This window comes from Raphanus sativus, chromosome 6, assembly GCF_000801105.2.
Source record: "Raphanus sativus cultivar WK10039 chromosome 6, ASM80110v3, whole genome shotgun sequence".
NCBI classification, from domain to species: Eukaryota; Viridiplantae; Streptophyta; class Magnoliopsida; order Brassicales; family Brassicaceae; genus Raphanus; species Raphanus sativus.
Genome location: NC_079516.1, coordinates 19,799,315 through 19,869,617, shown reverse-complemented (window position 1 = coordinate 19,869,617; position 70,303 = coordinate 19,799,315). Strand labels below are relative to the sequence as shown.

Below are 70,303 nucleotides of genomic sequence, written 5' to 3'. Positions count from 1 at the left end.
TAAGTATTAATTAATTATAAATCAAATAATACATTTATAACAAAATAATTGGATTATTCACTTACCAAAAAAACTTCATGTGTCCTTATACCCATTCCTTCACGATAATAATAACGGTTATACACAATCCTTTACAATAATAAGTAGGTGATAATCCGCGCCTTACGCGGAATGAGTAACTAAAAAAAGATTTTTAATTTTAGTCTGTATATATATTAGAAAGTTAAAAGTTATAATCACATATATTAGATATAATGAAATATCGAAAAAAAATTGTGCATGTATAAATAATGTCAACAAAATATTAAGGCGATATCAGCTTCAACACTTCTTAATTTAAAACTAGTACATACATTATCTACTCCCTAATTAATTTGCATTGTAACACACATAATACAACATATGTATCCAAGCATATTACATTAAACATAGCTAAAATTGTAGAAACTCACATTAGAATCAATGAGAACCATTTCAATGATGATTTGAGAAGCAGAGTGTGGTGTGGAAATGTGCTTCGGCACCGTATTTATATACGTCATGGAAGAAAGTTTAGGGTTAATCAGCTTTTTGAAATCCCCATAATTTGTTTTTCACAAATTAATATTACATAACTAAAACAAAAAAAAATATACATAACTTGTGCTCTAATTTTTGGCTAAAATTTGCCTAAACTATTGAATGCTAATAAATCAAGGCAAAGAAAAATAAATTCTAAATGTACATTTCTTTTTATATGAACCTAATTGACAAAAATTAATTGATACGTTTAAAATTTAATAAATGAAGATTATGAATTGATTCAAAAATCGACACCTAAATTGATTCCACAAATTTAATACCTGAATTTATTACCAAGATTTCAAATTAATTCACAAAATCAATCAACCACTAATCAATCAAAAGATTTTGACTCCATGTAACAGTCATTTGTTGTTTACGGCCAAATGTAAACATATGATATAGTTTCGTATGTAATATAGAAAATATATATATAGGCATAGATATGGATTTCTGAAGGCAACGTTTTTAGCAAACAACAAATATATTTCATGTTTGAATATACAAACATTTATTTCAATGACGAAAACATGTTCTAAAAATTTTGACTCAACAAAATAATCAAATTTTTTTTTTTGTTCTCTATTAATGTTGACTCCAAAAAAATATTATATCAAAGACGTTTATGTTCGTTCTCTAATAATGTTGCAGTAAAATAAAAAACTGAAACACATTCTTCTTTGTTATTTTGTTCATCACATAACCTAAGTAATCATGAAGCCTCAAATTAATATGCTTGGAACGTTTGTGATAAACAAAAAAAATTGTTTTATATTGTAAACACAAATATAAGAAAACGATATGGGATATATGATGTTTTATTACAATAACGAAATCATTTATAATATATGTTTTATGATATTACTAGGGTAAACCCGCCCTACGGGCGGGCGGATGAATAAATAAAATATTAGTATAAATTTATTTTAAATAAAAGTAGCATTAGTATTTAATCTTTTAACTACTCATTTTACTATTCATTTTAGAAATTATATACTTATCTAACTATAATAATTTTTGTAATTATTTACTTTCTCTCATATGTTTATTTTAGTTTAATTATACTAATAAGTCACATAGATTTTTAAACAACCGTTGATTAGAGTATAGTGAAATTATTTTCTCTCCTAGTTATATATTTGTTTCATGAATTGAATTTATCTTTTTTTATAATTTTTTTAGAAAAGAGATAAAACTGGAGGACTTGTTATATCAGAAAATTTTGGCCACTCAGTATACAATCTCTTATTATTTGTTCCAAGTGAGCGGCTTCCGTAGCGTGCATCTTCTTTATTGTGAATATCAAACATTTCAACTTATTTTCTGTTTAAGTTTATAACGTTTAATTCTATACCATGTTTCTTTTTGAATTTATGTTCCGTCATTAGCTGAAAATTCGAATCAAGCCCATTTTTTTTCAAATGAGAACCAAATACAATAAAAACAAAATAGTATCAATTAGCACAAATCTCAGTTTATTTGTGAGATTATGTGTATAAGTTTAGCATAATTGTTCTTGTCATGTTATGCGTATTAGCATTTATTATCGGTGGTAATTGGCTAACCTGAGTCGTCGTGAAAGTTGAAGTATATTAAAATTCTTTGAACTGTGTTTTAACGAACTGTTTGCTGTTAAGTTAACTAAATTTTCTTTACACCATCATATTTAGTAGTACTTGTGGAGCAGCTAGCTCCAGACTCGCCCAAACCAGCGGTTGGTCAAGTCAACATCTCTTTATTTGCAAGTTCCAGAAAATATAAACTTGAATCATCATGAATCTGCGACCTGCAAATTTTAATGTATTTAGTATCATAATCTTTCTACAGTTAAACGTTACAAACAGAGATGGTTTTAACCTCCAACAAACTTGGGACTAATTCTGGTGGCAACAATGACAGTAGTCCCACATGCACCCTAAGTAAGCTCTGGTGAAGTTGGCTGGCCTGAACTTCAAAAGCACTGAGACAAACAGTTTTAGACCTGAAAGAAAAAGTGGAGCACTTTAGACCTTTGGTCGTAAAGATCTCAGAAAAGTAAACATGGAAAATCATCATGCTGCTACAAACTTATTATAAAACAGATCTGTGTGGTGTAAAATAAAAACCAATAGTTAACTTATCTAAAGGCCCGAATTGGAGATCAAGGGATATCGTAAACAAAAGTATGCATCACCAAGCCTTAAATTAAATAGGATAATATAATCTGCAATAAAACTCTTGGATGCAGACAATATGGTTTGTCTGAGATTTAAAACTTATTATTACATAGAATATGGAGGGTTAAAAAATAGAATGTAGAGAAACAGAGTAAGCAAAAGAAACCAAAGATATGCAAGAAACTCTTTATATAACTATCAAAAATCTATTTATATGTGTTTGCTTAAATTATTCTGAGATTTTAAATAGGTACTAATTCTACATTTTTTCACCAGCATTATCATCTGTGTATATGTTATCAAGAACATAATAGAGATCATGAACAAAACTAAAATGTATATGTGAATTGCTTATGTATCTCAATCTAGAAGACTATTCATGTACTCAACACATACATATGAACGCAAAAATATTTTTTTTACCAGGATATGAGTAGAGGTTGTGGAACCTATCTAACATCTGTTACTTTATGGGTTATGAAAAAAATCCAGTAAATTTCTGCAGTGTGCATTTTTTTACATGTACATAGATCTCCTATCTTACCTCTTGAGAGGAAGAAAGGCTATGGAGTGAGAACGAACAGGGTCTGAACAGGGCCTTCGTGATCGTCAACTGTATCGATCAAAGTGCCCATTCAATAATCCCAGAGCTGGATGACACCTATGTGTAATTTGGCGAGATTCCATGGTCTTTTGGGGTGGAAGGTCAAACCCTTAGCTCTGCAACTCTTTTTCAAGAACTATTTCAATGTTTTCCCAGTTTACAAAAGCTCTACAAAAAAAAGAAAATAAACAATGAGAAATCTACCGGAATGATCAAACACATATCTAAAGAAAAAAAAACTGGAGAAACAAACTTACATTCCATCGACCAGGAGCATATCACAGCAGCCTAGCCTCGACGACGGAGGAGCAACCGCCAGGCTTCAAGTCGGAGAAGAAGATCCTCCTAATAGCCATAACCACACGAATCAAAATTTTGCTAGAGATAGAAATAGACAATGAGTTCGCTTGGAGAAGTATTTACCTATTTATACGGATCTCACATCGAGTCCCAGCGACAAACGATGCATTGAAGAGATTGAAGTGGGGGTCTGAATTAATCGATCGAAATAAACACGATCTCATTACTCCGTCTGTTTCGTTGAGAGCGAGAAAACCCAAGCGGCATGCATCGCCATCGCAGGAGGGAGCGATTCGTTTGTTATCGGGCCGGATAGATTGACAGAATGTAGAGCCCATTAGACAACTGGATGAAGCCCATATCTCTGTGCGTTTAATGAAACGCCGAGTTTCATACACCATGGACACATGGCGACTGCAGGATGCGCGAGTTTCCAAGCTGGATGTTGACGTGGAGGCCTCTGGAAAGAGGGAAGTGAACTTTATATAAATAGATGTAGACGGGATGTATATGTAATTAGGGAGCATTTAGTTTTGTTATCTAACAATTAAAAAGCATATAGTATATTATGTGAAGTTATAATTTAATGATGAATGGCACTATATCTAATTAGTCTAGTAAGAAGATGATTTTTAATAAAAGGGTGTGAAAATGATTATAGTGTTGCCACATAGGAAATGACACACTTGTAATAAACATATTAATGTATGAGTATTGAATAGAGTTTGGTTTACTTTGGTTTGATTCCGGTACATGTATAAACCGGTTATCAAGACTATATAATGTAAACGTTAGATCATTAATAAAATAACAGAAAGATATTTCTATTTTGAGTCTTCTCTCTCGATGCTCTTGAGCTCAACTAACATGGTATCAGAGCGGTGAGGCTCAAACCTCACCCGATTCTGCTCACGACTTCTCGAAGATGGTGATCGCAAGACGTGTTGGTCGACGATCCGGTAGAGCAACGGCATCGGCGCGAAGATCTGCAAATCCTGGAGACTCGCCGCCAAATTCTCCGATCGCTCAATCGGAACCGTACGATAGCATTCACTCTCCGTTTCACCTTACTAACAGCGACAACCCAGGTCTATCGCTTACTTCTGAAGCTCTGGATGGTACGAATTACGATAACTGGTGTATAGCTATGACCATAGCGTTAGACGCGAAGAATAAAACTGCGTTTATCGATGGATCGTTAGCTAGGCCAAGTGATTCTCACCATACCTTCAGGATCTGGTCTAGCTGCAACTCGATGGTGAAATCATGGATCCTAAACTCTGTTTCAAAACAGATTTACAAAAGTATCCTACGTTTCAATGATGCCTCTGAAATCTGGAAGGATCTAGCCACCAGATTCCATATCACAAACCTTCCGCGTTCGTATCAGCTATCTCAACAAATTTGGTCGTTGCAGCAGGGTTCTATGGATCTCGCTACATATTATACAACGTTGAAGACCTTATGGGATGAGCTTGATAGCGCAAACTGTGTTGATTCTTGTCACAACTGTGACTGTTGCAAAGCGATGAACAAGAAAGCTGATCAATCTAAAATTGTCAAGTTCTTGGCAGGCTTGAATGAATCATACGCCACTATAAGGAGTCAGATTATTATGAAGAAGAATGTACCTGACTTATCTGAGATCTATAACCTTCTGGATCAAGATTTCAACCAGAGGAGTCTCAGTTCTCTTCAGAATGCTTCTGCTTTTCAGGTCACTTATACTTCGCAAGTTCCTGCTGTGGTCTATGCAACTCAATCCAACTATCAAACTCAGAAGCAGCAGAAACCGATCTGTACTCACTGCGGTTACAATGCCGTCGATACTTGCTACAAGATCCACGGCTACCCCATTGATTTCAAGCATAAGCACAAGAACAAGACCGAGAAGACTACTCCTGCTGCTGCGAAGCCTGTAGTCGCTCAGCTTACTCTTGATGGCTCTGAAGTTACTGGTCAGAACATTTCTAACATGGTCAATAGCCTAACAAAGGATCAAATTCAAGGGGTGATTGCTTACTTCAATTCCAAGCTTCAACCTCTTAACGCTTCCCCTGTTGCATCCTCGTCTACTGCCACCATTACTGCTTTACCTGGTATGGCCTACTCTTCCTCTACACTTCGTTTTGTAGCCATATTACAGAAAACAAGTAGTGTTTTGGGTTCAACTGCGTGGATTGTTGACAGTGGTGCCACTCATCACGTTACTTGTGATAAAAGCCGTTTTGAGACTTTGTCTGTTACTCAGAATGCCTCAGTAACTCTTCCAACTGGAATGGGTGTTAATATTGAGGGTGCTGGCAGTGTTCGTCTCAGTCGACATCTTGTTCTTAATAACGTTCTGTATATACCTGAGTTTCGTCTCAGCTTGATCAGTGTGAGCCAGGTAACAAAAGACTTGGGCTATCGCATAATGTTTGATGGAGCTTCTTGCATGATACAGGATGCTACCAAGGGGCTGATGATTGGTCTGGGTGAAGAGATTGCTAACCTCTACGTGCTGGATACAACATCACTTCCTGATTCATCAAGCACTGAAGATACTACGGATTTAATTTTCTGCTCCAATGTTGTAGCTGATTCAGCCTTATGGCATAGTAGACTAGGTCACCCTGCCTTGTCTAAAACAGATTCTTTAAACTCTGTACTTGGTTTACAACAGAAGAATAAAATACAACATTGTGAAGTTTGTCATCTTGCAAAGCAGAAACATCTTCCGTATACTTCTCACAATAACATCTGTGATCATCCTTTTGAAATGTGACATATAGATGTGTGGGGACCGTTTTCTGAACCAACGCTAGAAGGATACAGATACTTCCTCACAATCGTTGATGATCATACGAGAGTTACTTGGCTTTATCTTCTTCGAAGCAAAGATGAAGTACTCACGGTTTTCCCTGAGTTTCTACAGATGGTTGAGACCCAATACAAAGCAATAGTGAAAGGTGTTCGTTCAGATAATGCCCCTGAGCTTCGCTTCACTGCTTTATATAAGAAGAAAGGTATTGTGGCTTACCATTCCTGTCCTGACACACCCGAGCAAAACTCAGTTGTGGAGAGGAAGCATCAACACATACTGAACGTAGCACGGTCATTAATGTTTCAGTCTCAAGTACCTTTGTCTCAGTGGGGAGATTGCGTCTTGACTGCGGTTTTTCTTATCAACAGACTTCCTACTCCGCGACTCAATAATAAAACACCTTATGAGCTTTTGACATCTAAGAAGGTTGTTTATTCTGATCTCAGAGTATTTGGTTGTCTAGCATATATGTCTACTTCTTCTAAAGGACGACATAAGTTTCAGCCTCGGTCTAGACCCTGCGTTTTTCTTGGATATCCTGCCGGATACAAAGGATATAAACTGCTCGATCTTGAAAATAATAGCGTTCACATCTCCAGGAATGTGACCTTTCATGAGGACATCTTTCCGTTTGCTGAAGAGCAACCAGTTTATTCTGATGCTTTCTTGAATTCTGATTGGATGGATATGGTTCCTCCTAAGCCCTCTCCACCTCCTGCAGTTTCAAGTACATCTGATGACTCTGTTTCTTCTCAACGTACAAAGTCTAAGCGAATCAGCAAACCGCCTGAACGTCTCAGTGAGTACTATTGTCATCTTACTGAGACTGATGTTCCTTATCCTCTTGCTTCTTATATATCATTTGCGAAGCTTTCTGAAGGTTATGAGAATTATATATGTGCTCTATCTAAACATATTGAGCCGGCTTCATTCACACAAGCCAAGAAGTTTGATGAATGGCTTGAAGCGATGAATGAGGAACTCAAAGCTCTTGAAAGTACAGACACATGGGATATTGTTTTTCTACCTCCAGGCAAACACTCTATCGGGTGCAAATGGGTATATAAAGTTAAGTTGAATGCAGATGGTACATTAGAACGCTATAAAGCGAGATTGGTGGCTAAAGGGTACACTCAACAAGAGGGAGTCGACTTCGTTGATACTTTTTCACCTGTTGCCAAGATGACTACAGTGAAGACCCTTTTGTCTGTCTCAGCTGCTAAGAACTGGAGTCTTACACAGCTTGACATCTCGAACGCGTTTCTCAATGGTGATTTACATGAAGAAATCTACATGAAGCTTCCTCCTGGATACACACCAAAACAGGGGGAATCATTGCCACCAAATGCTGTTTGTAAGTTGAAGAAATCCTTATATGGACTCAAACAAGCTTCTAGGCAATGGTTTCTCAAGTTTAGTTCTACTCTTATCTCTCTTGGGTTTGCTAAATCGCATACGGATCATACTTTATTCATCAAGAACGTTAATGGCAAGTATGTAGCTGTTTTGGTTTATGTTGACGATATTGTCATTGCAAGTAATGATGATACAGAGGTGGAAGAGTTGAAGACTAATCTTCGCAAAGTGTTCAAGCTAAGGGATCTTGGTCCACTAAAATTCTTTCTTGGCTTGGAGATTGCAAGATCTAGCAAAGGGATTTCTATTTGTCAAAGAAAGTATATTCTGGAGCTTTTGGAAGAGACTGGTATGATGGCTTGCAAACCAGCTTCTGTTCCAATGGATCCTAATGCCAAACTTTTCTTTGACAAACATCAACCTATTTTGGATGACCCTACTGTGTATCGTCGTATGGTTGGACGGCTAATGTATCTTACTATCACACGTCCGGACATCACATTCGCTGTGAACAAACTGTGTCAATTCACTTCAGCTCCTCAGAGTGCTCAACTCAAGGCCGTCTACAGAGTTCTTCAGTATCTTAAAGGCACTGTGGGTCTTGGCTTGTTTTATTCTTCGGAGTCTGATCTGACACTGAAGACTTATACTGATGCGGATTGGGGCTCTTGTTTGGATACACGACGCTCCACTTCGGGTTTCTGTATGTTTCTTGGCACTGCTCTTATTGCTTGGAAATCGAAAAAGCAGGATGTTGTTTCTCATTCTTCTGCTGAGTCTGAGTACAGGGCGATGTCTGTAGCGGTTAAAGAGGTCGTTTGGATCGCAAATCTTTGCCGAGAACTGCAGGCTCCTCAAGACAAACCTATTGCTTTCTTCTGTGATTCAACAGCTGCAATTCATATCGCTAACAATCCTGTTTTTCACGAGAGAACCAAACATGTGGAGCTGGATTGCCATCAAGTTAGAGATCGAATTTGCAGTGGTTTGATCAAGACGCTTCACGTTGGTACTGCTAGTCAGCTTGCTGACGTATTCACCAAACCTATCTTTCCTACTCAGTTCAATTCTCTCATTAGCAAGATGTCTTTGCATTCTATATACTCGTCATCTTGAGGGAGAATATTAATGTGTGAGTATTGAATAGAGTTTGGTTTACTTTGGTTTGATTCCGGTACATGTATAAACCGGTTATCAAGACTATATAATGTAAACGTTAGATCATTAATGAAATAACAGAAAAATATTTCTATTTTGAATCTTCTCTCTCGATGCTCTTGAGCTCAACTAACAAAACACATGAACTAAAAGTTTCTTTTAAAATGGTCTACTCAAATAATAGAAAGAGGATAAAGGTTACTACAATCACGTGTACTAGATTTGATTTATAAAAAAACAAATCAATACAAATTTTTTATATCGTCGATTCATAGGTCGTAACTTGCGTTCAGTTCCATTACACACTATATATTTACAACATGTCAACATTATAAAATATTCATTATGAACAAATAACTTTGACATGAAAAAAAATAATTTTGACGCGCATATAGTAATCATAAAACTTTAAATCTATGCTAACTGTTAATATCTTTCGTGACTCTAAAGCCTCAAACACTAACCCTAAATTCTGTATTTATTTGTTAATGTTAAAGAAAATAACGACTGGTGTATAATGAAATAACAATACATGACAAAAATATTTAGCAAACTCGTAATCTATATTATGCTAACAATATTTTGGTATATTCATCCAAACAAAATGGTAACAAACTAAATAAGTATATTCAGATACCATATTCGAATTATAGATTTAATTTTAAAATGATTTGTTACACAATACATAGTAAATCCATAACTTATACAAAGATATCATTCGCAGTATATTTATTCCACAAATTTAGGGTATTCTAACTTATACTAAGATATTTTTAAAACTAACTTGTGCAATATAGTAAATTCATAATTTATACTAAGATATTTTTATTAAAAATAAGTTCTGGAATATATTTTTTCCTGAATGTTATAGATAAAACACTTATATATTAGTGTTTTTAAATAATCATTTTATTTTGAAATTTCAGAAAATTAATTTTATGTATAATATTATTTTGCACATCATTTTTATTACCACCTTTAATACTGGGCCAAAATTCGAAATCCAAAAAATGAATCGAATCTGGTCCAAAAAAATAGTTATCAATCCGAACAAAAACTGGTTAAGTATCTGGATCAGTTTAAAATTTTAATATTTAAAAAACCGAAACCGAACCCGATTCGGTCCGAACAGAATTTTTTGAGTATATGAATATATCCAAATCATATTTTGTATTCTTGAATATATTATATATTAATAGAGTTAATATCCAAAAAAATATTCAAAATGTATAGGATATTTGGATATTTTCTAAAATATTTGAAAATATATACTAACACAGAAAGGTAAATATCTAAAATTGTTTTACAATACCCAAAACACCAAAACTGTTTAAAGTATCTAATCTTTCTCTTTATAAATTTCCATGCCAAACCAATTTTTATCTGAAGTTTAGATATTTAATATTTTTACTTTTAGATTTTCAATAATTTACAGTATATATGAATTTCATACGGGTTATCCGAACCCGAACCCCCAAAACCCCGAGCTGAATTCAGACTGAAATTTATAGATATCTGAGGACTAAAATTTCTAATCTGAAAACCCAAACCGGACCGGAATGGATACTCGAATATCCATCCCTGACACTTTAAGTTGAATCAAAATATCTAATTTCCACAAAATTCATTCAGGTATATACAAGTTTTCACAAACATCATTTGCAAAATCATTATAGTTTTAATGTTAGAGACATTGTTTGCTTTCAAATGTCATTACAATTTTCATAACATAAAAATTAGAAATATATTCTATAACTTAATCCCACGTTTTCAAAGCGCAAATCAAAATCTAATTAGCTTTTTATCAAGGATTACAAATAAGAATCCTACTATTTTGGAGAGTTGTCTCAGAGATCTCTTAACTCTCCCAAGTGCCTGGATCTTTTCTCTGCTCCATCCCCCTGAGTTCAGTTGTAATAGATCTGTAACCAAGCATGTTGAAGCTTCTCTTGTGGCTGGGCCTATTGGTCTAGACTGCGTCTCCAACTCAACCATGCGTCATCCCATATGTTGATCGATTTATCATCGCCTACGGTCCAACGAATATTCTTAAGGAGGAGGTTCCTTCCTCGTATTATGCCATTCATGCATGGGAGGCTGATGAGATCGCCGATACTTTCAAAATATCAGTGTCTTGACAGTATTTTTCCAGTAGAACTCCCCGAGGAGTTATGATGGGTTGTGGAGGATTTTCCACCTCAATTTTGCCAAAAGAACATCACTGTAGGCTCTAAAAATCCCTGAAGCTCAATGAGAAATCATCTCTTATTTCCTTGTACCTAAAATGAAGAGTGAATTAGGCCAAAAACCATAAAGAATTATGAAATTAAGAAAACGCTTATAACAACAAAAACTGAGTTTTAGTATATTGTCAAAACATGAAAAATTACATATGAAGCCCTCACGAAAGTTTTCTCCCGTCTGGTGTCATAGACTCCTAGCTAGGCATAAAGAAAGATTTGAAAAAAAATCTTTTATTTTTGAGATTATATAAGTGAAATAGTAGTTCCCACAAAGCAATCCCTAAAAGACCATTTCTTGTGCCATTGATATAAGGTCTCTCACACTTTTTTTCTTCGTTCTATTTTTTCAGATTCAAGGTAAATTTTCCTTCTTTCTTTAATTTTCCGACGACCATTATTACTGATACTAAGAAGATATTTGCAAATGCTAGAGGGAACCCTAATAATTATCAATATAATTAAATCAGGATCCCTTTTATGGATTTGCCATTGGCTTTCCTTGGTATATTACTTTTTGTGCCATCAGATTTGTTTTAAAAATTAAAACTCATTAAGGATAGTTTAAGAAATGAAAATAAGACCATCTAAACTACCTAATAACACACGGCATTCATTTGTTTTAATAATTACTGTATAGATAATTGCATAAAATTATTAAAAGGCACGGCAGTTACAAAACGTTTTTATAGGATCCACTTCTTTTTTTTTTCTGAAAAAAGTTTAGTAACCACTTCTTGTGTTCCTAGCAATTAAACGAGTTGGTCCAAGTTGGTCCATGTTATTTGTAGCTTCGGGATCCACTTCCTTTATTAATATGTAACTGAATAATTTACCCTACTAAAAAAATTAATAATATATTATTTTTATATACACTATCTTATCAAGTTCTTTTCTTTTCTTTTATTTTCTTTTCTTTTATATTGACTTCATAAATTTTAATATCCATAGCCTTAGACATGACAAAATAATTTATTTGATATATATATATAACACTAATCATTAATCTAATATATTTTATTCATAGGGTTTCCATGGATTTTCCGGATTATTAAATAATAAATTTTCCGAAAACTTAAACTAGAACACTGGGTTTACCGGTTCAACCGCAGGTCTGGAATGAGTTTCAAAACTTTTGGTAAAGTCTATAGTTATGCAACATCATAAATTCAATATAATAATCAAAATCTCTTACTAATAATTTTTTAAAAATATATACACAAATATAATTAAAAAGCAAATATAAAAATTAAAAATGAAAATATACCCGCCCTTCAAAGGACGGGTTAAAATCTAGTTTCATATTAAAATGTCAAAACTATGGAAAATTCCCCACGGCTAAAGAGTGCCTTTTGTTACGCTTTCACACAGAAACTTTTTATTTTGAAAACTTATGAAAAAATAAAAAATGTGTGTTGTTGTTCTTGGTCGATCTGATGATGATTGGAATAGAAGAAGCCATCTACTAAACTTCATTGTGTTCCTGGTGGAGAATCTGTTCTTTGTTATCTTTTGGTGGACAAGACCTCCGAACAAAAACTTTTTGGTGGACCACGTTGAATTTCAAGAAAACGAAATTGTTTTTCTGGCTATTAAATTTTTTAGCTGTTTAACAATGGGTGTTTGTACGATAAATATGTTATCAATATTCATAAACTATTATATTTTATTAAAGGTGCTTGACTTCTGTTTGTTGGACATGAAATATAAGTTTGTAGTAGACTTTGATCTTCATTTCTTCCAAAATATTTCGCATTTTGTTTTTCATGTTAGTACTAGGGCTGGAAAAACCTGAATCCAAAAAATCGAACCGATCCCGATCCAAAACAATTGTACCAAACCGGAACTGAAATTGATTAAATATCTAATTATTCAAAATTTTGGTAATTAGAGGACCAAAACCGTATCTGATCAGAACCGTAGTATTTCAGATACCCAAAATAAATTTTTATACTTATATATATTAATTAATTTTAAATTTAATGTATATAAAAACATCAATAATATATATGGTATTGTAAGTTGGTTTAAATACTTGAAAATATATACAAATAGTCAAAAGTAAATATCTAAAATAGTCAAAGTATACTAAAAACATCAAAAATACCTAAAATAAGTATTAATGCTCTATCCAAATATTAAAATCACACCAATATATTATGTAATATGTTATTAAAATTTGTATGTAATATATTATGTTGTTTATATATTTTGAGAAATTTAAACTATATAATGAATTTCAAAATTTTTAAAATAATTTAAATTGGTTATCCAAACCGGCACCAAACCCAAAAAATCTGAGTCGAATCTGAACCGAAATTTAAAAATATCTGAATAGAGCTGATATATTTGACCTGGAAAACAGAAACCCAAACAGCCCCTTACCGAACTCGAATGAATACATAAACGCTCACCCCTAGTCACTATTATATACAATATATGTGTCATCATATAATTAATCGTATTTTATACGTATCACCATATAAGTAATCATATAATTAATAGTATTTTATATGTACCATCATATATATAATCACATATATTATATTTAAAAAGCTTAATTTGAAATAAAATACCATTTTTTAAAAAATATATTTTGTATATTATATTTTTCTGATATTGAAAATATTTTTTAATAATGATTATTAAAAATATTTTAGTAAAATTAAAATTTTGAATATATGTATATTTTGAATCAATTTTGGATATAAATCAACTTTAAATTATTATTTTTATTTGAAATATGTATTAAAAGTTTTACAAAAATTTAAATGAATTTTTTTTTCTGGCTATTAATTTTTTTAGCTGTTTAACAATCGGTGTTTGTACAATTAAATATGTTATCAATATTCATAAATTATTATATTTTATTAAAGGTGCTTGACTTCTGTTTGTGTGTGTGTGTGTTTTTACGCTGACTTCTGTTTATCAATATGTGTCTGTTTGGCATGGTTTTCTGAGACCGGATGAGAGTGTGTGTTTTTACGCTGATGACAAAAAAAAAGACTTATGTTTGTTGGATATGAAATATAAGTTTGTATAGGTCTTTTGTTCATTTGAAATACAAAACAATTGTAATTCATATTTGTTTGTCTTATACGTTTTTTCTCATAACGTGAAAAAGACACGCTTGAGATTTAAAAAAAAAACAGCGATAAAAAAAAAGATTTGTATGCTTTTTTTTTTTTTTTTTTTGCTAAAGTAAAGAGTTAAACCCGGGTCAATGATGACACAAGCCTAACTTCCGGGTGGAGGTACAGCCCACGGATAGACCCTCTCATGGGCATTCAAATGAGTCGAAAGCAATTGACCCATATCCGTGTGGCCAGTGGGAATCGAACCCGAGACCGTGTTGAGGCCGAAGCTCTCTCAAGTACCACTAGGCTAACCCCACTGGTTAAAGATTTGTATGCTTCTAGTCATTTCTTATAAAATATGCATTAGTTGAATAAACTTCCTTTTATTTAAAGTACTTGTGATATAAACACGATGATTAAATTTACCTTATGAGAGCCTATTCTTATATTGTAATATCATGCCTTGCTCCTAAAGTTATTGTGTAGTAAATACAATATTTCCATATTACATGAGACAACCTTGTTTATCAAGGCAATAACTTCAATATATAATCATTATACATGAGTTCCTAATTGTTTCTTTTAATAAGGAAAGCATAATTTAAACTTACCTACTATGAAGTTATTCGTTGCTCGTGTATCAGGGTGAAGAGAACATTAATTGGGATACCGATACAATTTTTTTATTGCTTAACAACATTTTTCGGTTTCCTTTTTTTTTGTCATTCAACATTTTTCGGTTTTCTAATCAAGTACAAAAATGACATGGCTGTGTTTTAGTTACTTTAGGTAGTCAATGTATAAAGCTATACGACATGTAATACACATTGTAATGCTATACGACAATGTGTCCACATTTTATAATGTTTTTATACAAATTAACATGTTTAGCCACAGTCATTATATAATTTACTCACATTACTAATAATACAAAGATATGATGCTATTGATGAGAAAACTGCTACTACTACAAAAGAACAACGGAGAAGTAGAACATACTTTTAGTTTTGTATACAGAGAAACCATTTTTAACGTACGTTGTTGACAAAGAGAACCAACGGTAGACTTGAGTGGAAAATACATAGACACTATATATATGCGTTACATGCGGCTTCATGTGACCGTCGAAGAATCTTATTTCGCTAAGGAGTTTAATTTTAGATTATGCTTCTCCTAAACACGTTATAAATCTGCCACGTCAGCATTTAAAAAGCTTAGATAACTGCCACACAGGAAATGATTTTTTTTAATTATTACAAAATATATGTTATAACTATTTAAAAAATTCTCAATTAATATATAGGGGATTCGAAGTGAACTAATCATATAATACAGTTTTGAGATGAGTTGGAGAAATTACAACTACTTCTATACCAAAAGTCAATACTCGGATACTATAATAATTTGCCAACTAAAATAATTTATTAATGGCTAAATAATGAATTATATATGAATATTTAGTTTTAAAAGATTCTGAATTAGATTTGACGGATAACTTAATTTTTATACATAATTAGATATATGTTAGTCGTCTAACAATAAATTTGAATGAATAATCTGAAAATAAATTGTTATGTATAATAAGATATGTCGGATACATTGTTATATGTTATTAAATATTTTAGCCATATAACAGTTCATCTTAGAGTCGAATTTAAAAAAGATTATAACCGTCTATTATTTTTGGTTTATTACAATGCATTAATAAATTATTGTAACTGTCTAATCCAATTTACATTACAATTTTGTTATACTTAGTTTGTGTAAATGAAATCATATCAGTCTATGTATTAGTTTTGTCAACTGATTTTGGCATATACTTAAAATAATATCTGGCTAAAATCTGTATTGTCTCAAAAAAAGAAGTAAATATCTATCCAACAAGAGCAATCACTATCTAAACAATCACTTTCTTTAGCTTCCTTTTTGTCACAGTAACTTGCCTGCAAAAATAAGCAGTGTAAGACAAGGTAGAATTCTAAACAATGAACTTACATGAGCTACAAAAGCTAATGGAAAAAAAAAAATCAAACCTTCCGAAAATCCATAGCAAATACTTGACAGTTTTCGTTTGGCTGAGAAGAGACTACATCAGATCCTGCAAAACACATCACAACACAAGCCACAGTCACTTGACAAAATAAAATCGTTCTTGAAAATAGGTTTAGTTAGATGGTTGTCTTACCACTAGCATGTGCATTAACGGTCACAGATGAGGCAGTCGACCATGTGATAATAAGTTTTGAGTTATCTGTTGGAGGAGACTAAAAAGATTACCAACATAAAAAAAAACTTTGCCAGCAGAAGATTGGGAGATTAAGATTGAGGCTTATAGCTTTTCTTTTCTTTTTCGAGTAAGTTTCGCGTGTAGTATACTCTCTCAGAAACTTTTCTCTCGGGGCGAAACCCTATTTTCCTATCAATCTAAGGCGAATCCGATTCGTCGGAGACGTCGCCGGCTACTCTTCCGATCTTCACCACGGCGAGTCCAATTTAGCTTCATCCTTACCTCTTCCTCTCTCCGTCATGGCTTCCCCTAAGTCGGATTCATCAAATCTTGTTGTTCACTCCCAAAAGGAATCAACGGAGGAGCCGCAAGAAGAAATCAACATCGCACATTCTTCTTCTCCTCCAGCGGCACCAGCTGTAAGTGTTAAACCTTCTGAGGAATTGAAGAAAGCAGCGACTGTGGATGCTACTTCATTTCATCACTCTTCTCGGATTGGAGCTTGGGCTAAGCCAATCAAATTCATATCTCCTTACCCAACTGTTAGATTGGGTGGAGAAGAAGCTGTTAAGGTTTCATCCCGAGAGAGTTGGCCGTCTTTGACGGAAGGCAGTACTGGAATGATAGGAAAGAAGACTAAGGATTATGTACCACCTACGTTTGTAGCAAATGATCCTCAGAAACAGCCTGACCGGAAGGAGGATAATCTTCGCTTTCCTTGGGCTGCCAAGATGAATCCAGCATTGCGGAATCTGTATAGAGCTACGGAACCAGAATATTTAGAGGACGCCACACCAAAGGTAACTGTTCCCACACACGTTCTGCTCCAAGGTTTGGAAAATCAGAGCGAGTACATTTTGGGTCAGTTCTATAGATGCGCTCCTCCTCCAGGTGGTATGATCTATGCTGTTTTTAATAAGCTCTGGGGTAGAAGCTGCAGAATCACAATTAAGAAGTTGGGTGATTCAAGTTACCTTTTTCATATCCCCGATGAAGCATCAAGAAAATGGGTTCTTCAAAGAGGTCTTTGGCATATCGATGACTGTTTGATGTTTGTTGCACCGTGAACTCCGGAAGCGACTTTGGCTATTCCTGAGATCAAAACAATCCCTGTTTGGGTAACTTAAAACAAAATACCCAACATTCTTTACTCAATTCCAGGAATTAGTCACATAGCTTCTGGATTAGGAGCTCCGATGGCTACTCACAAGCCTCGCTTGGACCCCATTCACATGGGAGAAGCAAAAATTCATGTTGAGGTAGAGTTGAGTAAAGCTTTCTCAAAAAGGATTGCTGCAAGTGATAAAACAGGTTTTATTTCAATGGTGGATGTAGAGTATGCGTGGTTACCCACTAATTGTAGTAGGTGCGGGCTGTTAGGACACAAGGAGAAACGTTGTCTTCAAGACAAAAATGAGGTAAATAAGGGCATTGAGGAAGGGTCTCCTGCTCCTATTTCTGATGTTAATGAAGTTAACAATGGCATTGAGGAAGAAGGGTCTCCTGCTCCTATTTCTGATGTTATTGAAGTTAACAATGGCGTTGAGGAAGAAGGGTCTCCCGCTCCTATTTCTGATCAGGTTGATGCAATAAAAGCATCTACTCAAGTTCAAACCACTGATTCTAGTGTTGATGATCTTCATACCCCATCAGCTTCAGCTTCAGCCATCATCGACAAGACGCCTACCACCTCATCGCAACCAATTGAGGTATCAACGGCTAACACTCCTGCTCCTATTGAGTCTTCTTTTCCATCAAGCATGGATGATGATCTTCTTTCGCTAGCCACAGTTTCTATACTTGAGAATATGTGTAAATCTCCAACCATTATTTGCATCAACGATTCTATGGAGTCTCCCACTTTGGAGTCTGCCCAAAAGACATCACCAACCGACGATTCTATTGCTAAAGAAACCTCTATGGTCAAAACGAATGTTACTAGAACAGCTGAACCTGACTTTGGTTCAAACAAGTATGCTTTATTGGTCAATGTGGAGGAAGAAGAAGATTCATCAGATTCGGACAAAGAGCTGGATCCGGTGGATCTCACGACACCTTTAGGAAAAAGAATCCTTCGTGACAGACCTGTTAGACCATCAGCAAAGGCTAGGGAGATGCATGGTCAATACATAAGTCGTGGACGGGGGAATAGAGGACGTGGAAGCCGCGGCAGACACGGTTAAGTTGTATCGACTCCAGATACTTAAGTCAATCATATTGAGAGATTTGATTGCTTTATGGTTCAGTATATGTTCCCTTTATTTTGTGAAAGCTTTTAAAAAAAACTGTATGACTTTAGTCATAGCTTGTAATGTTTCGTATAATAAAATGTGTTTGGAAAAAAAAAAAAAGATTGAGGCTTATAGGATTTTGAATACACTATTATGTTTCTATGTTGTAGAATCAGCATCCGGTGCAGTTCGCATGTCAGCTAGAGTTAGTATCAAGGGGGCAAACACAAATTGATATAACAAAAAAATGCCATTTCTTGGAACGTGAGACACCACACCATTACATCAAAACTGTCTTCAACAATCTACTAAAGCAAGAAAACAATCAAGTAAAAAAATACAGAGCAATCAAATTAAAAAGTCAAAAAATTAAAGAGTCGGCAAAAAGGAAACTATCCATAATGTTCATTTCAGTGGACATTACCAGTTTTCCAGATACAAATTGTTTTTTTCCTCTCTTGCATCAATGATGCTTAATCTTCTTCCTTTTCTTCACGCTTCTTCCTTCCTACGAACTTTTCGGTCAACGAATGGAGCGAGCCTGCACATTGGGGCAGAGATTGAAGAGCATGCAGCTCGATGAAGAGGAGGGAGAAGGCGAGGGTTTCTTAACCAGAAAAATCATTAAACCTGTTGTAAATCAGTAGTATGACACAACAATTACAAATTATTGAGAGAATGGAGAGTTCAATTTGCAGAGATATGAGGATTCTGAATATTAAAACAAGTTTAATAGAGGAAAGAGGGTGAGGAAAGAGGGTGAGTTGTAATTAGTACCGAGCATTTTATCGGTTAAATTTGATTTGATTCTTTATTCGTTGCTATTAGATCTGAAAATTCCGGATATTCATAAGTTTTCGAAGCAAAGTAAATACTAAAATTCAATATCTGTTAAAATCGAAGAAAATCACAAATACTAAAATTTTGGAAAGCGAATATCTGATCCAATCCGTCAATATATAAATACATGTATTTTGATTATATTTAAAGTTTTAAATGTATAAAATTATATAATTATTATTGTAACATATGATTTGACAGATTATATTCACATTATTACTTATATAAAATTATTACATAAAAGGAAGAGAAAACATTTATGACAATTATAATTTTTTCTTAAGTTTTATGTTATTATAATTTCTAAGTAAGTTTAAAAATTTACAAAATAGGTAGATCCACTACTTCTTTTAATTTTTATCTTTTATATCATGTCAAAAAATATTTTACAAAACAAATTTGTATCGAATTTTTAAGATTATTTGTATTAATCAAAACAAATGACATATCCGCAAATATTTATTTATTTCCTAGATATCCGCTTTTCCGAATATCCGTATTTTTCCGAAGCAAAACAAATTGGAAAATTAGATATCCGTAACATTCGAAGCAAATCACAAATACCTTAAAAGACTGTGTATATCCGATTCGTGCCCATGCCTAGTTATAATTCAAAAATAACTAATATTTTTGACAATCAATATGAAAATTCTCTTAGGAATTGCAAATGGATTTGAAAGAGAGAGAATGATGGAAAAGGAATTCAAAATTCAAAAAAATTGAAAAAAATAAAGGAAGCAAAAGAGAAGAATCGATGTGGTGTTCTATTTAATCTAAGCAATAGGGACATCATGGTCATTGAAAAATATTTTAAGTAGCAATTGGATTTGCAACATAAGGAAGAAAAAACCAGAATTATAATTAAAAATTGAATTTTGTTTTTGCACGTGAAATTTAAAACTGTCATTGTACATAGAACGTTTTACTGTTTTTTTCGCTATATTATATTCACTAACTCTGGTGTAAAAACTACAAAAATAAATACATAGAGAAAAATGAGAATTATAATTACGAAAAATGAAATTGTTTTGGATGAGAAATTTAAAACTGTCATTGTACAGAAAGTATTTCACTAAAATATTTTTTGATATATTGTTTTTTTTATTAATTCTGATAATGTAAAAACAAAAACTACAAAAAGGAATACATTTTATTTTATTTTTAAATATAATAAAGGTTTTACGTATGAATGTGTATATGACTAGACTATTCGATACGACCGGTTCGGTTCTATGGAAGTGCGGTAAACCATATCCATTAACACGGTTGTTATGACCTGATCCACAAACGATACGTTTTTTGTAAAAGGACTTTCAAATTAAAATAATAAAAACGTAAAAGGTATTGTTGAAACAACCATAAAGTTTGAGAAAATATGATGAGACATGCCTCATATTAGACCAAGCGTTTGCTTAAAAAGGAGAAGACTTATGATTCATAAGCTTAATGAAACAAGAAAAGGATAAAACAATTAGGGAGATGGAAGGTGGTTTCCATGGCCTCGACAACCTCTTTTACTCATTTCTCTTACAGTTTTCCATTCTATATCTTGAAACTTTTGGATTGGTTTTATTGGTTTTTCACCTTATGAGATGTTGAGATTTGCCGTGACATGCATCACTCATATATCCTCTTTCATCATCTTTCTCATATTACAAGCAATTTGAACAGGACTGCCATGTGCAGGAGAGTATTGTGGGACTAATAAATTGTCCCATGAAACCAAGTTGGCCTCGAAAACAATAACAAGGGATGAAATTTCTTCCAAATAGTAGCTTCAGTGAGGTTGTTTGCTGGAGTAGAGAAATCCTTAGGCCCATCACTTTCTTTAGTAGATTCCAAAGTCTGTTCAGTAAGTTTTTCTCGTGTTTCTTCATCTGAAACCAAGTTCGACTCTGAATTTTCAGTTGGTAACACCAATTGATTTGACGCAACAGTAGACTGAGCTGGTACTTTTTTCCATTTCAACCTGAGGTTCTTCAGCATATAAATCTTCATGTGTTGGATTTGTTTCCACATTCAATTGGACAGCTGGAAGTAGACATCTTTTTCCGTATGTCCCAAATGTCCACACCTACCTTAAACACTTGGAATCTATTTATACTCAACATCCACAAGGAAAATATCACTTGTTTGTCATCTAAAGCAATTTTCTTTGAAAAAGGTTTATCAAGTTCTAAAACCGACAGCTTTGGAAAAGGTTTATCAAGTTCCCACCAACGCTACGTTTACGCCTCTCTTCTTTTAGTTCGTCTCTGATAGTCCTCACGATTTCCAGTTCTCTAAGTACATCGTCCATGGGCGGTCTGTTCTTGGGGTCAGCCTCGAGACACCGTAGAATTAGTGCAGCGGTTCTAGTCACCGCCATAATTGGATACTTGTGCTCGAGCCGTGGGTCCATCATTTTCTGGATTTTCTTTTTCTGGGTCAGAACCGGTTTAGCCCATTCGACAAGGTTCTGTTGCGCAGAAGGTCGGGTTCGGTCTAATACTCTTAGACCAGTTAATAGCTCTAGGAGGACCACTCCAAATCCGTAAACATCACTCCGCACGTATAAATGACCTATAACAACATTAAAAAAACATTGTTATACAAGATTGAAACGACGAGTTGTTACATGTGTGTTTCCAAACAAAATTGTCCGTTTTTTTATTTACCTGTAGCCATGTATTCGGGAGCTGCGTAACCATGTGTGCCCATGACACGTGTGGTCACGTAGGAGGATCCATTAATCGGAGCATTTGTCGCTAGACCGAAGTTAGAAAGCTTGGCGTGGAAGTTCTGTAAGAAACGAAACAACTGTTAAGTGTTAACTAAAATAGAAACATGCATGCAGAAAACGTGAAAGATAGAGATGACAAGCAACGACACCGTACGGAATCAAGAAGAATGTTTGACGCCTTGAAGTCTCTGTAAATAACACTATTTTCGGAGTTATGTAAAAAAGTAAGTCCTTGAGCTGCTTCAATGGCAATTTTCAAACGTGTATCCCATGTTAACGCCTCTCCTTCTGCAATAACATTACATGCACATCTTAAATATACTATATGAAGAAAGAAAGATGATTTGTAAGATGAAGTGATTAATGTGTGAGTAATATTGGACTTGAGAAGAGGTGATTTTCAAGGCTTCCTTTAGGCAAATACTCGTACACCAAGAGGAACTGATTTTCTTCCCAGCAATAACCCAAGAGCTTGACCAGATTTGGGTGATGAAATTTCCCTAAAAATCTCACTTCACACTGCAATTTTGCAATATATATATACACATTAACAATTACATCCCATATGACTGGGTTCAAAAAAATTAGTGATAATTATTATGAAAAACTTAATGAAGTACAAAAGAGACTTATGAGGTGTTATGTGATAAGCAGAAGAAAACGCTTCAAGACCCAAGTGAAGTAGCAGTTCAAGAGGAAGCTATAGCTTATGAGAATTGGTTGAAGGTTGCAAGTCTGGAAGAAGATTTTCTAAAGCAACGATCAAAACTTCATTGGTTGGATGTGGGAGACCACAACAACAAAGCTTTCTATAACGCAATAAGGTCACGTCAAGCGCAGAATATGATTCGAGAGGTTAGATGTGTTGATGGAAGTACAGTCTCAGAGCATAAGGAGATAAAGAAGGAAGCTGAGAGTTTCTTCTCAAACCTCTTAAACATGTGTCCTGATGAATACAAAGGCACTACAGTGGATGAATTGCGAGAGCTTCTTGAGTACAGATGCAGCTTAGATGATTGTATTATGCTTGAAGCTGAGGTAACTACAGAAGATATCAAGAAAGTGTTATTTGCGATGCCTGCAAATAAGTCTCCAGGGCCGGATGGTTATTCCTGTGAGTTCTTTAAGCAGTCTTGGGATATCACTGGAAGGGACTTCGTGGTAGCTATCCAATCGGTCTTCAGGTTTGGCTTCTTACCAAAAGGTGTGAACTCAACGATCTTGGCTCTTGTACCTAAAAAGACAGATTCTATGGAAATGAAAGACTATAGGCCTATTGCGTGCTGCAATGTCATCTACAAAGTGGTGTCAAAAATTATTGCGAATAGACTGAAGAAGCTGCTGCCTAATATCATCAGTGAGAACCAGTCGGCTTTCATCAAAGGGAGGTTGTTAATGGAGAATGTGCTCTTGGCTTCAGAGTTAGTAAAAGACTATCACAAGGAGACAGTCTCGTCCAGGTGTGTCATGAAAATTGACATTTCTAAAGCTTTTGATTCTGTTCAGTGGGAATTTGTTCTGAAAGGATTAGAAGCTTTAGGATTTCCTGAAAAGTTTATTCACTGGATAAGATTGTGCATCACAAGCCCTTCATTTTCTGTGCAAGTGAATGGGGAACTTGCAGGATATTTTCAAAGCAAAAGAGGGTTACGGCAGGGTTGTCCAATCTCACCGTACCTTTTTGTTCTTTGTATGAATATCTTGTCCTTAAAGATAGACAAGGCGGTTGTGGAAAAGAAGTTCAAGTTTCATCCTGGTTGCAGCTCTTTGTCTCTCACCCACCTGTGCTTCGCAGATGATCTTATGGTGTTTGTTGAGGGATCAAAGAAGTCTATAGAAGGTGCGCTTGCTGTGTTTGATGAATTTGCGGTCTGGTCTGGATTGAAAATAAGCATAGAGAAGTCTACAATCTACATGGCAGGAGTGAAAGCAGAGGAAAGGGCAAGAATCTTGTTAAACTTCCCTTTGGCAGTAGGAACTCTTCCTGTGAGGTATCTAGGCTTACCTTTAATGACCCAAAGCATGAGAAGGCAGGATTATCAACTGTTGGTGGAAAAGATTCGCTGCAAAATAAATACATGGACAAGCAGGTTTCTGTCATATGCAGGAAGATTGCAGTTGATACAAGCAGTGATTATGAGTATTGTGAATTTCTGGTCTGCTGCTTTCAGGTTACCAAGCAAGTGTATGAAAGAGGTAGAACAGCTTTGTGCGGCTTTTCTTTGGTCAGGTCCGATTCTCAAAACCACTGGTGCAAAGGTTGCATGGTGTGAAGTGTGCAAGCAAAAAGATGAAGGTGGTTTGGGTATTCGAGCTCTTAAGGAAGTGAACTTGGTTTGTGGCTTGAAACTGATATGGAGATTGCTTAATGGGAAGTCATTATGGAGCAAATGGATAAAGGAAAATCTTATGAAAAAGAAAAGTTTCTGGGAAGTGAATGTGAAGTCTCAAAATGGTTCTTGGATGTGGAGGAAGTTACTTAAGCTAAGAGAGATTGCAAAAGGTTTCTATCGAAAAGAAGTAGGAAATGGTCGTCATACTTCCTTTTGGTTCGACAACTGGAGTGAAATTGGAGTCTTATTTGATCGGTTGGGTGCTAGAGGTTTTATTGACTTGGGCATCCGTAAGGAAGCTACGGTTGAAGAAGCTGTATTTAAAGCTCGTAGAAGAAGGAGGCACAGAACAGAGATCCTTAATACTATTGAAGAGAAGCTCAGTGCTATGAAAGATAGTATGACTGAAGATGTGGAGGATGAGAGTATGTGGAAGAGAGAGGCGGGTTTTCGAAATGACTTCTCAACGTCTGAAACTTGGAAGCTCACTAGAGGTGAGAAAGAAAAGTGTGTTTGGACTCGAGGTGTTTGGTTTTCTCAGGCAACTCCAAAGTTTGCGTTCATGGTCTGGCTAGCGAATCTAAACAGGCTTTCCACGATGGATAGAATTGCTAGTTGGAATCTAGGTGTTGATGATGGATGTGTGCTCTGTAAAAATGCAAGGGAAAGTCGAAACCATCTCTTCTTTGAATGTTCATATTCAGTTCAACTGTGGAGGAGTCTTGTGTTGGGGATCATGGGAAGTGCGTTCACAAGTACATGGGCTGAAAATATGCAGTTGATTTCGGAGGGGAGGAATATGGACCAAAAGAAGCTGTTCTGTCTCCGCTATGCTCTCCACGCAGCTATGTATGGAGTTTGGCGAGAGAGGAATAGGGTTAAACATGGTGAGAAGCTGGCTCCTGTGATTGTTTTAAAGAAGATGATTGACAAGGGTATTAGAAACAAACTGAGCTTATTGAAGTCAAAGAGAGTGAAAGGGATGGAGGATGGACTAAAGCTCTGGTTTGGAACTAGAGTTTGATCGTTTTTTGGTTTGGTTAGGGGAAAAATTGTTTAGTAAACTATTTGTTCAATCATGGGTAGCAACCTATTTGTAAAAAGGTTTTTTTGAGGAATAAAATTTAACATTCTTTCAAAAAAAAAAAACTTAATGAAATATATTATTGTTTAGTATTTTACAAAATTGAAAGGTTAATGGTCAAAGCTCGTATATCTTCATATTGATATTTATTCATATCTCGTCGAAAACCAGGTCAAGATTTACTTATTTTTTGTTTATTGTTTCCATATCTTAATAACTAATAAGTTATTACTATAATTATAAATAGTATTAGTGGCCTGATCTTTCACAGCTGTTATTTAATATAGATCTATACTAATAAAGTAGGCTTTTTTATCTCCTTGGGGAGAAAAATGCCATGTGACATTTTCTTTTTAATAATTAAAATATTTTCTCAACTTAAATTTAATGAATTTTGGTATTAATTGTGAAATAAATAGGGGAGGGGAGGTTAAACTTTTCTTTTTAATAATTAAAATATTTTTTCAACTTAAATTTAATGAATTTTGGTATTAATTGTCAAATAAATGGGGCGAGTGGAGGTTAAACTTTTCTTTATACATGTTCAAGCATTTATAAGAGTGTTTTGAATCTGACTTAGATCCGTAATTGAACTGATAAATCTGTGATCCAATAGAAATTGAGTTTGGGTTTTATTGCAGCACTGGTTGAACCAATAGATAATTTTTATTTTTACTATTTTTAGTTTAAGTTACATTTTGAAATTATCGTCTATATTCTAAATTTCTAATTAAAATTTTGAAATTTCAGTTTTATTATCGTCTTCCTCTTCTTCTATATTACAATTTATGTTTGCAAAAAAAGTGAGTCATGATTGTGCTTGAGCTGCACGTCCGTAAAACAGACTGAAGCACGATGAGACTTATTATTCTCCTATACTACAATTTACTTTGGCAAGAAAGGTGAGTAAATAGTTTTTTTATTTAATTTAATACAAATCATTGCATTTTTAATTTACAGATCAAAAAAAAAATCATATGATCATATGAATTACAAAATAGAGTTTGGATTGTTGAAGAAGAAAAACATGGCGAGATTGATTATAATAAATTAGAGAATGCTCTTACTGAAAAATATCCCAAAAATGATGAAGTGACAAATTTAGAAAAAAATTGTTGGTAAGTTTTAAAATTTAGAGAAAACCAAAATTAGTTGATGTGATCTGGTGTTAGTTTATTTTTGTTATTGATAATTTATTACAATAATGTTTTAATTCTGGTTTATTTTGGATTGGAAAATGTCTTGATTTTTTTAGATGTCATAATTCTTATGTTACAACTTTTTAAAATAGTCTAAACTATTTCTTAATATTTTGTATGTACACTTAAAATTCTTAACTTTAGTTTAGTTTGGATTGTTGAAGAAGAAAAACATGGCGAGATTGATTATAATAAATTAGAGAATGCTCTTACTGAAAAATATCCCAAAAATGATGAAATGACAAATTTAGAAAAAAATTGTTGGTAAATTTTAAAATTTAGAGAAAACCAAAATTAGTTGATGTGATCTGGTGTTAGTTTATTTTTGTTATTGATAATTTATTACAATAATGTTTTAATTCTGGTTTGTTTTGGATTTGAAAATGTCTTGATTTTTTTTAGATGTCATAATTCTTATGTTACAACTTTTTAAAATAGTCTAAACTATTTCTTAATATTTTGTATGTACACTTAAAATTCTTAACTTTAGTTTATATATATATTTGTTTTCATAGCTAATATATTATTATATGATAAAACTAATTTATTTATTAACCCGCAATTCATCTGTGGTTAATCTACTGATCCAGTGATTAGGTAAATCATTTGATTCAGTGTCCGGGTCGGGTTTCAAAATATTGGTTTATAGGATTTTTTTGTATTTGATGTTGACGATGGAGAATATAGCCTCTGCAATTCTCCTTCTTTAACGCAATCGACGTAATCATTCATATAATCAATCCAGAAATCACATTCATCCCACCATCTCCTATTGAATGGTTCTTTAGTTCATGCTTTCTCAGTTTCATTATATATGTATAGATGGTGTGAGAGTTCGGACGATACTTCCTTTACTTTTTCCAATTCAATCATTGTCGAATTTCCAGTTTCATTGCTCGGAGTTAAAGACAAATTAGTGTAGAGATGTTCAAACTAGGCTACAACAATTTTGGCAAGCTTGAAATGTTAAGAAAGGAGAAAGATATTGGGGTTGATATGTTGTTGATTAATGGGAAGTACACCGATTTCTTATTTCAGTTTACGAGTTAATGATTGCTTACTTTTAAAGTAGCAGTTTTCTTATGCATCATCTCCTTTCTCAGATGGTCCTTCTACATGCGTTAATCAACTTTCTCACGTTTAACACTTTTAAACATTTATTGAAAGAAAGCTCAGTCTATGACACGAGTATTTAAGATTCTAACTAAAAACTTTTTTACGACTATTAATTTTTATTCTATTTTTATTAAATCGATTATTAACAACTACTTATGCTATTTTACTTTGAACTAAATAACTTCAAACAAAATAATATATTACGGTCACTAATCATTATAAAAAGATCAGAAAATATTATTTTTTTTACATATTTTCATTTTACATATTTTTTTTACTAAAACCATATAATAAACTATAAATTTAAGTAAGAAAAAAACATACAAATCCGGCGCGCAGCGCCGGAATATCACTAGTATATCATATAACCGAGTTTCAAGCTAAGACCGTACACACTGCACATAAAAGCATGATTAATGGAAATTTTTAGAATGAGATTTTTAGCGTAATTTAAGAATAGAAAAAGGTTAAGAACCGAATAATAAATAATTAATAACCAGTTCTTAATTTTTTTTATTAAAGTTGAGAATAAACAATTTTGACGCATCGACATAAATGATATACGTATTTTTCCTGATTTAATGCAGTTACGTGAGAGTTATTTGACTTCTTCTTCCGCTACTTTTTGGCATAATGTTACATTGACTTCTTCTTTTATGTATTAAAATGGAAGAGACCGGCCCAATGAAATTTATCTGTAAATGATTAAACATAATCTCTTTCAGTACAACTATTTAAGTTTTATGTTTTAAAAATACATCATTTCTTTTATTATTATTATATCAAGTAATCATTTATAACATGCCGCTCAAATATTTTATATACGTTTGTCTTCTTTTTTTGTTATCGACATTTATAACCCTAAACTGATACATTTGTAAAAGGAGACCCTAAATTAATGCCGAACTAATACTAGCATATAATTTGTTCGACTATTATTTGTTGAATATATGTTTTCAAAGTTATCATTATATTGAGCAACTATACGACAAGTAGCAAGCTAAAAGGTTTCCATATATTGGCTTAATTTACATTTATGTATAAGTATATCAGTCATTAGAAACAAAATGACCAGTCTACTTGTTTTGTTATTTCTATCATAAATACATCCTTATATGAAATGATTATTTTCCCTAATTCGCGCCTATATATACATAAAAAATGCTATTTTCAATTTATATTTTCTATATTAAAAACTTATAACGAGTTCAATAATTGAATAAAAATATATGAAAAGGAAAAGAAAATATGTACTTGCCTGCCATTCATGCAAACCTTGAGTACTATCAGGGCTTGATTTCTTAACGGCTACTGGTATTCCAACGCCGGCCCTGGACGGAGCTAACGTCTTCTCTTCCAACCATCCTTTGAATACTTGTCCAAATCCACCTTCTTCGATCATTGATTCCGGCCGGAAATTTTTTGTCGCCGTCTTAAGATCCACTAATGAAAACTTCTTTAGACTTGGCGTCACTATCACCCCGCTCGGCTGCACTGCCTTTCGTCCAACACCTAATATTAAAAATTAGAGAGATTACTATTATTTATATTCTTAATGAATAAAATATATATATTAGTCAAAAACAAAAAAAGTTTTTTTATTAAAATAATTGGTTTTTATTAGATAATTGGTTAAAATTAATAATATTAAGATTTATCCAAAATCTAAAAATATATTTTAAAATAAAAAGATAATTCCTATATATATTGTGTTGTTATCCGAAAAAGTCTTTTAACAAAAAATTGAGAACTAAATTAAAAAAATAAAAATAAAACACATAACTAAATGACTGTTACAATTTTTATAACAGTAAATGAATATTATATCGTTTTCTTGCATGGTGAATGAATACTATACTATTTTATAGGGATTTTTATATATCTATAGACATACTTAAAAACTAGGCGATACAAGAAATCTTTAAAAATAATAATAATGAAATCTAATATAAATTAAAAAGTTATTTTATAAAATATAATCTTAATTCTACTGAAATTCAAATAAAAATCAAAGTAAGATTGTTAAACAAAATTAAAAGGAATAAAGCTACAGGAAATACATCATTTTATTTCTTTCCGAACCTACAGTAAATAATAATGTTCCAAATGAAAAAAAAATTATATTTAAAACTTATATTTTTGCGCAGAAAGCATGAACACTCCTAGTATTTACCATTTACAAATGCTGCTTTCTCAATGTTAGCAAAAAGAAGAAAAAACAATCAATCCTTAATTATGTTAAAAAACGTACCACGATTGTCAATCCTATTGCTGATCATGCAATCTGGCGTTAAATATCTGTATGTTTGGGTGTGTTCTACAGTAGCGTGTGTTCCCGACTGAACCTCTTCGGTGATGCTGTTTGTAGTGGTACCTTTTCCGCTTCCTAAAGTCTCTACCAGGACTATCTCTTCGATTGGATGTGACTCAGATGCCAAACCATCCATCTTCTGCTCTTCGGGAATCTTCGGAAAATCCCTGCACCCGCTTACAACAATTAACACGGAGTATCACCAGTGCAAGATCAAATCACAACTGCTTTTCAGTTTCAGCAACGAATAAGAGTGAGAAAAAAAAAACAATAAAAGTGTTTAGAGAAGAAGAGACCTGTCATCATAATTGGAGAGATGTTGCTTCGTAGCTTGATCCTCCCATTCAACTCCTTTGATCCATTCTTGGTAAATATCCGATCGCACTTGATGCCCTTTAGTGCTAAATGGAAGTCTTCTCAGCTTTGGACAACCTCTTATGTAAAGATATTTCAGAACTGGGAAGGGTAGAGGAGTCCAGTAGATGCTCTCCAGTCGAGGTAAACTATCTAGGCCTAGCCTAGTTAGATTTCGGAAGGGCTGCTCGCTCATACCACCCGTGGCTTTCTCTTTGTTTATTATATGTTCTATTTGCTGACATTCATGTACCCTTAGTTCGCTAAGATTCGGGGCTAATAGCAACCATGTCAAGTCCCTGAGACCTGTGCACCAAGAAAGAGCCACTCTGCGTATGTTCAGTAAATTTGGAATCTTCTGAATGTTGCCAAAATGTATGGTCTCCGGGGTATCACACATCCGAATATCAAGTTCGCGAAGGCTCAACATAGAGTTCAGCAGTAGTGTTCCTCCATCTTTTATTGTAATCCCTGTGAGATGTAAATGTCGGATACAACTTGCTAACTGGTCGATAGTTTGTAACCGCTTCAAAACATCAACTCCTCTCACGGTTAGACTCAACTCTTTCAGACTCTTCAGAAGCTGTATATCCTCCATTAAGCTGAGATCCATAGGAACAGACCGTAATAAACGTAGCACTTGTAGATTCAGTAAATAACCAATCACTTCAACCTCTCGGAGAAGAGATGTGTACTCCAAATCCAAGTGTATCAACCTTTTAAGCCTTTTCAGACCGAGCGGTAACCGACTTATCTTTGTCCTTGATAAGTTGAGAAGCCTCAGCGACACCAGACTTGAAACTTGTTCCGGCAACTCATCAAGTTCTCTGTTGCGCGATAGGTTCAAAACCACAAGGCTGGTCATCCACCGAAAGAAATCATGCGAGATCCATGTTAAGCTGTTTTCTTGGAGGAAGAAGGTCGTAAGATGAAGACAGTTAGGAGAGTTAGATATGGTATTAACCTGAGTAGATGTTACTGACATCCTTCTAACTTTACTCAAATCATTCACCTCTGGCATCTGATGAATTCCCATACCTCCTACGACCACAAATTTTTCTTTCTGCCTCCCGCACTCAGAGGCTATCCACAAGGCCATTTCACGAACAATGCCATTCATTGTTACACCATATCCAGATTCATCATCAATCAACAATCTCATCATAACCAAATCAGCAATCATTTCATACCCCTTGATCTCAGCTATCTCTCTGTCTTCTTCTTCTTCAATCATTCCCTCGGCTATCCAACAGTCTACCAGCTCCTTTTTACTTATATCACAACTTCTCGGAAACATAGCACAATACAAGAAGCACGACCTGATACTCTCACCATGCAGGTTATCGTACGTAAACTTCAAATTGGGAAGAAGCTCATCTTCTGTGGTAGATGAAACCAAAACACTAATTGCATGATGCCATTCTCGTACAGTCGTTTTGCGTGACATGGTCTCGCCGATGAGACAGAGAGCAACAGGCAAACCACCGCATTTCCCACAAACTATTCTTGCCAGCTGGGGTATGTCCGGATGACTTTTCAACGTAGCTTCTCCAACAATCACCTGAAAAAAATCCCATGCTTCTTCTGGACTCAAACATTCAACTTCGACTTCGGTATCAGTCCTCATGCCTCTACATGTTTCCCGAGAACGAGTGGTGAACACAATTTTGCATCCGTTATTGCTGCTCGGAAATGGAACTCCAATTTCTTTAAGATCCACTTTCCTATGTATGCCATCCAACAACAACACAAATCTCTTCACACTTAAGATCTCAAATATTTCTGATGCTTTCTCCTCTTTATCAATTTGTCCCATGGACAAGCCTAATCTTTTCCAGATTTCATGTTGAATACCCTCCTCGACCTCTTCTTCAGGCCCCACAGGAACAAAGATCACAAGACTAGATGCATCTCCATCTTCTGTCAACTTATTTTTAAGCTGAGTAAGAAGGGTGGTTTTCCCGACTCCAGCTACACCATAAAAACCCAAACTCCCACATCCATTCCCCATAAGGCATTCCCACGCCTTTTCGAGCAACATTTTTCGAGAAACAATTGGGTGAAGCGGGAGCATGTTTTTGACGTAAGACAAGGGAGTTGTTCTCTCAACTATTACTTTAAATACTCCCTTGGATCTCACATCTTTAGCTTCGTTCAACGTCGTAGACACCATCTCGCTATAACGACGGGTCGATTCAGATATCCTCGAACAATCATCATAGGTAGATAAATCGTGACATCCTGAAATACTTTCATCGAGGAGACCACTGGCCTTCGATTCGGTCTCTTCCGCCCTTGAAATCCATTCTTCCACTTCGGGTACCGTTTGTACACCTCTGTCCTTTTCTTTTGACACCCTTCTCAACAACTCATTTATCATTGAATTGAGAGTTTCCACTTCCATCTCCAAATCCTCCAGATTTTTCTCCAGTTTCTGTGAATACTCCTCTTTTCAATACAAGAAACCAAAACAAAAAAGAAACTAATAAGATATTTGCACACATTTTAAAATTGTGTGTTTATAGAGAGTTTCAAATCTTTGCTACATGTTACCGTTCTGTTTTTCTTTGGCTCGAGCCTTGATCTATTGAAATATTATAGCAAATTAATCAGCGATTGAATGCAAATCTGGATAACAGTTATAGTACAAATATAATAAGGTTTTGGTGGTGGACAAGAGGATCACTGATCCGAAGAAGACTGAACTAAGAATAGAGAGAGAAGACTGAACACAAAAAATTATTGAAAAATAACAGTATAATCTGTATTTAATATGCTCAATCTTTTGGTATGCATTCGTGGATTTAAAATCTATCCATAGAGGAACTGTATTTTTTTTTTTTTTAAATATTGGTTTGATATGCATAAGTGGATTTATGGCCAACACATGTTTCAAATCATTGCAATTTGCAAACCAGTCTCATTAATTACTTTTGTTAAGGAAGTCAAGAAACTGGTATGAATCAGAGAGATCGAATAGAAAACCCAAGCCCTCTCTTTAATTATTTTAAAAAACTAATCGAACTATAAATTGAAAGAGGTGAGACAAATTAGAAAGAAGAAAATATTACCCATATTTGGCTTGAAAGCAAGAGACTATAGCTTTGTAGATCAGCCACCAATTGCAGATCTCCTGTAGGAGAGAGATTTTTAACTTCACTCTTTAAAAAAAATCCGCCCCAATAGTGCGTTGCTAACTGTTCTCAAGGTTTGAGAGGAAGAAAATTTTTGTGCAGGATCTTGACAGGTTTGGCTCGTAACAGTTGGCTTTTTTATCAGTCCACAAAAGAAGAAGAAGTAGCATTATCGAATATAACAAATTAACAATCCATGAGTCAAAATTTGAAAACGTCTCAAGTTTTTGACAAAGAAAAAGGAAAGAAATAGGGATATCAAGTCTCTCACGAGATAAGCAATAAACGGCTGATATATATTTACCAATCGCTATCCCAATACATAATTACTTTGAATCAATTGCTCCCCGACAAAAAAAATTATGAGATACTCCTGCCTAAAATGTTAAATAAATAAATTTTTATTCAAGTCAGAAAAATTATTAGAGAACTACAGAACGAATAAAAATTTGCATAATTACAACTTAATCAGAACTATATCGCGGACCATCCAGACCCGAACTATAAAATTTGAATCTATTTCTCTATGACTTCCGAAAACTTTGTAAGACTTTGTATAATTGTAAATTTTGGTGTAACTGAATCAATTACAAAGTAATTCTAAGTTGAACTAATTAAGTCGCACTTTTAGATTTGCAATTTTGATTATGTTATTGTTTGGAAACAGATGTTGTTATTAATATATTTAATGATGTTAAAATAAAGAAATAGTTTATAAATATAACTAGAGAAATACATAATGTGAAAAGTAATTTACAGAAATATAGTAAAAGTAGATAAAACTTATATGACATAAACACACAACTAATCTCTAATTGGTCAGACACGAGTAGTCAAGTGTATGTTCACGTTGCTAGTTTCAGTATGTGTTGAGATAAAGTCGATCGACAAACTACATGTGATGTTATTGTCAGATTCTATAAAGTAATGCGGTCTACAGTGGAACATGATACGGATTAGAGATGTTATTGCACAGTCGCTATTGGTATATGTAAGGTTTATATAGTGTATTTTTTATGGAGGTCTAGTTTTGGTTTTGATTTTTTTTCTTTACTAAATAGTTTTGAATATTATTTATGTATAAATTGCATTGTTAAATGTATTGTTATTAATAGTCTAAGTCTCTAAGACCAATATATATCTTCTTATGCGTGAGTTGCTAGCATTTATCTAGTTTCTTGTGACATTTAACTAACAGATTTTATATTCCTTTATCATTGTTTGTAATTTCTAAAGATCCAGTCAAGCTATGTACATGGAACAATGAAAGTGACAAGGGTTGTTACATAATTTGACATGTTGATTAGGTAAATAATCTTGTGGCTAAATGTTGATTGGGTTTCTATGAATATCCATTATAATCCTAGTGTAATTATAAAAATCGTACAAGTGGTTTGAAATTATCTAGCTTAGAAAACAAGCCTCTCAAAAACACTTGGACAACTATAAAAGCACTAAACTTAGAAGCTAGCATCTTATGAATAGTGCATGTTTAGTGCACGAATGACTCTAACCGTAGTTTTGTGTTTCATGCTATTCACAAGCACTTTGTTACCTTTCAACAAAAATTTTCCTACCACAGAGTAAAGCACCTTGTCACCCTTGAAAACATTATTATACTGCCTTCCTTCTGACGAATGCTTGTCGCCAAAATCAATTATGGTCCCATTTCCTGATAATCGATCCCACTTATCAGCCCAAAGTGTAGACCAACAACGCTCATCTCTGCCTTGTAGTCAAACTCGTCACCAACCATGATACCAAGAACTTCTCCAACCATGTCTTCGGTGTTGACACACATTCTGCTGCTTAAGCATCTTCCTAACGTCATGATCCACACGTGTAGTAGTTCTCGCTTCAACATCAACTAATACCTCATTGAACATCATCTTGAAGAGACGACGAACTTTACCCACTTTCTCACGTGGGTAAAGATCTCTCTCCATTATTGGGATGGTCATCCCAATATGCTTCTTATGGTCTGGACAACACAAAATTGTTGCTTAAGTTGAGCTCTCAGATATCCTTCATGCAATTTAGTCTCTATGTTATTATAATCCTGATTACCTAAATAGAAATCCTAAGTCTTAACGCTTTCTCATTATTGTTTACAAACATCTATTCAACCATCTGAACAACTGCCTTATTCACCCTGTTTATTTACTTTAATCATACTGAACCTACCTTAATCACTGCTGATTAGAATCACTTCTTTGGCAAATCAATTAACTTATCATGGAGAAAAGAAGACTGACATCCAACTCATACAAATGATACTCATCTCTCTCCCAACCAAGTTCGATAGCATAACCAGTGTATTGGAGCAAACAAGCAATTTGACTTCAAAAAAAATGGCAGAGCTGATCGGGATTTTGAAGATCATGAAGCAATGCTGGTTGCAAGAGAAAAAAACACAAATGAAGGAACAAACGATATTTGTGTTAAACAGAGAAATTCTGGTTTTACACAAGACAATTCAAAGTGCCGGAGAGGCAAAAAATGGTGTGGTTTCTGCAAAAAGAACAACTACACAGAGAGTGAGTGTCTGAGAAAACCGAAGAAGGATGATCCTAAGTAGGATCACAAAGTAACAAAGAATGTTACAACTGGCAAGTAAGGCCACTTTGTCGCATTCCAATCAAAAAGATGATTTGCACCATGCGAGAAGTTTCCAAAGACTTCCTTTGGGGTCCAACAGCAAAGGCAGCCAGAGCAGAACTCACCTTTGGCAGGTTTACTTGGTATACCTATTGAAAATAATCCAGCTGGCATTTTACCCCCTGATATGATACTCGTCTCTGGACTCTCTCAACAGCTTTTGTTGCAAATGAATGCTCAGACACCCGTTTCTTCACAGCAACAGCGTCCAGTGTTTGAAAATATGATTTTCCTTAAGCAACAACGAAAACGAGAAGAGCAACAGAAGTTGTTACGACAGCAACAACAGTTTTTTCTCAGGTTCTTGCTGACCAGCAGCATCCTCAATAACAGTTTGGAGAGCCATCTTATGGAAAGTTGCAGCAAACTTTTGATGCTCTTAGGCTGCAATAATCAAAGGATATGACACAGGTCAATCAGCAGATGCCGCTTCCTGTTTTCCATCCTCTGCACCTTCAACACCAGCTATTTGGTAATGTTGACCCTAGGATGAGCTGAGGAGAAGTTCCTGCAGATTAAATCGATGATACCATAAAAAAGATTTAAGAGACAGACTATTAAAGAACAATTCCTAAGGATTACATGAACAGTTTGCACTCAGAAAAGTCTGATCTCTTGCCTAGCATACTACACTTGGTATGGAAGGACCTGTGAGCTTTCCAAACAATGAAAGCCCCATTCCTGAAACAAGTGACAGTAAGTTACTGGACTAAAGATGTGTATGCTGGACAGGAAGAGACAAGTAATGTGTATGCTTCAACAGAAGTTAAAAGTAATGAAGTTTCTGGAGGACGGAAGACTTCTGAAAAGAAGTCCAAGAAGCAATGGGGTAACAAGCAGTCTACTGAGCCGGTTAAGGCAGCTTCTAAGTCTTCTTTGCAGGAGGCAAAGCAACCTAAAATAGGAAATGCTGATGATTCTGAGATAAAGGGTAATAATATAAATTCCAGCTGACACTTCGATAGACAATGATACTAACCTCTTCCGGAACTCCCCAACTGCACCTTCGAGTAATGTACTAATGAGTTCTGAAGCTATTTCAGTCAGGGGATAATCTGGTGTGAATGAGTCTTCTCTGCAAAACACACGAACGCAACCAGGACGTGCTTGAAAGCCTGCCCCTGGCTTTAAACCAAACTAATTGCTAGAAATTCAAAAGGAAGAACAGATGGTAGCACAAGCAGAAGCTTTAGCTCCAAAGATTTCTACTTCTTTGAGATCAGTGGGTTCTGCTTCTCCTTGGGGTGGAATTGTTTCCTATTCAGATCCTATCAACCTAAGAGAGACTCATGGAGAGTCAGTTATTACTCAAATAGGTGTCGTAAAGCCTGGAAGTGTTCCTGGTCTTAATGAAATGAAAGAGCGTAATGTGGTTGGGAGTCCCAACTTCAGTTCAGTTCAACTCCCAACCACATTACGATCTTAGCATTGGTTCAAGTCGGTTTTAGTTCCGTTTATATTTCTTCATGGAATGTTAGCTGCATGTTCAGGTGTTCTGACGGGGACAAAGCTGACTTCACTCTTCTCACTAACCTCTGGCTCTCCTGTTTTTCCTGTAAATCCACACAACGCTCTATCTTTCTTTGCTTCTGTTATATGATTATGAATATGGTTTGAGCCAAAAAAAAAAATCTTTTAAATCCATAGTAGTTGGAAATGGAGCACATGATTCATGGTCTATGCCACTTATGAAACAAGCGGGTATAGCGTGTGAGACTGTGAAGGAAAAGAGTTGAGTCAATGATACAACATTGTTGGACAATCTCAGGTGCTTGATACTTTCTTGAGTCCCAAGAAAGGCAATTTTTTTATCGTTACCCGTTTTATTTTCTGGATGATTGATAATGATGATGAGTGATGAAACAGGGGGACCTAGTGGCTAGAGGTTTGATTAAGTTCTGTGATGGTGGACCTCCAGCTCTTTAGAAGGTCCTCACGCTGGAGTCTCCTCTCCTCCTATGTGTGATGTAATCTTTTCTGATTTTCCTTTAATCTCGTTTTTAAAATGTTTTCCCTTGATTTTATTCAATCAATGACAGTTCTGAGTTGTTTTTTTTTGTCTTTTTGGGATAAAGTTTGGATTGGTTTGTGAAGTAGTAGATGCTATATACCCAATTAGGTAAATATATATCTCTATCTATCTATCTAGCAACCAAGATTAACGATCTTAATCAGCTGTTAATTAAAATCTTTCTAATTAATGAATATGCAGGATCATATTGCTCCTAGTGGTTTTATAAGAAAAAGAACTTATTTTTTTCTTGAATAAAAATTTATATTGGACTTATATGTGGTCTTCATTTCTCAGGATATGACAGAGTACCTGGAAAATTGCAAGTATCTACCGAAGCTTAACAATCAGAGACCAAACCAAAGTAACTAATCGAATCCTCACATGATGATTCTGTTTTGTTTTAAAGTTTGAAAACGATACGATCATCGTTCCAAATGATTCAACTTTGGTTCGGGTTTTACTCGGATGGTGATTCCGAAAATCTTCTCCCTGCTCAACGGACAAAGCTCTACACAGAGGATTGGATCGGTTTGAAAACATTGGAGGATGCTGGAAAAGTGAACTTTGTGAGTGTAGGAGGCGAACACCTCCAAATGTCAATTCCTGATGTCGTCAAATACGTCGTACCTTATCTCCAAAACCAACCGTATTCCAAACAAAACCGTTTCAACCGCAGAAAAGAGCAAAATACACCTCATATGTTATATGCTTGTTTATGCAATATTGAAAAAGGTATACTGATGATTGTGTTGAACAAGAATCTTTATTATCTTTAATTATCGAATCAACTCGTAGAGATACGACGCATGCAATGATTTTCTCAACCTGATAGAATGGATCACTTATTTACTTTTAATCGTATAAAATTAAATAAAACGAAGAAGCTAACGTTGGGAGTTGCAATCTGATCATGCAGTAGTCATTAACTCAACCTCTCCTTCCACCATTTAAATTTCCGAAGATAAAAGTCACATTCTTGCTATTTACGCTAGGTTTAATGAAATATTTTAAGAGGCTCAAAATAACAGTCTAACAGATTAATAATCAATCAAACAAGCAAACTAATCTCTCCATCTCGTTTCCGTTAAACCCCTTTCACCAAGTTTCAGAGCATTATTAATCACATTGGCTACAGTTTTTCATCTTCTTTGATAACAAACGAATCGTTACTCACGCTCTCTCTCTCTCTCTCTCTCTCTCTCTCTCTCTCTCTCTCTCTCTCTCTCTCTCTCTCTCTCTCTCTCTCTCTCTCTCTCTTTCTTTCTTCTCCAAGAACGTCACTGATCTTTGAAAGTTTCAGAAAATGGCTGTTTTTCCTGGCGGTTGTAAGAGTGTGCAGGAGTACTGCTACTTCGTAAGATTTGATCGATCCAAGAATCTCTAAGAAATCATGAATCCAATTCCTAAGATTGATCAAAACAGTCTCTTTCTTCTTTCTTCTGCTCTGTTTCAGGTCTTTCGCAGAGTAACGGAATGCATAGACGACCACAAGAGCAAGGACGAAACTGCGAGTTATCTACTGGATAAGTTTCAAATCGAATCTCCTATGACCAACATAGGTAAGTACATTCCTTTTCATCGAATCACTTTTAATGGGTCCGATGCAACACCTTCAGTAAACTGAATCTTTTTTTTTTTTGTAGTTTGGGGTAGTCTAGAACGCACGTTTCCAGCTTCCTTCGTAGCAGATAACATTCAGGGCGATGCATCAAGTACGCAAAATAGAAAACCTAACTTTACTTGGCATACAAGTTTCAGTATCATGATAAAGTCGAAGTTGGCGTTTGTTTCCTTGTTAGTGGCTCATACTCAAAACGCCCAGAGAGACGCTTCTTCATCATCATCACATGTGCCGCATGAATCTGCTACTCGTAATGCCCTAGTTCCTGTGCAGCAGCCACTTTCACTTCCTCTGTTTTTCCTCTGTTTTCATTGTGCCTTGTTGAATCTCAAACAAACCTTTGTGTTCTTCTATTGTCTTTTTGCTTCTTTAGAAACTGAAAATTTGAAGGAGATGCTAAGTAGGTTGGATCAGATCAAGAGTATTCAAGACATGCTAAAAGTAATGATTGATGGAAATGCATTTGGACAGCGAGTTGAGAATGAACCAGTGAGAGGTAATAACAGAGACGCAGAGAACCTTACATTGTGACTTTCCTGAATTTTAAACATTCTGTGTTTGTTTGCTTCTATTTGCAGACGATTTACGGCAGCGGGTTTTGAATACTTTGTGTTAGATTCAGAGTACTACAGAACAGATTCTCAAACTACTGACTGATGGTCATGGATTTGGACCACGTCCTTCTGCTGCGGGATCCTCCAAGAGACAGCGAGTTGAGAAGGCAGAAGAGAGAGGTGGCAGGCTTCAGGAGAAAGAGGAAGGTGATGATGAAGAAGCAGAGTACCAGCATAAAGAATGAGGGAGGTGAAGATGGAGAAGCAGAGAAGCCGCAGGAGAAAGAGGAAGGTAACGATGAAGAGAACGAAGAAGAAGCATGATCAGAGTCTACAATTGCCACAATAAACGCATTGACTGTTCTTATATTAGCATAGTTTTTTTATTACAAGAACATATTGCAGAGAGTCTCTACATGTTGCTTACTACTAGCTACGCAGTTTAGAAAACATTGGGGAGCAATTTTTTCAGCTTACTTGTTGGGCTATCTCGAGGCTTTGTGTTGTTGAGGACAGATAAACATGTAACAAGTTTAAGGACATATTTTCATTCTATCAAACTTCAATCCATTTACATTTTTTTGTGGCAAAATATAACCAAAAAAATTGGAGCACAAGTTTTTGTGATGCAAAAAGACCAAAAACAGATGCTCTAATGAGTAGGAACTATGAGGCTTATAGATTTATTGAGCCAAGCTTTTCACAATTTCTGGATTATCTATTAGACAACTTCCAGGCTTCATCATTCTTACAAAGATCAATCCAATCCATTTCTTTTAGTTTTTCAGCTATATTCAGATCTTTTTTTTTTTGTCAGCAAACAACATAATCACTAAGCTACACGCGACAATATTGTTCTTGAAAAATATGGCTACCACAGTCGTTAGGAATTAGGATATTATGGGTATGATACCATATAGAAAGGGAATAAGATGATAATATATTTCATTGATCTTAACCAAAATAGATATTTATTGAAGAGTGGTTCGAAAAAAAATGTGTTTAAAAAAAAAAAGATATTTATAGAAGAGATATTGTAGGAGTATATTCTAGAGATAACAACAGACAGTAATATATGTACATATATCCAAGATATTATGACATCAAAAAATAAAATTTATATACATTGTGATATCTAGAATCCTAGATGACTTATTTATCTTTCTCTTCTCCAAGAAGGCAGTATAAATCGCAGAGCGAGAGGTTTCTTGACCTGTGAAAGTTTCAGAAAATGGCATTTCTTTCTGATTACGTAAGATTTGATGGATCCAGTTTACAAAAAAAAAAAAAAGATTTGATGGATCCAAGAATTAAAGAATCTCTTAAGGGTTCATGAATCCTTTACTATGACAGATTGATTAAAGCAATCACTTTTTTTTTTCTGTGCTCTGTTTCAGTTTTGTGACATAGTTGAGGAATGCATTGAAAATAACATGAGCAAGGGTGAAACTGTGAGACATCTATGGGATAAGTATCTAATCCCGTATGAACATGCCAACGTAGGTAAACTCCTTCTCATCGAACCATTAATTGGTCTGTCTGATTATAAAAATAATTCAGATCTTTTATATTTCCAGTTTGGAATCATCTTGAAAGGACAAATCCAGATTTATTCATATCATACTATGAAAGGATCCGTGAGCGCAATCCACAACGTACGCAAATAGAACACACATATCTTTTCTTGTCAAACAAGTTTTAAGTTTCAATTTTCCCAAACCTTATTTGTGTTCTTACGTGTTGGCTTCATTTTGCAGCAGAGATTTGTCAGCGAATTTTGGATACTTTGAATCAGATTCAGAGCAATACAGAACAGATAGTCAGACTACTGACTGATGTTCATGGATTTGGATCACATCATTCTGCTGCGGTCTCGTTAAAGAGACAGCGAACTGAGAAGGCAGAAGGGAGAGGTAAGAGTGAAAAAGCAGAGAAGAAGCAGAAGAAAGAGATGCTGCAGGAGAAAAAGGAAGATGGAGAAGGAGAGATTCTGCAGGATAAGAATCTATAACCGCAACAATAAACGCATATGGATAGCGTAGTTTTTCTTTATTACCAGAAAATATTTCAGAGACACATGCATGTTGGTATAATACTTACTCTTTTTTTTTTAATTGTCAGCCTAGACACTTCTATTAGCTACTGTTAAAGAAACACTGGGGAAATTGTTTTACTGTTTTTTTTTTTGCTGAGCTCTCTGGATACTTTGTAGTGTGGAGAATAGACAAAACCTGTAACAAGTTCAGGAACATATGTTCAGGAGAGATAAACATGTAAAGTAAAAGAACATATATTCATTCTATCAAACTTCAATCCATTTACTACTTTTTGTGGCAAATATAACCCCCCCAAAAAAAAGAGGCACGAGTTTTTTGTGATGCAAAAAAAGAGATCTAGTGAGTAGGAACTATGAGGCCTAGAGACTTATTTAGCCAAGCCTTCCTTTGCCCTGAGGTCTTCTGGATTGTATGTATGGCCATCTCTTGGCCTTAGACAACTTCCAATGGACATTATTGGATGCGCAGTCTCTTGGAGATTGATAGTGATAGCAGTGTTTGCTATTTGAAAGAAATAGAAATCATACGTTTTGAAAAAAATGTTACTACAGGTCCACAGTCCTTATAGAATATTAGGGATCTGAATCAACCAATATAGTAAGAGAATAAGATGATAAATTGATAATATAACAGAATAGATATTTGGAGAAAGAGATATTGTAGGGAGTATATTCTAGAGATAACAACAAAAAGTAAAGATATGTACATATCTAAGATAGCCATTTGTAATATCTAGGATCTTAGATAACTTCTATATATTTCTTTTCTCCAAGAACACCAATATAGATCGCAGAGAGAGAGGTTCTTGACCTGTGAAAATTTCGGAAAATGGCAGGTCTTCCTCTTCCTCTAGGTTCTGAGAGTCAGAAAATCCATGAACGCGTAAGATTTGATCCCTTAGGGTTCAAGAATCCTTTCGGACAATTGAATTTAAAGCAATCACTTTCTTCTTTCTTTGCTCTGTTTCAGTTTTGTGTCATATTCGAGGACTGCATTGACAACAACATGAGCAAGGCTGAAATTTTGAGTTATGTGCGTGATAAGTATCTAATCCCACTTTATGATACCAACAGAGGTAAGCTAACTTCTCACCGAATCATTAAATAAGTATGATTAAAAAGCCTTCAATAAATTCAAACACTTATATTTATTTTGTCCAGTTTGGAATCATCTTGAAAGGACGAATCCAGATTTATTCATAGCATACAATGCAAAGATCCGTGAGCGCAAGGCACAACGTAGAATATCTTTTCTTGTCACACAAGTTTCAAATTTCAACTTTCCCCTCTGCGCTTTCCTGAATCTCAAACCTTTGATGTTTTTTGTTGGCGTTGTCTTTGCTTCTGTTTATAGCATTGTGGAATTCTTCGAATGTCCAGAGATACGCTGCTGCTGCATCACCACAAGAAGCTAATGCTGTTCATCCTAGTCCAGCGGGACCTTCCAGAGCTGCTAATGCTATAGAGAACCAAAACGTTCAAACCACTCTGCGGCAGCCAGTTGTTCCCAGTAATTAGACTACTACTCTCAATGTTTCCCTCTGTTTGTTTCATTGTTCCTTTCCTGAATTTCAAACCTTGTGTGTGTGTTGGCTTCTCTTTGCAGACGATTTTTGTCAGCAGGTTTTGAATGCTTTGGGTCAGATTCAGAGTACTACAGAACAGATGCTCAAACTACTGTCTGATGGTCATGGATTTTGTCCACATCCTCCTGCTACGGGATCCTTGAAGAGAAAGCGAGTTGGTGAGAATGAAGAGAGAGGTGAAAATGAAAAAGGAGAGAAACTGCAGGAGAATGAGAAAGGTGGCAATGAATCAGCAGATCATGGAGAAAGAGGAAGGTGACAATGAAGAAGCAGAAAAGAAAGAGGAAGGTAACGATGAAGAACTGCAGAAGAATAAGGAAGGTGACAATGAAGGACTGCAGAAGAAAGACGAAGGGGACAATGAAGAACTGCAGAAGAATCAGAGAGGTGACAATCAATAAGCAGAGAAGCTGCATGATCAGAACCTATAAAGGTCACAATAAACGCATTGACAGTTGTTACATTAGCGTAGTTTTTTTGATTAACAGAACATATTGCAGAGGACGACACATACATGTTGGTTTGATTTCTTACTTTCTTATTGTCATCATAGAAACTACTGTTAGCTATTGCCAGACATGTTGGTATGATGCTTAAACATTGGGGAGAAGAAATTTTATGTTTCTTGCTGGTTTTGTTGAGGCTTTGGTCTTGTTAGTCTTAGACCAACATCTATGTTTCATTCAAAAAATAAATCATCTTGCTAGGTACTGTAGGTTTAGTGAATAAATAATGTGTCAGCCTAATAAGAGCATATGGGCCAAACATAAAAAGGCCCAAAATAATATTAACAGGTCCATAAATAATCAATCATATGAGCAGATTAGTTTCGCGCTCTCCGTCTCTCTATCTTGTGTTTCTCAGACTCTCGCTTTCTTTCTTCTCCAAGAACGCCATTTCAGATCGAGTCTTCTTCTTGACCCGTGAAAGTTTCAGAGAATGGATGGTCTACCTGATTACGTAAGATTTGATCGATCCGAGTATCTCTTAGGGTTCATGAATCCTTTACGACGATTGATAAAAGCAAACTCTTTCTTCTTTCATAGCTCTGTTTCAGTATTGTGACATCGTCCAGGACTGCATTGAAAGGAACATGACCAAGGAAGATACTATGAGATTTGTACAGAATGAGTATCTAATCCCACTTCAAGATACCAACAGAGGTAAGTAAAACTTCGTCTCTCCGAATCATTAAATGGGATGCAAAAACCTTCGATAATTCGAATCTTTAATTTTTTTTTTTCTAGTTTGGAATCGTCTTCAAAGTACGAATCCAGATTTATTCATAGCATACAATGCAAGGATCCGTGAGCGCGATGCAAGGATCCGTGAGCGCAATGCAAGAATCCCTCCCCCCGTTGCACAACGTACGCAAACAGAACCCTAATCTTTTCTTGACGCGCAAGTTTCCTTTTGTTTTTATAAAAAAAATTTTTGGTCTTGCTACTGGTTTAGTCATCCAAGAAGAGTGTAAAACAAAGGAAACCGAACTGGGTTTGAGTTTATTTTTTTTTCTTATTTCTCTTGTGATTGTTGCGTAGCTTCACCACAAGAGGTAACTTCAGCAAGGAGACGTAAACCGCTTGGGACAAAGCCAGAACACCGTCTATCTCCTCCTCCTCCTACTTCTCGCAGTAACTAAACGTTTCCTTGTTCTTTGAGTTTCTCACCCAATACTGTTTGTTGACATTGTCTTTGCTTGTGTTGTTAGCTTTGTTGCCTGATTTGAATGTTCCTGTTGCATCACCACAAGAAGATGCTGCTTATGCTAATGCTAATGCGATAGAGAACCAAAAAATTCAAGCTCCTCAGCAGCAGCCAGTTTATCCCAGTGATTAAACAAATACTCTCTAACTTTCCTCTCTTTTTTGCGCCTTTCTTGAATCTCATATTGTGTGTTGGCTTCTTTTTACAGATAACTTTTGGCAGCGGGTTATGAATACCTTGGGCCAGATTCAGAGTAATACGCAGCATTTGGATACTTTGGGTCAGATTCATAGTAATACAGAGCAGCTTGTCAAACTAGTGACCGATGTACATGGATTTGGACCATATCCTTCTACTGCGGGATCACTAAAGAGACAGCGAGCTGAGGAGGCAGAAGAGAGAGGTAAAAAAGAAGAAGAAGAGAAGCAGCAGAAGAAAGATGAAGGTAACGGTGAAGAAGTGCAGGAGAAAGAGGAAGGTAGCGATGAAGAGCTGCAGAAGAATGAGGGATGTGGCACTGTATAACCAGAGAAGCTGCAGGAATATAATCTACAAAATGCCAAATAATCGCATGGAAGACAGTTCTTACATTAGCATAGTTTTCTATTACCAGAGTATAACAGAGGGACACATACATGTTGGTATGATGCTTATTTTCTTATTGTCATTCTAGACGCAGTTTAAAAAAAAAAGACATTGGGGAGCAATTTTTTTTGTTTACTTGCTGGGCTCTCTCGAGGCTTTTGTGTTGTTGAGAAGAGTCAAATGAAACAAGTTACAGAAATATATTCATTATATCAAATTCAATCGACTATTTGTGTTGTGTGGCATAATATAGCCGAAAAAGAAGAAGTAGCACAAGTGTTTGTCATGCAGAAAACCTTTAAAATGATGATCTAATGAGTAGGAACCATGAAGCATAGAGACTTGTTGAGCATATCTATTATTATATACTAAACAATGTAACAAGTTAGGCTCATGCCTTCTACTAGCATAGGAAGGTATATATTTGTATAAGATATTTCGGGAAGTATTAGTATAATTATGTACCTATATGAATATATGAATAGATTATAAAATTTTCTGTACTTTTCTATGCGAATACCTTCCGCTTCCCACCTTCAGCTGCTGGGTAAAGACAGTACAATAGGAAAAAGCTGGAATCTGAACCTAGAAGTAGAAGCACTTACCAATGATAAACGTCACTTCCCTGCTATTTACATCAGCTCAAAAAGAATTAATGGACTAAAAAGGCCCAGAATTAGCAGTCTAACAGACTAGTATTAAAAGACTAATGTAGGTTTGATATTAGTCAACGTAGATAAAAGTTACTTTCTTGCTACTTACGGTAGGTTTAATGAGTCAGTAGTCTAAAAAGGCTCAAAATGATGATTATTTTTATTTTTTTTAAATGATGATTATTTAAAAGTCCATAAATAATCAATCAAACGAGCAAATTAAACCCTTTTCTCCATCTCCTTTCCGTTAAACCACTTTCACTAATTGTTGCTCTCTCGCTCTCTCTCTCTTTCTTTCTTCTCCAAGAAGGCCAATTCATTCTCCTAAAATGGCAGGTCTTTCTTTCCCTGGCGGTACTCCGAAAGAGGAAATGCATAAACACGTAAGATTTGATCCATCCAAGAATCTCCTAGGGTTTATGAATCCTTTCCCACGATTGATTATTGCAGCAAACTCTTTCTTCTTTTCTTTTCTCAGATTCGGATTCATCTCATGGTCAAGGACTGCATTGGTAACTACATGAGCAAGGATGAAACACTGAGATATCTACAGACTCGGTATCAATTCACACGTAAAGATATCAAGAAAGGTAAAACTTCTTCTCTCACCAAATCATTAACTATTTGGTAACCCTTGAGTAATTCGAATCTTGATCTTTGTGTAGCTTGGTCTGCCCTTGAACGAAACAATCCAGATTACTTCATATTACACAATGAAAGGACCCGTGAGCGCAATCTAAGGACCTGTGAGCGCGTTGCATCAAGTACGGAAATAGAAAAAACACCTCGTTTCTTGTCGCACAAGTATCCTTCTCTTTTTGGTCTTGAGTTTTGTCTTTTTTTGGTTATCTTCTGATTGTTGCTTAGGTTCGCCACGAGAGGGAACTTCAGCTATACAGGGAGAGCAAGAGCAGCAACGTCTATCTCCACCACCAGCTTACCCCAGTAACTAAACTACTCTCAACTTTCCTCTTTGTTTCTCTTTTTGTGTCTTTTATTTGAATCTCAAACCTAATTAATGTGTGCTGGTTTCTTTTTGCAGACGACTTTTGGCAGCAGCTTTTGAATACTTTGGACCAGATTCAGAGTAAGACACAGCATTTGAGTACTTTGCGTAAGATTCAGAGTGATACAGATCAGATGGTCAAGCTACTGACTGATGGTCATGAATTTGGACCACATCCTTCTGCTGCGGAGGGATCCTCCAAGAGACAGCGACTTGGGGAGAATGAAAAGGCAGGTGGCGATGGAGAAACAGAGAAGCTGCAGAAGAAAGATGAAGGTAACAATGAAGAACTGCAGAAGAAAGAGGAAGGTAACGATGAAGAAATGCAGAAGAATGAGGGAGGTGACAACGAATAAGCAGAGAAGCTGCAGGATCAGAATCTACAAATGGACAGTTCTTATGTTAGCATAGTTTTTTGATTACCAGAACATATTGCGGAGGACACATACATGTTGCTTGCTTTCTTATTACCATCCTAGACGCTACTACTAGTACTAGCTACGCAGTTAAAAAAAAAACATTGTATTGTTGAGAAGAGATAAACATGTAACAAGTTAAATCTAATGGAGTTTTTTCATAATTCGGTTAATGTTGTAGTTTGTAACCGATCTTTTCTGATTTAAATACTTGAATGTCACATCATACATAGGCACTATAACTTGGGAAGGCCAATCATCCAAAATTACAAATGACCCCAAGTAGCCACACTAATATCATCAAACCATTACAACAACGAGAATTAACTAAACTACTCTCAACTTTCCTCTCTGTTTCTCTTTTTGTGACTTTATCTGAATCCCAAACTTAACGTGTGTTGGTTTCTTTTTGCAGACGACTTTTGGCAGCAGCTTTTGAATCCTTTGGACCAGATTCAGAGTAAAACACAGCATTTGAGTACTTTGCGTAAGATTCAGAGTAGTACAGATCAGATGGTCAAGAAGTTGGGAAGGATGAAAAGAGAGGTGGTGATGGAGAAACAGACAAGCTGCAGGAGAAAGAAGAAGGTCTACAATTGCCACAATTAACGCATAAACATTTCTTCCTTTTTTTGAAAGGAATGAAAATATTAAAAGGATTTGACGGCTGTGGGATTTGAACCCACGCCCTTTCGGACCAGAGCCTAAATCTGGCGCCTTAGACCACTCGGCCAAACCGTCATGTTGATTAACACTTCTTTTTTGCATTGATTAATGCATCTGGGTTCGTCTCGATGATGGCATGGAGCATGGGGTTGAGTTTGGAGATTGCTTTGAGATAGAACTCAACGAGATGTTTTGATGTCAGTCTCTTATCCTTGAAAGCAACTCTGATGTTATCGATAGTGGCTTCTTGAATCGAGAATGTTGAGGTGGGCTTAATGAGAGAGTGAGGCTGAGCTTGAGTGATAAGAAGATGAAGAAGAAGAAAGGGTCCACGCTAAGTTGTAGATGGTCTCTATCTTACGGATCCAAGTTTGATTAGTGGCAAATAAATAAACCTTTTTTTGCTTTTGGCCTTCCTTTTCTTTTCTTTTTCGAGTAAGTTTCATGATTCCGTTAAGAACACGTGAAACAGAAGACGAAAATCAATTAGTTTAAATGAATGTCTTTTGGTAAAGTAAAACTTGGAAGAGATGATAATCATGAGTGATTCTCCCGTCTGGAACTAAAATTAGTTGTTAAAGTTTGATAATATAATATTGCATAGAAGTAATATTATAATAATCACAAATGAATAAAATGGGATCTACACTGAATTTCACCTAAATATTCATCTATCTTTCTGGAAAGAAGTTTGGTTTCAAACTCCATTTTAAAAATATATGGTCAATGAAGATTAAAGAAATAATTTTTTAATTTTTAATTTAAAAATAAATAAATTTGTATTTTTATGCAAAGAAATTTAGTATAAAATTAAATGTTAGGTGAAAAATGTTTTACATATAATGATTACCGAGCATCTTCAACTTATCACTCCATTTTTTTTTTCAAAATTGAATAATTCTATTATAAAGTTAAGTTTACTCTAATTATATTCTATTTTAAAATAAAATGAATAATAAACCAAAAATAAAATCATTATTGTGTTTATAGAATAGTCTCATTTTTTCTTTCATAATGAAATAGAAGATAAAATAGAGTTAGATTATTTCAATAGCATTTTCAACACTTCTTTGTATTTGACTCTACAATAACATTTAGAATCAAATTCATTTCATCTTTATTATAATTTTTCTTCTAAAATAGAGATTGCTACTATAGAAGAATGAGTAAACTCCATCTTTATTATAGAGTTTCTCTATTTTAAGAAATAAAAATATAGGAATACATTAGAGATTGTATTCCTTCAAATTCTATTTAAGAGTAAGAAATTGTGTAGAGTTGAGGACGGTCTAACGACAAACAAAAGAAATTGAGGAAGTTCCAATTATGCGAAGGTGCGATAGAATATGCCATCGAGAAAACGTGACACGTGAGCGGTTGAGAATACTTCTGAGAGAATCCTATATGATCTCACCAGCAACACAAAATGAATATTTTACTTTCTGGATAAGCCGCTCTCTTCCTATCTACGTGGCTTTTGGGACATGGAACCTATTAATCTTAATGACTAAGCCCATTCATTCATTATCGATAAAATTATCATTTAAATCGTTAATTTTCAAATTTAGTTAAAAAAACGCGAACTTTCCATTGAACCGTTTAAACCACCAACTTAGTTTGAATAGTTATTTTAAACTTCAATTTAGTTTGACTAAACCAAATTAAACACGACATTAATTCGGATAACGGATTGATTAGACGGTGTTAAACGCCATTTTTGGAATCGAACCCGTGATCCAAGGCGAACTCGACGGAAGGCCAAACTATTTGCATTTTTTTAACTTGAATGAATACTAATAGATATTATTATGAAACCTCCAAATCATCTTCTCTCATTCTAAATCCCGAAATAATTTTACAAATATTAAAAATTGTAAATAATTTATTAATTATTAAAATTTCGTGAGCATTATTAAAAATATTAAAACTTATAATAACTATTAAGTCATTTATAAGTACTATTAAAAATTATAATTAAAAATCATTTAGTATTATCAATAATTTAGTATAAATAAAATTCATTTAGTATAGCTAAAATTTATAAACTAAAAATAATTTTGTATTATTAAAAATTATAATTAAAAATCATTTTGTATTATTAAAAATTATAATTTAAAATCATTTAGTATTATAAGTAATTAAAAACTATAATTAAAAATCATTTAGTATCATTTAATTATTTATAAGTAGTATTTTTAATAATACTTATAAATAAAACTTAATATTATATAAAAACTTAATATTATAAATAAACTAATAATAATTATAATTTTTAATTTTTAATAATACTAACGAAATTTTTTAATTATTAGGTTATTTACAAGATTTAATATTTATAACATCATTTAGGGATTTAGGATGGGAGAAGATGATTTTGAGGTTTCATAATAATATCTATTAGTATTCATTCAAGTTAAAAAATGCAAGTGGTCTAGTGGTTTGCCTTCCAATGGGCTCGTTTTCAGTCATGGGTTCGATTCCATTCAGATGCTATTTTAAAAAAGAAAACGACATCGTTTGAACTTAACGGAGATTAGAGACAGCGTTTAACCCCGTCTAATCAATCTGTTAGCCGAATTAACGTCATGGTCTAATCAATCTGTTAACCGAGTTAAAGTCGTGTTAATTTGGTTTAGTCAAACTAAATTAAAATTTAAAATGACTATTATAGCTTATGGGTTTGCAAAGTTTTAACACTTCCTGTCAATATTTGCTTTGTCCAAGGAAAATTTCATGTTTTTTTCCAACCAAATTGAAAGTTCGTGATTTAAATGACAATTTTCCCACTCATTGTCCGTTGTAATAATCTATTTTTGTCATATGTTTTTGTACGCTCGTCCTTTTTTCGTCATAAACAAAATTGGTGTATTTAGTTTTGTTTTTGTAGAACTAATTAAGAGTGGTGTATTTCGTTTTAACACTCTTATAATGCTTTGATCATATTATTTTTGCATAGTAAATTCCGAGATGTGACAAAGATTGCACAACAACGGATATAAGGAGATTGGTTAGTGGTGAAAATGGTCATGTGGGACGTTTGTTATATCAAAAACTGAAATCACATTTTCACTATAGTATATATATGTAAGGTCTATATAGTGTTTGTTTCTAGTATATGTAAGGTTTATATAGTGTTTTTTATGGAGGTCTAGTTTTGGTTTTGAATTTTTTCTTTTTACTAAATGGTTTTGAATATTATTTTATGTATAAATTGCATTGTTAATGTATTATTATTAATAGTCTAAGTCTCTAGCTAAGACCAACGTCCATCTTCTTATGCGTGAGTTGTTAGCATTTATCTAGTTTCTTGTGATATTTAACTAACAGATTTTATATTCTTTAACATTGTTTGTAACTTCTAAAGATCTAGTCAAGTTATGTACATGGAACAAGGAAAGCAACAAGGGTTGTTACATAATTTGACATGTTGATTAGGTAAATAATCTTGTGGCTAAATGTTGATTGGGTTTCTATGAATCTATATTATTAAAACTCAAGTACAAAATTGGAGTGTTTGGTTACTTAGATAATATTTATAAAGATTAAGTTTGTTTGGAAACTTGGATTGTAGTTAAAAAAATAGTTTGGAAACTTGGATTGTATTTTTATTTTTTTCCAAATAAAATCAGCAAATCCATTTAAACTTTCTACATTTTAGGAAATCACTAATTGATCATATATGTTTTTGTGATACACAATATTTTTCTCCTAGATTTTTAAATTAAATAAATATCATTCGATTATTATAAATGTCGTAGGAGGTTCAAGTTGGATCATTTTCGGTCCGGGTTGGTTTGTAGCAACCTAAAAATATAGCAATAAACTTTCATTTTAAATATGGCAGTAATAAATAATTTATATACAAAAATACAAATTCGTGCAGGCGTGCATGTCAAAATGTAAACTGAATTAATATATAAATATGTTATATTGCTATGTAAATAATTGTTTATAGATTCTTTAGTTGACTAATTTTTGATATAGCTTATATTGAAAGAAATTTATTTAAAAAAATTATAAGAACTGAAAAAAAAAGTATTGTACATTTGAATTCAAAATCATTTTTTTTAACAACAAACTAGACAAATATGTTGATTTGTATAAAATTACAATGTAAATATTTAATTAATATAGAAATATGTCACATTGTTTAAACAAAATATCGCTGTAAAAATATTATACAGTTATGTTCAAAAATAATTTATTTTAACAACAAGCCAAATAAATATATTGATTGAAGAGGTAATAAAATAAAATCAGAAAAACATATAGTTTACCAGAGACACTCTAATATGTCGAATTTATTATAAAGAAAGTTTTACTAAGATAAATACATTCAATAATTACAAACAAATAATATTTTTTTATAAAAGTGAAAAATAATACCCGCGCTTTCGAAGCGCGGGTAAAAATCTAGTATCCATTATAATCCTAGTGTAATTATAAAAATCATACAAGTGATTTGAAATTATCTAGCTTTAGCTTAGAAAATAAGCCTCTCAGAAACACTTGGACAACTATAAAAGCAATAAACTTAGAAACTAGCATCTTATGAATAGTGCATGTTTATATAGAAAACGTTACAACTTGAAAGCCTCTAAACAAAAAAAAAGTCACACTTTTTGATTTGTTGTGGCACTGATTTAAAAACAAGATGTACTCCATATCAAATGATATTGAAAAGAAAAGACAGGTAAACTGTTTTTATATAGTAAAATAATATTTACAAAATTGCAGACAGTCTGTATCCTTGCAATTTTTTTTTAAAAAATGACGTTACCATTAAATAGTAATAGCTAAATTTGACTAACCAGTTCAATTAATTTATATATTTTCACAAAAATAAATCTACTAAAGTGGACACATTGACATTGACCTTAATTCAATGTGGAAACATATAAAACAGAAGAAGAAAAAATCCACCCATGACACACCAAACATTTTTTTCGATTATATATAATAAACATAGCAATAGCAAAGAAGAGAAAATAAAATAAATATCTTACAGTGAGTACGGTCGGATAAATCGAAGTCTTGTAATAAATCCGACCAGATAAGCCGATATTATTGTCTTTCGCTCCTTCTCTCTCAATTAGATTCTGTGCTTCTGCGATCAGCTAAGATCCGATCCGCGTTCGAAGAACACGTTTCAACTCTAATCAGATCCGATTGAAAATAGTATTGGGGCCATGACTCGTCGTTGCTCTCACTGCAATCACAACGGTCACAACTCCCGGACATGTCCCAATCGTGGTGTGAAGCTATTCGGTGTAAGGCTCACCGAAGGTTCGATCAGGAAAAGTGCAAGTATGGGCAATCTTAGCCACTACACGGGCTCTGGATCGGGTGGGCATGGGTCGGGTTCTCCTGGTGATGTCCCTGACCATGTCGCTGGTGGTGGTGGTGGTGATGGTTACGCTTCTGAGGATTTCGTTGCTGGCTCTTCCTCTAGCCGTGAGAGAAAGAAAGGTATCTATCTATCTATCCAACTCTCTGATTCAATATCCCGTTGAATCCAATTCGTTTCTTGAGATTTTGTGTGTTTGTAGGAACTCCATGGACAGAGGAAGAACATAGGATGTTCTTGTTAGGTTTACAGAAGCTAGGTAAAGGTGATTGGCGTGGCATTTCGAGAAACTATGTGAATACGAGGACACCGACACAGGTTGCTAGCCATGCTCAGAAGTATTTCATCAGACAATCTAATGTGTCTCGTCGCAAAAGACGTTCTAGTCTCTTTGATATGATTCCTGATGAGGTTAGTCCTTCTTTCGTTACGCCTATATGATTGAGGTTAGAGATACTGAATCAAAAATGGTTCATAAGCTATGGTGTGTGTTTGATTAAATAAGTCATATGTGTAATTTATCTTTGCAGGGAGAAGATATACCGATGGATCAGCAAGAACCGGAAACAGAGAACGCTCCTGTGGAAACATTAATGCAAAGTTCTGATTCTGTTCATCAGACAGTTGCTTCTACCTCCCGTCAAGCACCATCAATCTTGGAGATCGATGAATGTGAATCCATGGACTCAACAAACTCCACCACCGGTGAACCAACCTCCATAGCTGCTGCTGCTTCTTCTTCTTCGTCAATACTAGAAGAAACCACACAGCTGCAACCACAACTACAGTCATTCCCTATACTATACCCAGCCTACTTCTCACCGTACTACCCGTTTCCATACCCAATATGGCCAGCTGGTTTTGTTCCTGAGCCAACCAAGAAAGAGGAAACTCATCAGATTCTTAGACCAACTGCAGTGCACTCAAAAGCTCCTATTAATGTGGATGAGCTTCTTGGTATGTCTAAGCTTAGCCTTGGAGAGTCAAAGAAGAAGAATGGAGAATCTGATCAGTCTCTTTCGCTGAAGCTAGGTACGAGACAATCAGCATTTCACCCGAATCCTAGCTCTGATAGTTCAGACATCTCCAACGTGGTACATGCGGTGTAAGGATTTGCAAAAGTGGCGGTCTGAAAATAGCAATTTGCATGCAGATATCTCTGTCTCTCTGGTTTGGGGTTTACAGACTAGACTGGTTCTTTGGTCACAGTAAAATAAGATCTGCTTTGTTAGGTTGTTTAACTGAGTAGGGTCTTTGATAAATAGGGTGAGAAAAGGAAAGAAAAAGAAGTGAAAAGGAAGGGAAAAAAAAAACAAATTATTATTTTTCTTAAATTTATCTTTGTATTTGTATGCTTTTATTTTGCCTTTAGGATGGGTTAATTCTCGTTTTTTTGTGTACTAATATTTGTTGTTAGGAGCTAGAAAATAGAGTTTGTTAGTTTGAAATGTTTTTGAATAAAATGAAATGGATTGTTGTTTATCCTTTGATCAAACTAACATGATTGGAAATGGATTAAACAGGAAACCATCACTAGTGGTACAACATTAGACTAAGTAAAATTATCAGAGCAATCTCCATTTTAATAAGTCCAAGAACATTGTGTCAAATTTCTTTGGCGCGCATATTGTCAATTGAACAAATAGATTTTTCCCTAGAGCGGGATCAGCCCCATAAAAAACGTGACGAGCTCTTTCTTCAAGCCACAGGCAGTGTGAAGTAGAAACCGTTGCATGGATGGCTAAGCTGGTAATCGACATCCCTATCTGGCTCAACTGATCAGTGAGACCAACCTGAGACCAGCAAAGACAAGAAGGAGGATGCGAGAAATGTGATAAGAAGATATTTTTGTGTTCGAAGTAACATTGGGGTCATAAGAGTCCAGAAAGTTAACAATGCTTTTGTTTCTCTATTTCGTGTTTCTTATCGTCATTATGATTCTTCTTTTCTTTGGTAGAAAATCATATGTTTATTAGTTAGTACTACTGTAAGGGGAGTGTATGGAGCCTCTAAGGGGAGATTGTTGCTCCTCTAAACCAATGAAACTTTTCCACGTAATCACCTCCACCTCGTACTCTGTGAATTTTTCGAAATTTAGTGGGGGTGTTGAACCTCCTCAGAGTTTGTGCTTCACCACACGATGGCCGCACCGTTTTTCTCAACTCCATTCCAGCCCTATATCTACCAGGTTATCTTCTTGTCTCTCTCTCTCTCTCTTCAATTTCCTCACTAGTTTCCAAGAGACATTCTGGAGTCGTGTAATCTATTTGTAATCTGATAACCTTTGAGGTTCATTGTAAGTAGGAGTTGCAGAATTTCATTTTAATTTATTGTCGCTTCAGAATTTCATTCTGATCCGGCCAGTTAGTATTCTCTAAGATGATGTGATTATGCCATTTGGTAACAATGTTTGTCTCATAAGTGATGATAATGTGATGCAGATTCAACAAGATAGAGTCACACCTTTTCAGATTTTTGGGTGGTGAAACTCAAGTTGGTCAGGTAAAACAAACCAGCTTCTTCATCTTTTCATTCTTTTCGAGATTAAAAATGCTATATCCTCCCTCCTTTTTAACTCTTCTAATCCGTTGTTGGCAGATAATGTTGAAGTCAGAGGAGAGAGTCATTTCTAATCCTGGTACCTCCCCTCTGCAAAAAAAATATTTACTTCTATGTTCAGTTTTTTGTGTGACTGGTTTTTGATTGATACGTTGCTTTGTAAGGTTCTATGTGCTACATGTCTGGCTCGGGCGAAATGGAAAATACATATCCTGAACAAGAAGTTAGGGTCTTGCAGTGGATTTTCCGTAAAGAGTACTGTAACCAGCCTACTTCTTCGGAATACTGGGCCAAACGATGGATTTGTGGGTGTTGCTGCACCTTATTTCGTTCGCTACCGGTTAGTGGACCAATCTACTCTTCCTTATTTAATTAGCTACGATTCTACATCTTTTGTGTGTGTTTTGGTGATCTTTGGTTGTTATGTTACCATGTATGTAGATCGATTTAGCAATGTTTGGAGGTGAGATCTTATGCCAGGTAAAGTCTCTGTTCCGATGCATAACTCTCGTGATTCAGATGAAGGTTCTACAGAGCTGCATAATTAAGAACCTTGTCTTTTTTTTTTTGTTGTTTTAGCCAGATGGATTCCTTTTACCGTCAATGATGTGAAGATTGTCAACTCCGTTTACCATCGCATATCTGGACAAGGTCTTGCTTTTATCCTTGCTGGTGGCACAGGTGAGTTGTTATCTCAACCAAAACGCTTGTTCGTAGTTTTCGCCTCGTCCCCCATAAGAACTGACATTGCTATATGATAGACTCAAGAAAGTGTATTACCGTAAGAGGAAGGGTGGAGAAGAGAAGAGTGAGCGAGAAGTTACAGAGTGATGAGTATCACGTGTTGAATAATCATCGAGAGAACCTCTGGTTCATTTAGAGTATTTGCCGTTATTCGGTTACAGCTATTATCGAGTAGTATAAATAAGAAGTAGTGTGTGTAGTGAAGGTAAGCTTTGTTGTAGTCTGTTATAGACGTTATGAGTCTGTACTACCTGATCGCTATGAGATCAGTGATCGAGAGTGAACTCGTGATGAGAGTATAACTCGAGATCATTCTACAAAGCTGTACTTCCTTTATTCATTGAATCTATACAAGAAGAGTTTGTTACGAGAAGCATAGATCTATACTCTATCACTGGCGCGGTGAAACTGTGATCGGAGCCAACGCGAGTCGACGAAGATGGTGGAAACGCGCAATGGCGGCGAAAGAGAGAAAGCACTGATGACCGAGTCATCGAAATCGATGGATCTACAACAGATTCAAGAAGAAATGGAGCTGACGAAACACAATTACGAGAAGCTAGCTCGTAATGACAGATCGACGACGACGAAACTCGATTCCATGGCGACGAAGGTCAACTCGTTAGAGAAGACGATCGAGTCGATCGGAGCCGATTCTGTTTCACGATTCGAAGGATTGGAACAGAAGATGAACGATATCACCAATCTCTTGACTAGATCGGAAGAAACGGCCGTTCTTAATCAACGACCGGGGAAAGCGATAGCCTCATCTTCACAATCTCCGATAGATCAGGTACCGATACCTATTCCACCGGAACTATCTCCAGCTCATTTAGGTTATCGGGGAATTCAGGATACTATTGCGAATCGTGATAAGATGCTAAGAAAGATTGAAATGCCTGTATTCTCTGGTGCGTTGCCTTTCGATTGGATATCTCGTGTGGAGAGGTTTTTCAGGTTTGGCAACTATAATGAGGATGAAAAGCTCTATCTAGTGTCTTTGAGTTTGGAAGGTGCAGTACTGCAGTGGTTCAATGGAGAGACGATAAGCGATCCGTTTGTTAACTGGGATCAGTTCACACAGAGAATGTTAGACAGATTCGGGGGATCTATTGATAACGATCCAGGAGCGAGATTGTTCCGTTTGAAGCAGGAAGGAGAGATAGAGGATTATGTGAACGAGTTTGAAGCATTGAGAAACCAAGTTACAGGAGTGGACGAGAAGAATTTGATCAAGGTGTTCTTTAATGGACTCAAGGAAGATATGAAAGAAGTGATTCGTATGAAGGAGCCTGTTACTTTGACTCAACACAAGCTGGCGGTTCTGAAGATGCAGAGCACAACGTTCTGTCGCGTGATTAGCTCGGCCGCTAGTGAAGGGCGGGGAGGCTATCAGAGACAGGTACAGCGTGCTGCTACATACCACAACAAATCTCAACATGAGACACAGAAGAACGATTCAGCTGCAAATAAAGAAAACATCGGATCTCAACGTAACAACATGAGACCTCGTCTGCAACACACTGATGCAGAATTGGATCAAATGAGGAAGGATAAAATCTGTTTCAGATGTAAAGCACCATGGTCTCCGGCTCACAACAAGGATTGTCCTAACAAGATGTTACGAGTGCTTACAGTGGTTAATGGAATGGAACTTGAGGTGCCTAATTATTATGATGACGAAGAGAGTCAGGTCTCACAAACACCACAAGTACTTCGCACATTATCACTAAACTCGTACCTTGGCATTGATTCTCCTAAGACAACTAAGATGAGGGGAGTTATCAATGGAAAAGAGGTGATTGTCATGCTCGATAGCGGGGCATCCCACAACTTCATCTCACCTGAAGTTGTGAACAAGCTGCAATTGAAAATTTCTGTAGACAGCAGCTTGGACGTGTTGTTGGGGAATGGAGTGACAGTCAAGGCTTTGGGAACTTGCCAAGACGTCAACTTCATTCTAAATCACACCAACTTTATAAGTGACTTCACCTCTCTTGAACTGGGAAACATAGATGTGATACTGGGGATTCAGTGGCTTGAAACCTTAGGCATTTGCGAAGTGGATTGGAAGGAGCAGATCCTTTCGTTTGTCTATAATGGGAACAAGGTGACTTTGTTAGGTGATAAGTCTCTGCATTGCACCAAGTTCTCCTTCAAGTCTCTGACTCCAGTCTATACTAGTAGTAAGCTTGGAAGGGAAGTGCAACTTACTACTGCTATAGCAACATCTACGATTCCGGAAGTTCGTTCAAAGTTCTCTCTGTTACTCGACGAGTTTGAGGATGTGTTCGCCATTCCAACGGCTCTACCACATTTTAGAGGAAATGAACACGCCATTATTCTCAAACCGGGAGTTTCAGCAGTCTCTGTTCGGCCATATCGCTACCCTCACGCTAGCAAGGTCGCAATGGAGCAGATGGTCAATGATATGCTCTCTACTGGTATCATTCGACCGAGTACTAGTCCGTTCTCCAGTCCAGTACTGTTGGTCAAGAAGAAAGACGGTTCCCTGCGCTTTTGCGTCGACTACCGTTCTTTAAACCGTGCCACAGTATTGGATAAGTATCCAATACCAGTAATCGATCAACTTCTTGACGAGTTACACGGAGCCTCAATCTTTACGAAGCTGGATCTCAGATCGGGTTACCACCAGATTAGAATGGTAGAAGAAGATGTTCACAAGACTGCTTTTAGAACAGTTGAGGGGCACTATGAATTCCTAGTGATGCCTTTTGGCCTCACAAATGCGCCTGCAACGTTTCAAGCTCTCATGAACAAAGTTTTCAAGCCATTTCTTCGGAAATTCGTTCTTGTATTCTTTGACGATATATTAATATATAGCATGGATGAAGAAGAACATGAGAAACATCTTCGCCAAGTCTTGGAGGTGTTACGAGAGCAGACTTTGTATGCTAATCGCAAGAAGTGTACGTTTGGAGTGTCTGAGGTGGAATATTTGGGTCACATCATATCTGCTAAGGGGGTAGCAACGGATTCTGACAAGATTAAAGCAATGACAGTGTGGCCTTCTCCGACGACTATCAGACAGTTACGTGGGTTTTTGGGCCTAACCGGCTATTACAGAAAGTTTGTAAAAGATTATGGCGTCATAGCAAGACCATTAACTTTCTTACTGAAGAAGGATCAGTTCGCATGGTCACAAGAAACTCAAGAAGCGTTTGACAAGTTGAAACATGCTATGGTTCACGCCCCAGTTTTGGCATTACCAGACTTCACTCAAACCTTTATTATCGAATCGGATGCTTCAGGATTTGGTTTGGGAGCGGTCTTACTACAAAATAAAAAACCTATCGCTTACTTTAGTCATGCACTCACTCCTCGGGAGCAACTGAAACCTGCTTATGAACGTGAGTTAATGGCTATTGTGATGGCCATCAGGAAATGGAAGCATTATCTCATTGGTCGCAAATTTCAGGTTCACACGGACCAGAGAAGCTTGAAATTCTTACTGGAACAGAAAGAAGTTAATCTTGAGTATCAGAAGTGGTTGACGAAGATTCTGGGATTTGACTTTGAGATTTTCTACAAACCGGGTCCTGAAAACAAGGTCGCAGATGGCTTATCTCGATCCTTAGTTACTTCTTCCATTCTATTCGCTTTGACGGTACCAAAGGTGTTACAGTGGGAAGATCTGTATACTGAGATTGCAAATGATACTGGCATTCAAGAGTTGATCAAGAAGGTGCAAAAGGGTGTTTTGACTTCTCCAAAGTATCAAGTTATAGAAGGCAGATTGTGGTCAAAGAGGCGTTTAGTGATACCGAAGTCTTCTAAGTTCATTTCGGTGATATTGCAAGAGGCACATGATGGAAAAGTGGGTGGTCACTCTGGTGTTTTGAAGACAGTGAAACGGATTCAACGTTCATTTTTTTGGAAAGGCATGTATAAACATATACAGGAGTATGTGGCAGCTTGTGATACTTGTCAAACACACAAGCATTCGACTCTGTCTCCAGCTGGTTTACTTCAGCCTCTGCCGATCCCACACCATGTTTGGGAGGATGTTACAATGGACTTCATCGAAGGATTACCGACATCGAACGGGTTCAACGTGATTCTTGTGGTGATTGATCGCTTAAGCAAATTTGCTCATTTCATTAGTCTCAGACACCCGTTCACAGCGTTAGATGTGGCCAAGAAGTTCATCAACGAAATTGTTAAACTTCATGGTTTTCCTTTGAGCATTGTTTCTGACAGAGACCGTATCTTCTTGAGTGCGTTTTGGACTGAGGTTTTTCGTCTGGCGGGTACGACTCTCAAGTATAGCACAGCATTTCATCCTCAGACGGACGGTCAGTCTGAAGTATTAAACCGTTGTCTCGAGACATATTTGAGATGTTTTAGCTCTACACACCCACGCTCTTGGCATTCTTTTCTATCCTGGGCAGAATTGTGGTATAATACTTCATATCACAAATCTCTTCAAACAACGCCGTTCAACGTGTTGTATGGTAGAGATCCTCCTGCCCTTCTCCGTTTTGAAGATGGGTCTACTGCTAATTACGAGCTCGAGACTGCTTTGAAGGAACGCGATGAGATGCTAGATTCTTTAAAATACAATTTGCAACGAGCACAGGACATTATGAAGCGTCAAGCAGATAAATCTCGTCGTGATATTGAATTGGCGGTGGGTGATATGGTCTATCTGAAGCTACAACCGTATAGGCAAAAGACGGTAGCTAAACGTTTTTGCCAGAAGCTTGCTGCTAAATTTTACGGTCCATATCGGGTGTTGGAGCGAGTGGGAGCAACAGCTTACAAACTCCAGTTACCATCTGCAGCTCGTGTACATCCGGTTTTTCACATTTCACAACTTAAGCTGGCTTTGGGCGCCCATGATCAGAGTGCGGTTTTACCACCTGGTTGTATCACTGAAGTAGAAGACACTGTCCTTCCTCAGGACATTCTGGCCAAACGTTATGGTACAAAAGGCGAGTTGGAACTCTTGGTGCATTGGCAGGACAAGTCGTCTTTGGAAGACTCTTGGGTTTCGTTGGAAGAGTTCCGTACGAGTTTTCCATCTTACCAGCTTGAGGGCAAGCTGGATTTCGTTGGGGGGAGTATTGATAGACTCAAGAAAGTGTATTACCGTAAGAGGAAGGGTGGAGAAGAGAAGAGTGAGCGAGAAGTTACAGAGTGATGAGTATCACGTGTTGAATAATCATCGAGAGAACCTCTGGTTCATTTAGAGTATTTGCCGTTATTCGGTTACAGCTATTATCGAGTAGTATAAATAAGAAGTAGTGTGTGTAGTGAAGGTAAGCTTTGTTGTAGTCTGTTATAGACGTTATGAGTCTGTACTACCTGATCGCTATGAGATCAGTGATCGAGAGTGAACTCGTGATGAGAGTATAACTCGAGATCATTCTACAAAGCTGTACTTCCTTTATTCATTGAATCTATACAAGAAGAGTTTGTTACGAGAAGCATAGATCTATACTCTATCACTATATCTATAACATGTTAGTTGTACAAAAAGTTCTGGAGGTTAGGAGAAGTTCTCACCATTGACGTGTCTTGCATCGCTGCTCTCACTCCTTCAGTCGATGCCCAAATTAAATACAATACTCCTCTGAGACGAGCAGTATTCGGGGTAATCATTTCTCCGACATGAGAGAAAATCTAAGATTGATGATACAGATAGCATTGTTTTCTACTTAGCTCTGGTTTTGAACTTTTGGATAGAATGGTATGTGACTCCCTGAAAAAACTAAGCCCAAAAGAAGGAAATAAAGGTCCTAAACAACGGACCACAAAATATCAACTTTGCAGGTGCCTCCCTCAAGCTTTGAATTTGGGAGGTTTCCTAATGAGAGTTGCTTGTTCGAAGCCATAAGCAATCTCAATGAGCTTTGGCTCTGAGAATCTCAATCCTCCAAAGCTAATCCCGAACGGAACTCCTTCACTATCATATCCTGCAGGGACAGTGATTCCTGGATACCCTCCAATGGCGAGAACAGAGCTCAACGTTGAACCGTATGTCACTATTGCATCTAACTTTTTCTCTTTCATCAGCTTTTCGATTCCATTCCTCGAAAATTCTTCCATTGTAAGCAACGCTGCTTTCTCTTTTTCACCCATTCCATTGGTTGCTTCTGCTTCAAGGAAGACCTCTTGTCCCCATTCTTTCACTTTTTCCTGTCATTTTTTGGGGGTAAAATATTGACTTAACATTCCGTTCAGACACCGAAGAAATGGTGAATTCAATCTTAACGCTTACGGTACCTTTTTAGCAAATTTTTTGTTGAAGGCAATAACGTCTGCTAAGGATCGGACTGGCGATTTCACAAGCGCTTTAAGATATGCGTTGAGAGAGGTTTTGAACTCAGCCAAAAGTGCAATTATTTCACCGTTATCTGTGTATGGTATCGTTAAATCTTGAATGACGATGGCTCCTTCTTGTCTACGTCCAAGAAAAAACAGAGCTATAGTTTAGATACTATGAGTTCTAGGTTGGTTTGATATGATAAACTAAATTCAAACTTATAGTGAAATATTACCTTAGTGTTTTGATGTGATGATCAAGAAGAGAACCAAATACAACGCCTAATCTTTTACCCTTGAGGCCATTAGCTCTCAGAAACTGCTTATAACCGCCATTGGGTATGTGCTTAGAAGCGGTCTTCGTGGCCTCGTCCAATGGATCATAACCCACAATAGCATCAAGGACATGAACAGAATCTGTAACTCTCTTGCATATTGGCCTAAAATTGCAAGCACACATAAATATAGAAACTTGGAAAATGGTACAAAATCAATACTCCCTCTATTCCAATTTATGAGAAAAAATAGATTTCTTAATATATGTGCATGATGTAAAACACCATCTAATATGAAAAGGGACTAGTGGGTGCTCTTAGTCTCACCCAACGCTGTCCTGTCTCAAGGAGATAGGGACCACCCCGGCTCTGCTTGTGAGCCCGACACTTGGTTTAATCCCGACCACTGAGTTCTGGCTCGATGGAGAAAGAATGGAACCATCAGTTTCAGTCCCTAGTGATACAGCCACAAGATTGGCTGCTACAGAAATAGCTGATCCACTACTTGACCCAGATGGATCTGCTGATAAAACATATGGATTCTGCAGCATTTAAAGATTTGCTGAATTAGTTTTCTTTGTTAGCAGAGAAATGAATGTGATGGAAAGAAAGAAACTGACCTTTCCTTGGAGGCCACGTGCACTCCAACCATTTGGGATGGAAAAAGATCGGAAGTGAGCCCATTCGCTTAAACTGGCTTTGCCCAAGATCACAGCACCAGATCTTCGGAGTCTCTTGACAACACCCGCGTCTCGAGGGACGATCGAACCAAGCAAAGCAAAGGAACCAGCCGTTGTGTTAAGCTTGTCTTTCGTGGATATGTTGTCCTTGAGCAGAACCGGTATACCGTGCAACATGGGAAGCTTAGTGACGCCTTTGAGCTGGCGTTCTTTGTCTGCCCTCTCTGCATCGATTAACGCATCTGGGTTCGTCTCTATGACGGCGTGGAGCATCGGGTTGAGTTTGGAGATGGCTTTGAGATAGAACTCAACGAGCTGTTTTGATGTCAGTCTCTTATCCTTGAAAGCAACTCTGATGTCATCAACAGTGGCTTCTTGAATGGAGAATGTGGAAGTGGGCTTAATGAGAGAGCGAGGCTGAGCTTGAGGAATAAGAAGATGAAGAACAAGAAGAAAAGATGATGAGAAGATGAAACGCAGAGCAACCATGGCTACCGAGAGATAGAGAGAGAGATAGAGGGTCAACGCTTAGTCGCCAATGGTTTCTTTCTTACAGCTCAATGTTTGATTAGTGGCAAATAAATAAACCTTTTTTCTTTTTTTTTGGGTAAAAAAACCTTTTTTCTTTTGGCCTTCCTTCTCTTTTCTTTTCTTTTTCTAGGAAGTTTCATGATTCGGTTAATTAAGAACACGTGAAACAGAAGACGAAAATCAATTAGTTTAAATGTACGTCATTTGGTAAAGTAAAACTTGGAAGAGATAATAATCATTAAGCGATTCTCCCGCCTGGAACTAAATCTATTCTATTAATTCTTCAACATGACCAATTGATATAAGTTATGTCCATCTATTATTTTTCATTTCTCACCACGTATAAAGCATTACATACTTTTCTAATATACTAGATTAATAACTGCTTCGAAATTTCCGTAACCACCACGTATGTTGTGGCCCCACAAACCTGTTAAATTTTTTTAAAACTTTGTACCACGTATATGTTTTTTCGGCTACACCTTTTTAATATACATATACATTTCTGTAACCATCACGTATATTTTTCTAATGTATTGAAAATTTTAGAAATTTATTTTAAAATAATTTCTTATATGTATGTGGTACAAATGTATAATTATACAATTTGAGATATTTAATATAGTAATCAAAAATTATATTAAACTAATATTAAATACAAATATGATTACAAAAATAATACAAATATAAAAATTAAATTTCTCAAAAAAGTAAAACAAAGAATATACCACACTTTCAAATTAAAACAAATATATTTCTTAAAATATAAAACAAAAATATATCTGTCCTTTTAAGAATGGATCATAAGTTTGGTCCAACTATTTGAAAAATCGATTTGCGGATATGGGTTATGAGTATTTTATGCGGGTGAATGTGGGTTGGTGGATTTTGGATCGCGGCTACCCGTCGACCCGCAAAGTATTTAAAAAATAAAAGTAAAAATTAGATATTTTACAAAAAATATAGGAATTTAAAAATATTAATTTAAAATTTAAATCATGTATAAGTTTTTAATATAAATGTATTTTTATAATAATTAAATTAAATAATGATTTTAAAATATATATAACCCGCAAATAACCACAAAATTAAGCAGAGTAGGTGCGAGTACAAAATTATTTGTTTGCGGATTGTGCGGGTCATATTTTTTAACAAAACAAAATTGAAAACCCGCAGGTTGGCAGATCAGCGAGGTGAGTTCGACCTGCAACCCAGTGGTATTGGAAGTTTTCAAGGCTTCCAAGTCAAATGATAGTATAAAAGATTGTCGAACCACAGAGAATTAGAGATCTATAGCACTAAGAATACACAAACTCTCTTAATCTAAGCAAACGAGAAGATGGATGATGGTAACAAGCTAAGAACCTACTAATATGAACAAGGTGATCTCAAATCCAATCTAGAAACTAGTGCAAGAACTCAATCAAATGCTAAGGTGGACTCATGGGACTAGGGACTTGATTTTGGGTGACTAAGATCCAAACTAGAGTGGCAAGCTATCAATCAAACACTTTCCTTATGCCTAGACACAACACTAAACAAGCTCTATCTCTAGATGAATGTTCTTTTGCTAAAGCAACTCAAGCATCTAATCTCTTAGGTTGAATGTTACTAAAGCAAACATGGAGAACAAGTCTAATAGCAATCTTAGCCTCTTTAACAACAAATCTCTTTGGCAAAGTAGACTAAAAGCATTGAAGAGTTGGTTCAGACATTTCATCATACACCTTTCGGGCAGGAAATATCTAGGGATCTATTTTAGTATGATCAAGACTAAAATAGCATTAAGAACCCTCAACAAGCAAAAAAATAAGTAGATCTAACACTAAACACTCTAGATCTTCACTAATCACCCTTAATCACCCTAACCCATGAATCCAAAATGTGCCTACTCCCTAATCTCCATGATAAACCTCAAATCTATATGAGATTCAAGGCTAATCATGTTAATGATTAAGAGAAACAAGATATAAGATGAAAAAATTCCTTAGAATGATAAAAAGATTCAAGCTTTTACAAAATGAGGCAAAGTCTAGAGAGAAAATGAGATACATCAGGGTTTTTAGGATCTAAAACTATATATAGAGAGGTAAATTTCGAGCTGGTTTAGTAAGATTAAACCGGAGTTAACCGAAGTCAACCGGACTAAACCGGTCAACCATTTGGTTTCGCGTATCTTCTTCTCCACAGCGGTCTCTGCTCCCGCTCCACTTGGCCGCTGCAAGGATCGTTTCATGCCGAGCGATGACATCACGTCGCTGCAACCTCCCGCTCCATCTCACGCTCATGATACGGCGACTTCACCAACCAGTTTCGCCAAGCCGCTCTGACAGTCGTTTTCTCAGCCTATCTCCTCCGTGGATTTAACTGGAATCGAGCTCGTGCTCCACTGGTCGAGCTTCTCCTCAATCGGCGTCAAGCTCTCTTATGCTTAGCTCAGTGTCAAGTTCGTCCTCAGTCTCACCGTCATGGTCGTCGTCTTGCTCGCGGTGGTGGTTGAGCTCGTCGTCTGCAACCGCCGAAACCAAGCTTCGTGGCCGAGCTCCTCCGTGAAGAATCTCCACCGTAGCCAAGCTCGTTATCGTCGCCGGAATCAGTTCTCTCCGTTATAGCCGTCGGAGATCGAATCAAGCCTCGCCGGCGCGGATCGTCGCGGCCAGATCGTGAAGCAACGAGCTTCAATGGTGACTTGTGAAGTATTTGCAACTTTGGTCCCTGCACTTTTGGAAACTTTGTTTCTGACCCCGGAACTTTAGAAATTGCATATAAGTCCTCGCGAATTGATCCAAAACTTTTAATTGTGCACTCCAAACCCTGTTATATGCAAATGTGTATGCAAATGCAATAGATACATCTAAATGCAACCTAAAATGATCAAAATAAACTAAAATATGAATCTAAAAACCTATAAAAATATGAGATATCACCCAGCCTTAATCGTGCGCATACCGGATCAATTTTTAAATTGTTATTATTTAATAAAATATATTTTGATTAAAATTTATACACATATATGATTACAAAAATACAAATATAATCAGAAAGAAAAAACAAATATAAAACAAAAAAAATTAAAACAAAAAAATACCCGCCCTTTTAAGGGCGGGTCAAAATCTAATCTATTCTATTAATTCTGCAGTTTGCCCTATTGATAAAAGTTGTATCTACTTTTTAAATTTTATAACTGCATCTACAATATAAAGTAAATATAACTGCACTAGAATATTATTTAACCGTACGTAACCTACTAACTTCTTTATTTTCATCAAGAGCATACAATATATGTGTGGCCCATGTTTTATCACTTACTTTCTTTTACAGTTTTTTATTTTTTTAGCAGTCTTTTTATAATTAGAAAACACAATCGTGATAAGTGATTATTTCTCATACAAAGCTAACAAATCTTTCATCCTTTTTTTTGATCAACAAACGTTTCATCTAAATTTTTCAGGGAACTTGGGTCAAAGCTAACAAGTCGATTATAACAAATCGTCATAAGTTATAGTTGTTGTTGAAGACACTTGGATGATAACCTTAGAGAAAGTTGCAGGAAACTTAAAAAGATGTCTTTAGGAAGAAGAAGATTTAATAACGATTATGCCATTAATGAAAAAACAAAAATAAAAACTAAAAGATCTTTTCCGGATCAAGAGACCAATTAGTTTAATAGGTTAACAGGTCTAAATAGATTTATATTATTATCATAGGTTAAAGTTTTTAAATTTATATTTATGCTATTAAAATTCATAGATTTATGTTCACGTAACTAACTAAACGAATATACATAACAAATAGTTGTACAAGATCTATAAGTTATATGCAATTTGTACAAACCCAAACTTTTTTCTTTTTACAAACCCAAATTTAATAAATGGATATACGTATAAGGCTTATATGTTATATGTAGTTTCTTCGAACCCAAACTAAATATACATATTTTCAAACAGAACGTTCAACCACATTCTTATTTAGGAGTGATAATACATGTGATGTTTCAAAATATAAATACTGATGTTACATTTTCATAAATAATATTCCATCATGAGAAAATAACGGGAACTTGGACAATGATAAATCCTTTTGATTGGCATTGAAATTACATATTTAAATTATTGTATTGTTTTGACCAAAACGAAAAAAACAAATTAAAATTATGATCCGACCTCAACTTTCAAACCATATATCTTATTTAAGTTTCAAATATTATTTTATTCAAATCAAAATATATAACTGTATATGAATTTTGATAATAGATAAAAGGTTTATTATAAATATATTTTTATATATCTTTACAATTATTATATTAAAGAATTATTGTTTAAAAAAATACAACTCGCAGAAAACCGCAAAATTAAGCGGAACGGGTACAAAATTATTTGTTTGCGGTTTATACGGGTCAGATTTTTTTATCAGAACAAAATTGAAACCTGCGGATTAGCGGGTCAGCGGGCCAGCGGGCCGGGTTCGATCCGCAACCCATCCTTAACGTATACCGGATCAATTTTTAAATTACCGTTATTTGATAATATATATTTTGATTAAATATCT

General features: G+C 35.5%; 7 protein-coding genes, 1 long non-coding RNA gene, 1 other non-coding gene and 1 pseudogene across 13 annotated transcripts; 6 read left to right on the top strand and 4 right to left on the bottom strand.

Annotated features, from left to right (window-relative positions):
* Window positions 1-2,131: 2,131 nt before the first annotated feature.
* Window positions 2,132-3,900, bottom strand: LOC108851698 (uncharacterized). The gene is made up of 5 exons (XR_008934730.1): window positions 3,745-3,900; window positions 3,579-3,666; window positions 3,262-3,489; window positions 2,419-2,542; window positions 2,132-2,347 (listed from the first exon to the last, which is right to left on the bottom strand). It is a non-coding gene; the product is annotated as an uncharacterized LOC108851698 (long non-coding RNA).
* Window positions 3,901-17,681: 13,781 nt separating this feature from the next.
* Window positions 17,682-18,668, top strand: LOC108831896 (uncharacterized). Its single transcript, XM_018605399.1, has one exon. The coding sequence runs from the start codon at window positions 17,682-17,684 to the stop codon at window positions 18,666-18,668; it is 987 nt and encodes a 328-aa protein (XP_018460901.1).
* Window positions 18,669-21,631: 2,963 nt separating this feature from the next.
* On the bottom strand, window positions 21,632-34,033 carry LOC108831895 (probable disease resistance protein At5g47260). 4 transcript variants are annotated; one of them, XM_056987480.1, is made up of 9 exons: window positions 33,747-34,030; window positions 33,229-33,259; window positions 30,618-33,123; window positions 30,262-30,488; window positions 29,269-29,522; window positions 22,662-22,797; window positions 22,433-22,566; window positions 22,214-22,337; window positions 21,632-22,118 (listed from the first exon to the last, which is right to left on the bottom strand). In XM_056987480.1, exons 3-9 carry the CDS (start codon window positions 33,077-33,079, stop codon window positions 21,733-21,735), a joined length of 3,723 nt encoding a protein of 1,240 aa, XP_056843460.1. In that variant the 5' UTR covers window positions 33,080-33,123; window positions 33,229-33,259; window positions 33,747-34,030; the 3' UTR covers window positions 21,632-21,732. The 4 variants fall into 4 exon arrangements, 3 of the variants coding, with proteins under 3 accessions (XP_056843460.1, XP_056843459.1, XP_056843461.1); XM_056987479.1 differs by lacking the exon at window positions 33,229-33,259; XR_008934890.1 differs by lacking the exons at window positions 21,632-22,118; window positions 22,662-22,797; window positions 33,229-33,259 and having other exon boundaries at window positions 33,747-34,032.
* A 9,442-nt stretch (window positions 34,034-43,475) lies between these two features.
* LOC108831175 (uncharacterized) lies at window positions 43,476-44,962 on the top strand. 2 transcript variants are annotated; one of them, XM_018604736.2, is made up of 5 exons: window positions 43,476-43,595; window positions 43,683-43,788; window positions 43,874-43,951; window positions 44,067-44,222; window positions 44,319-44,960. In XM_018604736.2, the coding sequence occupies exons 1-5, from the start codon at window positions 43,542-43,544 to the stop codon at window positions 44,555-44,557; spliced, it is 633 nt and encodes a 210-aa protein (XP_018460238.1). In that variant the 5' UTR covers window positions 43,476-43,541; the 3' UTR covers window positions 44,558-44,960. The 2 variants fall into 2 exon arrangements, with proteins under 2 accessions (XP_018460238.1, XP_056844953.1); XM_056988973.1 differs by having other exon boundaries at window positions 43,530-43,566; window positions 44,319-44,962.
* On the top strand, window positions 44,560-46,530 carry LOC130495628 (uncharacterized). Its single transcript, XM_056987048.1, has 6 exons — window positions 44,560-44,685; window positions 45,356-45,461; window positions 45,546-45,665; window positions 45,840-45,932; window positions 46,010-46,129; window positions 46,214-46,530. Exons 1-6 carry the CDS (start codon window positions 44,560-44,562, stop codon window positions 46,528-46,530), a joined length of 882 nt encoding a protein of 293 aa, XP_056843028.1.
* Window positions 46,531-47,724: 1,194 nt separating this feature from the next.
* LOC130496681 (uncharacterized) lies at window positions 47,725-48,845 on the top strand. The gene is made up of 4 exons (XM_056988972.1): window positions 47,725-47,833; window positions 47,909-48,007; window positions 48,111-48,188; window positions 48,286-48,845. Exons 1-4 carry the CDS (start codon window positions 47,737-47,739, stop codon window positions 48,603-48,605), a joined length of 594 nt encoding a protein of 197 aa, XP_056844952.1. The 5' UTR covers window positions 47,725-47,736; the 3' UTR covers window positions 48,606-48,845.
* Window positions 48,846-49,326: 481 nt separating this feature from the next.
* Window positions 49,327-49,406, bottom strand: TRNAL-UAG (transfer RNA leucine (anticodon UAG)). The gene has a single exon. It is a non-coding gene; the product is annotated as a tRNA-Leu (tRNA).
* A 4,924-nt stretch (window positions 49,407-54,330) lies between these two features.
* On the top strand, window positions 54,331-56,158 carry LOC108831173 (transcription factor KUA1). The gene is made up of 3 exons (XM_018604734.2): window positions 54,331-54,800; window positions 54,881-55,089; window positions 55,209-56,158. The coding sequence occupies exons 1-3, from the start codon at window positions 54,521-54,523 to the stop codon at window positions 55,785-55,787; spliced, it is 1,068 nt and encodes a 355-aa protein (XP_018460236.2). The 5' UTR covers window positions 54,331-54,520; the 3' UTR covers window positions 55,788-56,158.
* A 493-nt stretch (window positions 56,159-56,651) lies between these two features.
* On the top strand, window positions 56,652-63,619 carry LOC108831172 (uncharacterized; annotated as a pseudogene).
* Window positions 63,371-65,793, bottom strand: LOC108831171 (probable amidase At4g34880). Its single transcript, XM_018604733.2, has 5 exons — window positions 65,165-65,793; window positions 64,872-65,086; window positions 64,506-64,709; window positions 64,231-64,408; window positions 63,371-64,143 (listed from the first exon to the last, which is right to left on the bottom strand). The coding sequence occupies exons 1-5, from the start codon at window positions 65,711-65,713 to the stop codon at window positions 63,787-63,789; spliced, it is 1,503 nt and encodes a 500-aa protein (XP_018460235.1). The 5' UTR covers window positions 65,714-65,793; the 3' UTR covers window positions 63,371-63,786.
* Window positions 65,794-70,303: the final 4,510 nt, after the last annotated feature.

Coding starts and splice junctions, on each gene's coding strand:
- LOC108831171 (XM_018604733.2), bottom strand. CDS start 65,713: ATGGTTGCTCTGCGTTTCATCTTCTCATCATCTTTTCTTCTTGTTCTT. Junction 65,087..65,164: donor CACGTGGCCTCCAAGGAAAG/GTCAGTTTCTTT, acceptor TAAATGCTGCAG/AATCCATATGTTTTATCAGC. Junction 64,144..64,230: donor ACAAAAAATTTGCTAAAAAG/GTACCGTAAGCG, acceptor AAAAAATGACAG/GAAAAAGTGAAAGAATGGGG.
- LOC108831175 (XM_018604736.2), top strand. CDS start 43,542: ATGGCAGGTCTTCCTCTTCCTCTAGGTTCTGAGAGTCAGAAAATCCAT. Junction 43,596..43,682: donor GTCAGAAAATCCATGAACGC/GTAAGATTTGAT, acceptor GCTCTGTTTCAG/TTTTGTGTCATATTCGAGGA. Junction 43,952..44,066: donor CCGTGAGCGCAAGGCACAAC/GTAGAATATCTT, acceptor TTCTGTTTATAG/CATTGTGGAATTCTTCGAAT.
- LOC108831895 (XM_056987479.1), bottom strand. Junction 29,523..30,261: donor CAATAGGATTGACAATCGTG/GTACGTTTTTTA, acceptor TTTTAATATTAG/GTGTTGGACGAAAGGCAGTG. Junction 22,567..22,661: donor TGAAAATCACCTCTTCTCAA/GTCCAATATTAC, acceptor ATGTTATTGCAG/AAGGAGAGGCGTTAACATGG.
- LOC108831173 (XM_018604734.2), top strand. CDS start 54,521: ATGACTCGTCGTTGCTCTCACTGCAATCACAACGGTCACAACTCCCGG. Junction 54,801..54,880: donor TAGCCGTGAGAGAAAGAAAG/GTATCTATCTAT, acceptor GTGTGTTTGTAG/GAACTCCATGGACAGAGGAA. Junction 55,090..55,208: donor TTGATATGATTCCTGATGAG/GTTAGTCCTTCT, acceptor TTATCTTTGCAG/GGAGAAGATATACCGATGGA.
- LOC108831896 (XM_018605399.1), top strand. CDS start 17,682: ATGGCTACTCACAAGCCTCGCTTGGACCCCATTCACATGGGAGAAGCA.
- LOC130495628 (XM_056987048.1), top strand. CDS start 44,560: ATGAAGAAGCAGAAAAGAAAGAGGAAGGTAACGATGAAGAACTGCAGA. Junction 44,686..45,355: donor ACTGCAGAAGAATCAGAGAG/GTGACAATCAAT, acceptor GCTCTGTTTCAG/TATTGTGACATCGTCCAGGA. Junction 45,666..45,839: donor CCCTCCCCCCGTTGCACAAC/GTACGCAAACAG, acceptor ATTGTTGCGTAG/CTTCACCACAAGAGGTAACT.
- LOC130496681 (XM_056988972.1), top strand. CDS start 47,737: ATGGTCAAGGACTGCATTGGTAACTACATGAGCAAGGATGAAACACTG. Junction 47,834..47,908: donor ACGTAAAGATATCAAGAAAG/GTAAAACTTCTT, acceptor ATCTTTGTGTAG/CTTGGTCTGCCCTTGAACGA. Junction 48,008..48,110: donor CTGTGAGCGCGTTGCATCAA/GTACGGAAATAG, acceptor ATTGTTGCTTAG/GTTCGCCACGAGAGGGAACT.